At 36.3% G+C, this 72,089-nt stretch overlaps 3 protein-coding genes across 3 annotated transcripts in view; 2 read left to right on the forward strand and 1 right to left on the reverse strand.

The window, feature by feature from the left end:
• The first annotated feature begins 1,214 nt into the window (after positions 1–1,214).
• Positions 1,215–30,810, forward strand: LOC126973175 (GTP-binding protein 2-like). The gene is made up of 17 exons (XM_050820391.1): positions 1,215–1,320; positions 4,230–4,376; positions 6,963–7,097; positions 9,362–9,590; positions 10,475–10,607; positions 12,551–12,763; positions 15,491–15,581; positions 16,951–17,066; positions 18,387–18,551; positions 19,644–19,811; positions 20,655–20,761; positions 22,407–22,539; positions 23,403–23,586; positions 25,870–26,014; positions 26,775–26,823; positions 29,214–29,309; positions 30,667–30,810. Exons 1-17 carry the CDS (start codon positions 1,215–1,217, stop codon positions 30,808–30,810), a joined length of 2,361 nt encoding a protein of 786 aa, XP_050676348.1.
• Positions 30,811–35,509: 4,699 nt separating this feature from the next.
• Positions 35,510–44,876, reverse strand: LOC126975300 (uncharacterized). Its single transcript, XM_050823120.1, has one exon. It carries the CDS (start codon positions 44,804–44,806, stop codon positions 40,067–40,069), a length of 4,740 nt encoding a protein of 1,579 aa, XP_050679077.1. The 5' UTR covers positions 44,807–44,876; the 3' UTR covers positions 35,510–40,066.
• A 25,256-nt stretch (positions 44,877–70,132) lies between these two features.
• Positions 70,133–72,089, forward strand: part of LOC126973182 (uncharacterized) — a 3,490-nt gene continuing 1,533 nt past the window's right edge. Inside the window, exons 1-2 of the mRNA XM_050820399.1 lie at positions 70,133–70,161; positions 71,434–71,630. Coding sequence (XP_050676356.1) covers positions 70,133–70,161; positions 71,434–71,630 — 226 coding nt within the window. The remainder of the gene's footprint in view (positions 70,162–71,433; positions 71,631–72,089) is intronic.

The following is a 72,089-nucleotide window of genomic DNA, read 5'->3' on the forward strand; positions in this document are numbered from 1 at the left end:
TATAAAAGCTGAAAGTTTTATTGCGCATGTCCCCTATACTGATAAGAACGACCAGCGTCTATAGAGTTTGGTTTGAGGCTACTTGGGTAGGCAACAGGTAGTATAGGTGTATAATATAATATACTAGCAGACCTACTACAATAATTATTATTGGATGCCATGAAAAATAGATGTTGGCGGATTCTCAGACCTACCTCAGATACGCACACAAAATTTCATACGTTTCGGAGGAGTTTCATAACAAACATAAAATTTTACATATTGGATAAAAATATGTTTTTACTAGAGGTAACATAAATGACTTTCGTAATGACATCACAGATTGGAAATGGAGCGACCGCTGTCAGTGTGTATCGAAATTTTATTAATAAAAGCCCTTTCTTGTGCTCTACTCACGTCTGAGGCAACTATTTCCGAATGGGTGGTAGTTATTGACCTTCAATGAGTGATGTCACATCCTATTTTGAATTAAAATATTTGAATTTGAAAGTGTTCATCCAGTATCCTGATGTTTGTTCCCAGTTAGATCCCAGAAAATGTTTAAAACAAAAGTATTACGCTATTCAAAAGAATTGTTAAAAAACGTTTGTGTGGTAAAGGTTACTATAACATAAATGACTTTCTTAATGATACCACAGATTGGGAATGGAGCGACCGCCCTCAGGCTATTAAATAATAAGGTTAATTGTACAATGTTACTTTGTGAATGTTACTTTAATTGTAAAACATATTTTTAGGCCTAAAGGCCTGAGGCGTTCATTTTGGAATGGGTGGTAGTTTTTTGACTTTCAATAAGTGATTTCACATCCTATTTTGAATAAAAATATTTGAATTTGAGTAAACTCTTAAACCGATTAACGGATTTTAATGGGGATTACTTCATGGAATGCAGTTTAGTCCAACTTGAGAGATAGGATGGTTTTTATGAAACAATTTCATTATAACAACAGGAAGCATATTTTACGATTAATTCTTTATGTTATGAAATATTATTGACAAATTAGTTTATTAATTATTTTATTTATTAAGTATGTACAGAACCACGTCTGTCGGTTCCGGTAGTATTGCTATAACTGTACATTCAAATGTGTTCGAAGATTTTATTAATCTGATAATATAATTAATTCTATTCCTAGCCAACAGATATGTTTGAAGCGTTTAAGCAAAAAGCAATCATATATCGTGAACTATAATGTCAATATTTCTGTTTTAGAATGGATTCGTTCTTCAGCCTGTTCGACCCGTCTGATGGTCAACCCAAACCCGCTCAGAAGAGACAAAAAAACGAACCGGACAGAAACAATCAAGATTCACCTAAAGGTGGGTCTAAAGGTCACACAGGTAAAATTTTTATAATTATAATATATATCCCTACTAATATTATAAATGAAGATATACTGGGTGGCCGAGAAGTTGACGTCCAAAGCTAAAATTTGAATTTGGCTCATTTTAATGCCCAATGTTCTGGGAAGTTTTAAAAAATAGAAGCCATAGGCTCCCATTTTTTTTTGATACCTTGAATATTTTCATGAATTTACCTGCAGCAATTATCTTGAACTTACGACTTAATTCTAAACTAGTTTCGCATTGTCTAAATAGTTTGTTATGTGGTTATTGCAACTGTAGTTAATAATTATCAACAGTAAAATTAGCTAAAAGTGTTCAAAAAAATTAGAAAAAAGTCCTAAACCACAATTAGGTGATAAAAAAGGAAAAAATTATTATATCCTAAACTACGCAAAATCGTAGAACATACATAGGGGTGTTTCGGATACTCATCACCATGAGGCTTCCAAATATCCTTCTTCTTCTCGGCCACCCTGTATAGATGAAGAAGAAGGTTTTTAACCAGTGTGTGCAGCCAGTGATGACTTACGGTACGCAGACGTGGTCGCTAACTATGGGCCTTATGAGGAAGCTCATGGTCGCTCAGAGGGTAATGAAGAGGGCTATGCTCAGAGTTTCCCTGCCAGATCAAATCAGAAATGAGAAGATCCGTAGGAGAACCAAAGTTATTGGAGTTTACTCCTTAAGAATCAAGTTTCATATAAGGCGCCCGGTATGAGAAAAATATGAAGAGTAAAACCTACTCATCAAATGGAATAGTAACGTTTTTCTCATATAAATAAAAACCGACTTTGTCTGCTTACAAATAAGGCAACAATTAGCATTGTATTTTGCCTGTCGGCCACCTAGCGTAACTTTTAAAAATTATTTTATTTTGCAATAAGAAGTGTTGTGGCTAATGTACGTTAGTTTCCTAAACTTTATTAGATGGCGTTGATCCACAAACACCCCATCTAAGTTCAAATTAAAAACAAATAATACTAGATAAAACGTCATCTAGTGTCAATATCATAAACTATTTCGTATTTCAAAATCTATCGGCACTGATCACAGATTTTAATAATTAGGTACATGACCATAAGAAAAATACCTATTAACTATGAAATTATTTTATTTTTTTAATATCTATATATTTTTTTTAATTAATACGCTTTTATTAGCTTGTGTTATATGTCTGTTTGTAACCGACTCCATTGGATTTGATTTTGTTTAGTACCTGTTCAAAGACAATCGTTCTTGAAGAGTAAACTACAGTCGTGCGTCGTAACTGACACATACTTTTTTATTTTATTATGATTCAACATTGATCAATACATACAAATTTCGGCTTTCTACGATGTACAACTATTTTTGTATCGCGATTTTTATATTATTCTGTTCCATTCGCAAAACCACTATATAGTTGCAAGATGGCAATCAAATGCAATTATGCAAATGTAGTAGGATATATTTGGTAGGTCTGACAATCGGTCGTCATCTATTTTATAAACCCCAAAAATTTTGATTATTGATTTTATTTTTATTTTTAAACTTGCTTATAAACTTGATTATAAACTTGCTTAAGTAACCTTATCTAAATTTCTTTAGTGTATCGATCTGATTTATATTATAACGATGGGCAATGAGTTATAACGTTTGTAGAAACTGTCATAACCATAATGTTAACACCAGGAACAGACATAAACTTTTAATGCCTACTACTCGGTTAAGTCGTGTTAGTAAGTCTTTTGTGGGGCGATGTATATGCTTTTACAACAAGATCCCAGAAAATGTTCAAAACAAAAGTATTACGATATTCAAAAGAATTGTTAAAAAACGTTTGTGCGGTAAAGGTTACTATAACATAAATGACTTTCTTAATGATATCACAGATTGGGAATGGAGCGACTGCCATAAGGCATATTTTTTCGATGAAAAAAAAGCCCGCTGAGTTTGTTGCGCCCATTCTTCTCAGGTCTGAGGCATTCTTTTTGGAATGGGTGTTAATACCAAGTTTTCGGAACGACTGGCACCTTATATTTATATAATTTTATGCATAAACATGTTGGTATATAAGACTTAAGTACAAAAAATATGAAAATAAAATTCAGTAAATACCTAGATTACGAAAAAACTGAAAATATTTTGATCTTATTTTGTCCCACCTACATGTGTTACAAACAAACACACACGCACACATTTTGTTACTTTTTTTTTACTTTCTTTTAAATTCAGTACATATTGATAAATTTGTAGTTATTTAATTAAATTGTTATTTTACACTACACAGTATACAGTATCTTCAAAATTTGATATAGTAATGCCAATGATGACTACCAAGATAATGGTTTACTGTTAATCATATCTTTATTTGATCCCACGATACAGTCTCCGACTAGTGTGGTGATTCAATGACAATCACAGTGTAGTCATATTATATAAATGGACTAGAAAAAAAATAAGGATTCCGTGTCACCTTACATAAGAGTGTAACACCAAAACAAGCCGATTAACGTGTAAAAACATAGCCCCACGCACACACATACACTACTACAGATCGATAGGCGGCCATTATGAGAATTGACATCGTCTGTGACAGATCAGTTTGCGTCTCAATAAAATATTTTAAAAATGCCGTCGTGTGTTGTGATATGTGTGAAAATGATACCATATAAGTATTTGAGAAAAAATTGTGTAACTAGTATCTCCCGTAACTAACGGTACTAGTATAACGGTGCTTCACTTGCTAATATCACGGCGCGGAGTCCTTCTTTTTTTACTCGTCCGTGATTATATATAAGCTTGTGAAATATTTAAACTTAATGTAATTTAATGACAATGCATTTGTAAAAAGATTGTTTTAAATAAATTATTATTATTCTTATTGTAATCACGACCTGCAGGTAGGAGACGTGGGCGCAAGTGTCAAGTAAAGCATGAGGCGGTGCCCGAAGAGTCCTCCTTCCTCTGCGAGCCTGACCTCAGCTCGGAGATCCTAGTGAAAGACTGCAGCTACATTGAAAACTATATAGAGGTTAACAAAAATGAAGGTATGTTTAAAAAAGTATATCTAATTTTGTAAAAATTGAGAGGTAACAAAACTTTTACAAATATGTGGGTAGGTGCGAAATTTTGTCGAATTTTACAAAAGTAAAGGAAATCTATGATAGAGGACACTTAGTATAGTAATACCAACTTATCTGTGAAGTGGCAAAAATAGGAACTGCGGTCGCCATGTTGAAATGTCATTCCACTCTCAGTGTCTACTACATTCGAGTGTTCCGTGTGTTTTATTACGATACCCGACTTTTGTGGACATAGGAATTAATTAACAACACTGAAACGACGATGTCGACACCGATCAGTTCACAGATAAGTTGGTGACACTTTACAGTACTATCGACATACTTTTAATTAAATTTACATATGTGGTATGTGTAAAAAAAGTAGCCATAGTTTAAAAGGTATTTATTTCCTCAAAATTGATTCCTTTAGAATTCTTTTTGATGTAATTTCTAAAATACAAGATACTACTACCGCTTTGCAAACAAATGGCGCTTGAGAGAGACGATGCGGCGCAATAAACTCTCCCAGCATACTTTTTTTGTGCTCTTTTTAATGAAAAAATATTGTACTGTCATTGCTATTGCCGTAAAATAATCTTAATCTAGTTCCAGGCTGTCGGATCACTTAGATATTCAGCTGTGGAGAAGTAAGATTTTCGACAGAGCCATGTTTTAATAAAACTTTTATATCTATTTAGAGATTATGCCTGAACAGTGACTGGGACTTTATTATAAAAGTGTATTAATTTACTCTCAAAGCTATTATGTATCTTATGAAATGTACTAGAATTAGTTATAAGCAATCCCTTATTTCTAGTGTTATAATAATGAAAATCACTATTAAGAGCAAAAAAGTGGCGATTTTTGTGAACGTATATAAAATTTTCATAAATGTACTGAAACTGATTTTTTTTTTTAATTTTTCTTGAGAGACTATTTGTAACCAAGCTTATATATAGCACGAACAGCTCTCTTTTGTAAAGCAAACACTATATCAATGTCAGCAGCATGACCCCATAGTAAAATACCGTACGTCATGATGCTGTGAAAATAACTGAAGTACACTAATCTAGCGGACGCAACATTCGTGTACTCTCTTATTTTTCTAACGGTGTTTTACTTTCAATCATGTGAATCATTTGCCCGTTTGCGATCTCTAATTAAAAGAAGAACAACCAAGTTAACTTAAAAGTTATGATTGAGCAGTAAAGGACAGTGATAGGCTTCTTGTCTGTTTTGAAGTTCACGGTATAGTACAGTAAAGGTACATCCCTAGATTGTTTTTTAATTTTAGTGAAGGCCAATACAATGGGTTGAACAGGTTATTAACTGTAAAGTAGATTCTGTAGATAAAGCCACAACCTGAGAGTTTATCAGTTGGAATGAGAGCTCGCACAGAATGCGAGTAGTCGCGGGTTCCAGTCCCGTATCGTTCATATAATTTTGTTTTCAGTTTCGTGTAATTAATCCCAGAAGTGAGGATTAACACTTTAAAAACATAACAAATTGTTTAGATATACAAGAGCGATATCTCAAATAAATTTCCTAATTTGCAAATATTGGGGTTGAGCACGTTATCAACTGTAAAGTAGATTCTGTAGATGAAGCCACAACCTGACAGTTGAACAAAGCATACAAGGTTTTACATAAAGAATACGTCACTCAAACGGTTGGCTCAGTTGGAATGAGTTAGCTCAAATTTGGGCGAAAATTGCTAGCGCGAAAATTTTGTTTTCAGTTTTATTTGTGCAATACCTATGTCTTTTTACCTGTATACATAGCGAAAGAAAAAATATTTAAATGACAAAATAATGTAAATTGATTAAATGTATTACAGCAATGGCGTACTATTGTAGTTTTTATAACGTTTCTCGTTAGATTAAATTAATTATCACGGTATCTATTGCTAAATTACATGCGAAAATTAGAGTAATAGTTCATTATGAGGATGATAAAAGAACTAAACATATTATTTGTTGTTTCGCAATATATTCTTTAAAATGTAATTTACATGCATATTGTTATGAGCGAATTTTCTAGAAATCGTGATTATCATAATGTTAGTACCAGTAACAAATATAAACTTGTTATACCTACTACTCGGCTGAGTCGGGTTACTAAGTAGATGCTTGCATTACAGGTTATCAGAAATTTTACGTTTTTTTAATGACGTTCAGCTGATGGTATTCGATACGCACTGTCCATTACAATGCAGTGCCGCTTAGGATTCTTGAAAAACCCAACAATTATAAGCGGCACTACAATTGCGCTCGTTACCTTGAAAAATAAGATGTTATGTCTCATTTGCCCATAAATTTCACTCGCCAGGCGCCCTACAGACCGAAACACAATAATCACACATTACTGCTTCACGGCAGTAAAAGGCGCCGTTGTGGTACCCATAATCTAGCCGGCATCCTGTGCAAAGGAGCCTCGCACTGGTAATAAACTGAATTAATTTTGTAAAACTAATTTACTTTTATGACTATGTGTAAATGTATGAATATAGGTAATATTGTGCAAGAGGTATAACTATTTTGTTTTCGTATTTATACAGTCTATGTATTTCAGATAGGCAAGAATCAGAGAATAAACAAAGAAGACGCAACTCTGGCCGGAAGATTCGCCGGAAAAAGAATAAGATATCGCCCGCCAAGGACATGACATCGTCTGCCGCTTGGTCGCTAGATGGCGCTATTTGTAAAAGTAAGTTACGTCAGTGTTTAACTCGATCCATAAATTAATTCAGATTTTATGACATTGAGAATCAATCTTCAGATGTCAATCTTAATTTTCATATCTAAAAAGAATACTATATTTGAATGTTTTTTGAAAAGTTAATGTTAAATCAAATGCTTGCTCATTTTTGCAATAATAATTTATTACACTCCAAACAGTTTGGTCCAGGTTCGTTCAACTAGCGATGCTGGTGTTGACTTGATACATAACATATTTAAGCCTGAGAAGAGTCGCGTGATGCGCTTACCCTCCTTTGGGATTTACCCAAGGCTTTCGATTGTGTGGAACTCGAAACATTAGTCAGAAAACTTTACCATTTCGACTGTAGACTAAAAAAGGTGGACGTCAATGGAAAGCGGTCCTCTGAATCAATAGGAAAAATGGGGGTTCCACAGGGCTCGATTTTAGCACCTTTTCTATTCCTTCTTTATTTTAATAATCTCCCTTATATCGCTAAGGATAAATATCGAATTGTGTTGTTTGGTGATTATACATCATTTATGTTTAAAGTATACCATTCTTTACAAAATTTTGATGATGTTAACAAAGCTTTAACAACAGTTGTACATTGCTTTTATGCTATTCACTTATGTTAATAGTAAAAAAAAGAAGTTCATTAAATTCACTTTACTTAATGTTAAACAAGGGTCAAAGCTTAAAAACGAGAAATTAGATATAGTTGATATCACAGAACAGTTTAAAGAGATTAGTATGGCCTAGTGGGCGGGGCAGGAGGGCCCCGTATATGATCCAAGGATCTAATTCAACGAAATTAGCTTCATCGGCTGACAGTCGTGCTCTTATTGTGGTATCGTATGAAACTCCGCGAAAATGATGAATTTTGCCGTCTTGCACTATAATAACGTGTCGAAATAGATAGCTGGTGTGTAGTGTAGCCTGAGAAGGAAGATTTTTTTCATCGGTAAGTCCAAAAACCTACAAATACAAGAGATATTTGTAGTAACTAAATATGACAAAGTTTAAATCCATGCCTATAGATAGATAGGGTTGTACCTCTTTCTAAACAATGTCGATATTAAGTATAGTTACCCTTTGTAAATGGTTTTATACGTACATGGAATAGGCAAAAGGCTCGAAATACGTAACTGCCGCGCCGTCACTATGATTAAATAATCATACTTAAACCGTCTCATACGGTCACCGCTTGTAGCTTTTTTACTGCTTGTGGTTCATGATTAGAGTGCGTCAGGAACGTTGGTATGATGAATAATATTATAATGCCGTGTTGTGCTATTATTACTTGTCAGATAAAAATACATACTTCGAGAATCGATCGAGGAGGTATATCCTTTCATCAGGAAGTCCAAAATAACAATATCTCTTTAGTTTCTAAAGTATAGCAATGACTACAAAAATTTAAATTACTTTCCAATTTTTAAAACGCTAGATAAATCTTTCATAGACTGATAGACACCTAACGAAGAACTGGATTTATTGGTTTTAAAGTGCCGTAGGTGTTGAACATTTCTGTAAAACATTAATACTTTCTGAGGTTCTTATATATATGCCATTTTACAAAGTAAATTAAAACAGATGGCTTCGAATAGACGAGAATGTGATGAAATTTATGCTGGTATAGAGTAGAACATTTATATCTGTTATATATAAATATATATCGTTGTAAAAATATGCATCACTTTGTAGGAACTGAAATATTTAAAGATTTAATTAGTCATCGAATTGGACAGTAACATACGGCAAACCATGTGACATACGAAAACAATTATTGAAAAGTATCTTTACGTAATTTTGCACGTAAATTAATAGTAAAAAGTTCTATAATAATAATATATATTTTGTCAATAAAGAACCCATGCGTAAAAATAATTACGTGATATTTATATTTTCGATTTAAATGTCAAAACTGATTTTTGAAAGTCCTTTTATTTTCGGGAGTAGGACCTATCAAGATGGGTCAAAAAGGCATAACTGCCCTGGAAAAGCTTACCTTGGCTTAAATAAAAATATTGAAGTAGGCGTTACCTTGCGGAAATCCATAATTATACAAATGATTTGAGTTTCCTTTAGTGTTAATTCCGCCAATATTTGTCTTTAAACAATTCGACACGTGTTTTGCCCTTACACGAGGCATCCTCAGGACGTGTTGTCTCGCCAAAATCTGGCACGAGACTAATTTAGTCTTGTTAATATAATTTTTTGCAATACTGTTAATTTTAGAAAACTTGTTAAGGGATTTATGTTTTTGACAGTGACCAACGAGGAGACACTCAACAACACGTACGTCAAACCAAAGAGAAACGACGGCTCGGTCGGTAAGAACGTCAACAATCTGTCAACGCGCGACACAGAGTACGATCGCGTGTACAACGTGATTGACAAGTTGGAGCGAGTTGTCATCAGGGGTGACAGATATCTGTCGGGAGACTTTGAGGACATGGAGGCGGATATGTATTCGGAAGAGGGCTTTATATATGACAGGTAGGTTATTTTAATGATTTCTCATAAACTAACAGACGCCTATCCTATCATGCATTGTTCTGTAAAACTACTGGCACTGGTAATTTGAAACAAACCCCGGCCCCCAGTCACCGGCGGCCCCGCTCGTGATGGCCACGGTAGCAGCCACATAAGCGGCGGGGCAGGAGGTACTAAGAATCCCTGTGTGCGGCAACTCTACCACAAGCGAAGACCATTGGTCTTGGCAATATACATTCTCTAAACACTGCTGTCCGACGAGAAGTTGGAGGAACTGTAGGAAGCTGTGAGCAGATTACGCTGGGATGTCGTGGAGTTACCTGAGGTCCGAAGACAGGGTGAGGACACGATAATCCTAAATTCCGGACACATGCTCTACTTCCGGAAGGGCGACCAACTATTCCAGGGTGGTATCAGGTTCCTCGTTCACAAGTCTCTAGTCAACAACGTAACTGAGGTGGGGAGCGTGTCGACTTCTGAACGGTATTCGTTTAAGGTCATACAGGTTTACGCTCCGACTTCGACACACTCAGACGACGAGGTGGAGGCCATGTATGAGGACATCTCAACAGCCATTCAAACTCCGAAGACCCATTTCAACGTTGTCATGGGAGACTTTAACGCAAACTGGGCAAAAGTAGCGGCGTTGAGTTGAGAGTGATGCAATTTGGTTATGGAAATCGGAACGCCCGAGGCCATTGCCATTGTAAAATACTCTATTTAATTGAAAATAGTGGCCGTTGAGTTTCTATTATGTTCTTCTAACGAGCTCATCTTTTTCCGAACATAATATGGTAGATTCAGTAATTTAAAACAATTATTTGGAGTGACGAATCAAAAGTGCTTAGTTTAAGCCTAATTGTATAAAGTTTATTTGACTTTGTTAGCACTTCGGAGGGCGAGGACTCTGGTGAGGAGTGCTACGGGTCTCTGCCCCCGGAGCCCCGGTTCGGCAACGTGGAGTACAAGCTGCAGCTCGTGGCTCCTTGCGAGAGAAGGTTCCAGCACCTCGTCACTCAGGTATTAACATGCATTTACAACATGGAGGGAAGAGCTAATGAGCACTATATCACATGGGGGAACAGTCTTTCCTTCCTTCCTCAAAGTCCGGCAACGCTCCTGTGATTTCTCTGGTGACCGCTTAACACCAGGTTTTTTTTATGTAAATAAGGGACAAGACGAGTAGGATGTTCAACTGATGGTAATTGATACGCCCTGCCCATTACAATGCAATGCCGCTCAGGATTCTTGAAAACCCCCAAAAATTCAGAGCGGCAACAGAATTGCGCGCGCTATTTTTATCTCAAGTAAGAGATAGACTGAATATTGGGAACGGCCGTAAGTTGCTAGGATAAAGGTGTAAGGGGTTTAAAAAAAGCTTGTGTGTTACTTGGACTACTGCCGCTTCCATATAGGTGAAAGTAATTAAAAATCATCTTATAAAAAAATCTTCTGTCTCTAATATCGATCACACAGTTTGAAATAAATTAGGGAATACTTGTATTAACAATTTCATGTAAGCTAGCAATAATCCGTTTATTTTTTGTTTGTCCTCTTTTGTACAGTATGCAAGTATGAGTTCGAAGGTTCTTTTTCGAAAACTGAAAGGGTTCGTCGGGTATTTAGTGTATAGTTTTAGTATAAGTAAATAGTAGGAATGTAGTCCGCTAAATGTAATTTAGAAAGCATTTAAAAGATGTGCAGATGCGTTCAGTTACTTATTTTTTTACGATGTGTCCAAAGTATGGCCATTTTAGTAGTTTAAGTAATATATAGCTTCCTTTACAAAGAATAGAGTTGTGGCCGATTATAGTGGCCTATCCTTTTCATCTTTTTTGACTGCTCAATAATGTGTATACCACACATTCTTCACTCCACATTGTGAGGTAGTAGTAGTAGTGTGGAAACTTTATTAGTGTGTGTTTGTACAATCTTTTATGTATTTTTTTTGAAATGTTTTATATACTGTTTGTTTCCCAAAAAAATATAATCTCCTAGGCGAGTGAAACAACTAATCTTTACTATATAGCACTACACCCAGACACGTCCGCACGCAACCAATAGCCGATTTGAACTGCCCTTGCACTGAACTGCATTCGTTGTATAGCACTCAACGTCACACGGTTAATGTCACTGTCGATGTCGTGACAGTGACAATGATAGTTAACACATACCCTGTTAAGACTAGATGTCAGTACACTACACATACTATTACAAGAATGAAGTTGTAGTTATGTAGTTGAAGAGTGCATTAATTCGTCATTTCCGGCTCAAGAACAGTAAAACCAGTCACTAACAGTGATAGTGCTAGTAATAACTACTGTGTTACCTAGTATAGTATTACTACACTGTATAATTATCCCAAAACATGAAGTATTGTTAGTTGTTAATGCTTTATAAATACAAATGAACCTAGCCAAAATACTGAAACTTTAAAAAAAAATTTTAAAAAAATTCAAAAAATTTATTACATTTACAGTGTGTTAGTTTACGGTCTTTTGCTTTCGGACACGATTTCTTCGAATTATCTCCCTTGCTGCTTTGACCACCATTTTCGTACTCACTACTAAAACACTACGTGGACGGCCAGATCTTTTTCTGCCATAAACAGAGAGGTCTCATTGTACCTATTAATAGCCTGGTACATAAACATTTTAAACCAAGCGTATGGAGAGTTTTAAAAATTGAATTTGTCTCCATAGTCCATACCTACTTTATGTAATGCAATCACAGCGATTCGGTTTACTATAGCATCTCACTCCATTTTAATATCGTAGAACAGTCACATAAAAATGACAGATTCCAAATTCAAATGTAATATTTTGTTTATTTTTAATTGTAACAGTATTTATGACCAGAGTAAGTGTAAATGTGACTTAAGTGTTGACCAGCGCCATCTATTGACGTAGTGCGAAAACATTAGTAATCGAACAAACAGTTAATCGAGTGTGTAACCCGTATAGTTAAAATGGCGGCTGCGGTCGGGCGGCGGCACAGCCGTGTACGTGGTGGGCGTGCGTGACTGCGGGTCGCTGAGGGGGCTGCGGGCGCGGGGGCTGCGAGCGTCGCTCCGCTCGCTGCGGCGCATGGCGGCCGCGCTCGGGGCCCGCGTGGCCGCCGTGCGAGCGAGGAGGGTGGCCGCCGACCGCGCCGTCGCCGAGGTCTACATCCGGAAGGTAACAAGAGGATGTTGTGACAGTAAATGCTGAAATGGTATGTACACGTGGAGCGAATGAGTAAAGAAAGAATGACTTATCGAATATATAAGGCAACTATGTGTGGGCAAGTCGGACGCGGGAGACCTCGTAGAAAATTCATTCAATATTACGTTATCCAAAAGAATTGTCAAAAAACGTTTGTGTGGTAAAGGTTACTATAACATAAATGACATTTTAATGATACCACAGATTGGAAATGGAGCGACCGCCCTCAGGCTATTAAATTATAAGTTTAACTGTACAATATTACTTTGATGAAAAAATATCCTGCTGATTTTGTTACGCTCTTCTTCTTTTTTTCTTCTTCTCAGTTTTGAGCCTTCGATTTGGAATGTGTGGTAGTTTGACTTTCAATAAGTGATGTCACATCCTATTTTATTTAAATAAAAATATTTCAATTTGAATTTGAATTTGTCGACCAAATTGGGGACGTTTGAGGAAAGGAAAGGTCCGGAGCACCCGAAACCGGCGAGCATATATGAAAAAAATAATGAATATAGAGGAAGCGCGTGAATTTTGTAAGGATAGAAAAAAGTGGCATTCTATTGTCTTTGCCTACCCCGACGGGAACAAGGCGTAAGTGTATATACGTATGTATGTAAGTAAAGTTCCTCCACTTCGCGTCGTCTAGGAAGACGGGGGAGTCGCGACCCTTAGTAATGAGGACATTACTAAGGGTCGTGACTCCCCCGCTGCATGAATTTCTGCCGTACGATTTCCCTCCATCTCCTGCGATCCTTAGCTTAGGAAGGGCATTGTGGAAGTTGATGTTCAGAGAAGATCGTATTTGGTCCGACGATCAAATCAAATCGAAATCACTTTATTCATGTAAGTCACGGAAATGACACTTATGAATTTCAAAAAATATTTTTATTCTTAGAGAACCTACCGCTACTTCGTAATGGGTTGAGCTAATGAGAAGAAGTAGCAAGAAACTCATTGCCACTCTTTTAAATCAAGATTTACATTTTCTCCGTTTTATAAATTTAAAGAAAAATATTTTTTTCCACCTTAAACCCATGTTCATACCCCAACAGCATGGATTTCTACCTGGTAGATCAACTACATCGCATCTTGTGGATTTTGTTACTGACATTACTCAAGCTTTCACAGATGGCCACGAATTACATGCTATTTACACTGATTTATCAAAGGCCTTCGATGTGGTTTACCACGAACTGCTCACGCAGGAATATGTGGCTGTCTACTGCGGTGGTGCGAATCCTATTTGCAGAAACGTTCCCAGATTGTAAAGATCCGTGGCTTTAAGTCATTTACAAGAACCGTGCCATTAGGGGTTCCACAGGGCTCCCATTTAGGACCCCTTTTTTTCTTGGTCTATGTGAACGATCTAGCCACTAAATTAAAATCCAAATTTCAAATGTTTTGATTTTCAAATTCGATGTACAGAAGATACGATCATATTCCAAGTGATCTTGATTCGATCTGCGATTGGTGTGTTAGAAATAGGATGGTCTTAAATTCCTCAAAATGTATTTACTTAAACTTTTCTCAAAAACGAATTTCTTCACTACTTACTCCATAAATGCGTGTCCACTAACAGAAGTTTGTACAACGCGAGATTAAGGCATCATGGTTGACACAAAATTAGGTTTAAGAAATGAACATTGACTACATTTCCAAAAAAGCATCTCGTATTTCAGGTTTTATGATAAGACAAACTAAATTTTTCAACGGCCCTGATGTGTCAAAGATACTTTTTATCAGCTACGTGCGTAGTCTTTAAGAGTATGAAAGTCCGGTGTGGAACCCTTCTTACAAAGTTCATATTAAGAGGTTAGAACAGGTACAGTCCAAATTTTTATATCATCTCTCATATTCAAGTAATCTGTGTCGTCAGTTGGACTGCTACGAATCTAGACTTATGCATTTTGATATGACGCGTCTTGTACAGCGTAGGAAAGTTTCAGACCTTGTCTTTTTACACTAACTAATTCATGGCCACATACATTCCTCTATTATTAACCCTGGATCCTTACACTGTTTTTACCAGACTGATTTTGCTGCATGGGGTGCTAGAGAACCGCAAAGTTTAATGTGGTTTAATTTTTGGAACTGAGATGGCAAATCAACCTTAAAATATAGCTATTCTAATTAAGATGATCTGCCAAAACAGCTTATATGATGAAACCAATTATTTATGTGGGCCAAACATCTCCATCCCCAAATGTATCGATACCCGAGTACTACGTTACCGAACTCGCAACATCAATATATGGAACTCGCTGCAATATTATCATGGACAATTGGTTCACCAGCGTCCCATTACCCAAAAAATTACTTTCAAAAGATTTGACATGGTCCGAACCACACGAAAGAATAAGGGCGAAATACCGGAGCTATTTTTGGAACTGCGTGATCGAGATAAAAACTCTGCTGCTGGGCTATGAGCTCATCTATTACTATATTCGATCCGCCAGTCCCTAGGTTCGGAAGACTTCTGCTAGAAAAAGCGGATTATTGGCTTGGGGACTGTTGATTTAAAGGAGTGGCAATGAGTTTCTTACTACTTCTAATCATTAAAGCTCAGTCCCATCCGATGTGGTGCTAAAAACTTTTGACATAAGTGTCATTTCCTTGATCTACACGAATAAAGTGATTTTGATTTGATTTCACAGTATACTGTTCGTACGACTCGCATCTGTCATGTTGTCTTGTTGCCAGTTGGCGTTGAACCAGAGCGTAGAACTTCGTGTGGCTGTGATGGGCGCCAATGAAGCTGGCAAGTCCACCCTTATCGGAGTACTGACTCAAGGTGAGACATCATATTTATTTATTTATTCTTAATGATACATCAACAGATTATAGATGTGAATACCAATAACAGATGTACACAACATTCATAGTTGCTGCTGTGACAATTAACTACTTATTATTACTAACTATTAACTAATAACATAATATATAAACTAAGATAAAATAACAATTTAAAGTTTATTATGAACTTTTAGTTATATAAAACTATAATTATTAGTTAAAAAAAGGAATAAAAGATAAAAGTAAATTTATAACTTTTCTTATTGTTTTTTATATATTTATGTCTATATATACGATAATCCAAATAAAACTAATAATAATTAAGTTTAGTTAGGTACATAGTTCATAAGATTAAAATTTTATATTAAATTAGAAAACTTGAATATTTTATTTTATTACAATTACGCCGAGGATATTTGGACAGCCCTAGTACAGTCTTCGGTATAATTGGGCTGCCAGTTGCAATTACCAGCCTTAAGTTTTACTCTAATGCTTTGGTCCATAAATTATGGTGTAAATGGTGTTCACTTTTTTAAGTCTCTAAATAAAATAATAAAAAATGCCTGTTGGTTTTAAATTAATTGGTTTATATTCAATTATAAAAATAACTCAATATTAGGAACCAATACATGGATCTACATACTTAGTATTGAGAATCGATGTGATGGCATGTTGCACCATCATACGGTAAGACACTACCATACGACCGACATATTGATAGTACAAGTAAAGAAAATCATCCAAAAATTAATTATTATAGTTAAAAGAAAGCACACAGTGGTCCGGGGGGAAATAAAAAATTTTGGCAATAATTTTTCTCCACATTTTGAAAGAAAAGAAAAGAAAGAGCAGCTCGAATTGTCGGGGACCCAGTGGTCTGTGAACGGCTGGATCACTTGGCGTTGCGTAGAGTTGTCGCTTCATTGTGTGTATCACGGGGAGTGTTCCGAAGAGCTGTTTCACCAGATTCCTGCCGCCGAATTCCACCTTCGCACGACACGCCTTCAAGTTAGGATATCATCCCCACCATCTGGATTTGTTGGCGGTCCTCCACAGTGCGGTTTTCAAGGAGCTTTCATCCACGTACTACAAAGCTGTGGAATGAGCTTCCTTGTGCGGTGTTTCCGGGACGATACGACATGGGTACCTTCAAAAAAAGCGCGTACACCTTCCTTAAAGGCTGGCAACGCTCCTGTGATTCTTCTGGTGTTGCAAGAAATTGTGGGTGGCGGTGATCACTTACCACCAGGTGACGTACGCTCGTAAGTCCTCCTTTTCCATAAGAAAAAGAAAATTATTTTTAGTTTATTTATTAATATGGCTAGTAGGATTTACGTTAATATTATTTTTAATTAATTTTGCCGTAGGTGAATTGGATAACGGCCGAGGTAGCGCTCGTCTGAACATGTTCCGTCATCTCCATGAGGTGAAGAGTGGCAGGACGTCCTCGCTGAGCCACGAGATCCTTGGCTTTGATGCTCAGGTATGGAAGTAGTGAAGGAGAGGTTGAAGGAGGAAAAGAGTAGAATAGACAGGCCAAAAGTTGCCGTTGATGTATGTTCTTCTCACGAGCTCTACTTTTTCCGAATATATGGTAGATTCCGTAATTTAAGAGAAATATTTATAGGGAAGATTTTAAAGCGATAAGTTAAGGGCTATTTGAATTCAGTTTATTTGAATGCATCATAAGGACGATTCACTTGGGGCTAGGCCTGTTGAGGAGTTGAAATGAAACTTCTTTATTGTGTCGAGTACAGTATACATTATAGATCCTAAATTTATTGTAGTGGCTTCTATTCGGCAAATTGAAAATTAGCATGCAAGAAGTTTACATAAAATTTAAAAAAATCCTGAATATTAAGATTTTTGTCGATTAACCATTTAAACAGGAGTCCAGATAATCATTTCTGTGGTAAGTTTTTTTATTTCTACAGGTAGATGATTTAATAATTTTATACATATTGCGTAGCTACTATATAGGCTATTTAGGTATAATATTGTTCTGTGACAGTGGCCATAAACCAGTCTATCCAGTAATTGGTTGGAACGAGGATTCAATTCAATGCCCCTTTTAAATTAGTGACTATTTAGTTTTACAAAGCGATTCACTCGATTGTATGAAACGTACAGTCATTGACAGATGACGGCTACACTCTTATAAAAAAAAGGAGATAGCCGAAATCGTTTTAAGCAACTGTTTGCTTTCAAACTTAGCTGGATAATACATCGTGCCAATTCGTGATACTGTAATTACTACTATTTCAAACTTATGTCAAATCATTGCACGTTTCATACTAAACTAAATACCATTTTTATTTAGGCAGTCCCGCCTAGTACTAGTCCCGCGTAGTATTTACAACCACTTTTTTATAAAAATAAGGGACGAGACGAGCAGAAAGTTCAGTTGATGGTAATTGATACACTCTACAAAAAATGAAGTGTCCCTCAGGATTCTTGAATAACCCAAAAATTCTAAGCGGCACTACGATTGCGCTCGTCACCTTGAGACATAACATGTTAAATCTCATTTGCCCAGTAATTTCACTAGCTACTACGCCCTTCAGACCGAAACACAGTAATGTTTACACATGACTGCTTCACGGCAGAAATAGGCGTCCATAATCTAGCCGGCTTCCTGTTCAAAGGAGCTGGTGACATGACACTCTTTGCTTACATGCTACAAATATGTACATATTAGGCAATGTCAAAATATTTAACTTTTGTAGTAAGTCTATACATTCGTTATTACTTTGAAGGCGATATCTTGGAGGATTCATAATTCTAAACTAAAAAAAATTGTCAGGGTCACGTGATAAATTACGGATGTTCGGAGCTGATGACGGCGGAGAGGATCGGGGAGCGGAGTGCCAAGCTGGTGTCGTTCCTGGACCTAGCCGGCCACAGCAAGTATCAGCGGACGACGCGCCACGGGCTGACAGGCTACTCGCCACACTACGCCATGCTTGTGGTAGCTATTGTTTACATTAGTATTTCCCGAGTGGGGGGGGGCTCCTTTCTGATTGTGACCCATCACTTTTAACTAATCCCCGCGTGATAAGACGGGGCAGGCCACTATCTGAGTGTGTCCCCATCATTTTCAACTAATCCCCGCGTGTTAATACGGAGACAGGCTACTATCTGAGTGTGACCCATCACTTTTAACTAATCCCCGCGTGATAAGACGGGGCAGGCCACTATCTGAGTGTGTCCCCATCATTTTCAACTAATCCCCGCGTGTTAATACGGAGACAGGCTACTATCTGAGTGTGACCCATCACTTTTAACTAATCCCCGCGTGATAAGACGGGGCAGGCCACTATCTGAGTGTGTCCCCATGATTTTCAACTAATCCCCGCGTGTTAATACGGAGACAGGCTACTATCTGAGTGTGACCCATCACTTTTAACTAATCCCCGCGTGATAAGACGGGGCAGGCGCTATCTGAGTGTGTCCCCATCACTTTCAACTAATCCCCGCGTGTTAATACGGAGACAGGCTACTATCTGAGTGTGACCCATCACTTTTAACTAATCTCCGCGTGATAAGACGGGGCAGGCCACTATCTGAGTGTGACCCATCACTTTTAACTAATCCCCGCGTGATAAGACGGGGCAGGCCACTATCTGAGTGTGTCCCCATCACTTTCAACTAATCCCCGCGTGTTAATACGGAGACAGGCTACTATCTGAGTGTGACCCATCACTTTTAACTTATCCCCGCGTGAGAAGACGGGGCAGGCCACTATCTGAGTGTGACCCATCACTTTTAACTAATCCCCGCGTGATAAGACGGGGCAGGCCACTATCTGAGTGTTTCCCCATCACTTTTATCTAATCCCCGCGCTACACGACGGGGACAGGCAGTGTAATACTAAATCACTATTTACGTACTGTTGGTCTTTAATCGTCTGTGATGCGAAAAGTTTATTGCTCTGACACATAAAGTACCTTCTTTTTTAGATTCCTATGGCTGTACAATATGTTATAAGTGTTGCTTGTGATTAACCACCATTGGTTCCAATTACACAATTAAAAATACTAATACTAATAAATGTCTGCAGATATCAGCGACGGCCGGTATAACTGGCATCACGGAGGAACACCTGGGGCTCCTGGTGGCTCTCGATATGCCGCTGTTTGTGGTGGTGAACAAGTGCGAGCTGGTCACCGCGGCCGCGATGCAGCATCTGATGAAGAACCTTGCCGATCTGTTAGCTGTTCACCGAAAGGTAAAGTATAACCTTCGGGTTTAGAGCATACTCTCACGTTAAAAACTCTGGTATTGCAGATATAGACAGTTGCCACACAGCCGTTCCAAGTGAAAACTTAGAACTTTTAGTATTATAATTTGAAATTTCAGTATGTTTAAAAACAATTAATTTCAAAAAATGAGACTTAACATCTTCTGTCTCAGGGTGACGAGCGCAGTTGTAGTGCCGCTTAAAATTTTTGGGTATTTCAATAATCTTGAGCGGCACTGCATTGTAATGGACAGGGCGTATCAATTACCATCAGCTGAAGGTCCTGCTCATCTCGTTCCTTATTCCATCAAAACTCTCAGGTTGTGGCTCCATCAACAGGATTTACTTTACAGTTGATAACCTGCTCAACCACAATAATTGCATATTACGAAGTTAAGTTGAGATATCTCTCTTTCAGATCTAAAATTTTTACTATAAATGTCGGCCTTTCAAATATAAACAATACTCGTTCATTAATTTTGGTTACAAATTTAATTTGTGAAATCTATTACTTTTAAGAATTTCGCGTACCCTCCATTACTTACAGGATATCAAAATCGAAATTGTGAGCAGCCATTGCTAACAAGGCATTTTATTAGACATTTTTGTTCAACAAAATTTAATAAAATCAATTTAAACCTGTGCAAGTTGAACATTTACACACATGCCAAGTAAACTGTATACTTACTTAAGTTCTTGTAACTCCTAGCGGGGACAGAGGGCAAATCTGAGACAATCATCTCTCTTTGTTTTCACTCCAGGTCTGTCGTTTCTAATGTCATTCGCTTGACACACAAACTTTAATGCAAAAGTGTTATTTATTAATTTCAGACACCGCTCCTGATAACGGACGAGAATTTGGCACGAAACTGTGTCGTCGCCACACAGAGTATATTGGACACCATAGACAAAGACACGGCTGACCATAAACGAGAGAAGTATGTACCTATAGCAATATTATCACTAACAATTATTGATTCCTTTACCGTGATTTAAAAAAAGTTAACTAGAGCGAAATCTCATTAAAACGACGCGTGGCGGATCTAAGGAAGGTACAAAGCCCTCTATCTTATAGGTCTGCTAGAAGATTTAACAATATGATCGTAAACAATTATTACAGACAGTGTTAACAAGTTGATTTGAGCAAAAATCCAATAATAGGCAAACCCAACATGCAGAAAGTGAGTAAAATACTCACTTTCAAACAATTAAATAATACTCACTTTATTGAATAAAATATGTTATACATCAGATTTTGAAATTTTGTCCTGTGCCTCCCTGGAGCATAAATAGAATAGGTAAGTGGGACTTCATAAGGCCCAAGGGTGTTGTAAAAGAGGACTAAGGGCGGAAGGGCATGCGATTCCGATGTAGTTCAGTTTAGGTACCTAAACTCAATCGCTAAAATACGTACCAAGTGCCTTTTACTGAATGGCGATTGGATCGCATATCAATAATGAATGAATTAAATTTGTCTGTGGTCCGCGGTGTGAGAAAGAGATGACGCTCTGCAGTTGTTGCATAAGATTGTCTCACTTACTCGAACCTAAAATGATATCACTAAAAATACATTTTTAAATTGCGCTTTATACATTCAAATTATAAACCATATTTTTGTACTTATTAAAATATATATTAACTTTTCATATATATGTTAAGTAATATAAATATATATAGTTATTTGCATTACAAATTAAATGTTTGCTTAGGTGTTTTCGTAAAAATAACGAGTTATGAACGCACCTCCATTGATGTTTGATTTGACAGGAGCACAGAGAACATTTTTTTAAATTCGTTCTTGCGAACAGGCTATAGTCCGGGCCCTTACTGCCTCGTCTTTGGTATTTTCATTTACGGTATTTATTTTTAGTATTTTGTTTTACGAAAAAATCCAATAAAGTATTCTAATCTCATCTTTCATCAATAAAATTTTCCTTTTCTGTATGTTTTCACTTTTTTTTTAAAAGTTATTAACAACGCGATTCACTTTCCTCTTAGGAAGAAGAAACCTTTTTGGAATCGCTCACTTTGACAAATAAGCTATCCAGTTTAGGTTGAAATATTAGTTCATGGTATGAATGAACGAACTAAAACAGTTTGCGATTCACTTTCCGACTTGATTTGACTTCTACCTAAAATGGATATCTCTAATGACGTCGTGGTACGAAATAGCAAAGCATTTTAGGTTGTCAATTGAATAGCAATAAGAGTTCGCAGTATCCAGTGGGAGGCTCCTTCGCACAGGAAGCCGGCTAGATGGTTACCACAACGTCGCCTATTTCTGCCGTGAAGCAGTACGTGTAAATATTACAGTGTTTCGGTCTGAAGGGCGCGGTATCCAGTGAAATTACTGGGCAAAAGAGACTTAACATCTTATGTCTCAAGGTCACCAGCGCACTTGTAGTGCCACTCAGAATTTTTGGGTTATTTTAGAATCCTATGCGGCACTGCATTGTTATGGGTAGGGCGTATCAATTAACATGTGAGCTGAACATCCTGCTCGTCTCGTCCCATAATTACATTAAAAAAAAAGTTCGTAGTAGGCCCGCAGGTGTTTGAATGTTCAAGCCGCGTATATTTCAGCGAGCACGTGTCCGTGTTCCCTGTGAGCTGCGTGCGCGGCGCGGGACTGAGTGCGCTGCACGCCTTCCTTCTCGCTCTCACGCCGGCGCACTTGGCCGCGGACTCAGACGCGCGGGGTGACGCGCACAGTGACGTGAGTCAAGATTTGTATTCGCTTAAGGCTGTTATCCTGAAAAAATCGCCAAAATAGCGCATAGTTAAAAGGCATTTATTTTCTCAAAATTGATTCCTTTAGGAATCTTTTTGATGTCATTTCTAATATACTAGACACTACTACCGCTACGGGAACAAATTGCGCTCTGAGAGAGAAGACGCGGCGCAAGAAACTATCCCAGCATTTTTTTGCGCTCTGTTTTGTATTTACTTGCTATTGCTATAAAATAATATAATCTAGTCGAACTTACAAGTGTACGTCCTAATTTTGATGGTACCCTATGTCGTATTGCCTGTGGGAGGGAAGGCTCCTTAGCACAGGATGCCGGATAGATTATTTCTAAAGCAACTGCGCCTATTTTTGCCGTGAAGCGGTAATGTGTAGGCATTATTGTGTTTCGGTCTGAAGGGCGCCGTAGCTAGTGTATTACTGGGCAAATAAGACTTAACATCTTATGTTTCAAGGTGACGAGCGCAATTGTAGTGCCGCTCAGGGTTCTTGACTGAGCGGCACTACCATTGCTATATCATTGCATTGTTATTGGCATGGCGTATCAATTAAGATCACCTGAACGTCCTGCTCGTCTCGTCCCTTTTTTTCATAAAAAGTCGCACAAGAGAGCTCTTTCAGTTTAATCTTGTATAGTTTGATGGAGACACGCCATACATCCAAGCAACCTGCATTTCACGATTAAATAAAAGTCTTTAAAACGTTCGATTAGTGAGTATTTTGAACATGGGGACTCAACGTTGGCCCAAAATATAATCGCGGATACAGTCCATGCAATAGAAAATACCAGTGGTAGTGCCACACAGCTGTCCGCAATATTGACTCAATAGTAGAAAACAGTTGCATGCAAATATGTCATCTATAACAGCGAACCAATAAGTCGTCTATGTAAATATTTACAGGAGGCTTGCGAGTTCCAAATAGACGAAATTTTCCACGTGGGCGACAGTGGAGGGCCCGTAGTGGGAGGGCTGCTAGCTCGGGGACAGATCTGTGAAGGAGACAACTTGATAATTGGTTAGTTATTATATTAATTAACGGCCGCTTTCGATATGCGATCTATAAACTAATATTAGTTGAAATTCGGATTGCATGTCATCTAGCAAGTTATCTAAATCTCTATTTCAGAAAAACGATCTTCACTTACAAAACACTTATCTGTCACATTCACATAACTATTAAGCTTAAAATTTTAATACATTACCACATAGATGGATTGAGAAACTACTTTCAGTAGTTCGCCAACTGAGATGCCAAATGGAATAAATGGATCCAAATGCCCAGCTCAGTTTAATAATATGGGATTGCAACTGAAAATAGAATTTGGTCTCAATTTAGTGAGAATATAAAAAAAGTTCATTTTTTTTTAAGTTTATGAATTCTTTTTTTATGGAATAGGAGGACAAACGAGCGTGGAGGTCACCTCGTGTTAAGTGATCACCACCGCCCACAATCTCTTGCAACACCAGAGGAATCACAGGGGCGTTGCTGGCCCTAACGGAAGGTGTACGCGCTTTTTTTGAAGGTACCCATGTCGTATCATCTCGGAAACACCGCACAAGAAAGCTCATTCCACAGCTTTGTAGTACGTGGAAGAAAGCTCCTGTAAAACCGCTCAGTGGAGTACTGCCACAGATCCAGATGGGCTGCAGGAATCAGGTTAAACAGCTCTTCGGAACACTCCCCATGATAAATGCGGTAGAAAACACACAATGAAGCGACATCGGCTGGATCATTTGGCGTTGCGTAGAGCAACGCCAAATGATGCAGCCGTTCACAGAGCACTGGGTCCCCGACAATTCGAGCTACTCTACGTTGCAGCGGTCAAATGGATCGATCTGATACTGGGGTGCGCCAGACCAGAGATGACAACAATACTCCATGTGTGGCCGGACCGGCGCTTTGTAGAGCGCTAGAATGTGGACCGGCTTGAAGTATTGCCGTGCTCTATTAATGACGCCCAGCTTCTTCGAAGCCAATTTAGCTTTGCTCTCTAGATGACCACCGAATCGTCAATCGCTTGAGATTTCGAGACCCAGTATTCCCCATACTAGGCGAGGCTAAGGGAAGTGTTGTCGAAGAGCGGTGAAACGACAAATGGGGTTTTTTTTAGTGGTAAACGCGCAAACTTGAGTCTTCTGGGGGTTAAATTGGACAATATTCAATTTACTCCATTCCGCGATCTTTTCAAGAGAGGACCTGATAGAAGACACAAGTTTCTCTCGGCACTGGTCGACGATTTCCCGAGAGAGACCTGCATGGCCCGTGTATATGGCATCACCAGTGCTGTCGTCTGCATAGCAATGCATGTTGGCGGTGTCCAACATATCATTGATATGCAGAAGAAACAGCGTGGGAGATAGCACAGCCTTGGGGCACTCCAGCGTTCACGGTTTTCGGGTTCGAGCAATATCCGTCGACAACGACCTGTATGCTGCGCCCAGTGAGGAAGCTGGAGTTCCACTTGCATAAGCACTCGGGAAGTACAAATGATGGAAGTTTTGAGAGGAGCGCCTTGTGCCATACACGATCAAAGGCCTTCGCTATATCCAGGCCAACTGCCAGGCCTTCCCCCTTGCTTTCAATAGCCGCCGCCCATGTATCTATTATAGTACGATATATATGGTAGGTCTGAGAATCGGTTGCATCTATTTTTTGTACGTTACTTTTACCAATTCGTTACTTTACATGGCAATACAACGTTTGCTGGGTCAGCTAGTAACCTTGTAAAGTAACAATTGGTTTGAGTGAGAGAGGAGGAGCCTGCCTACCGCTGTCGTGTGCGTGAACGAAGCGGTTATCAGAATAATAGCATAAGAAGTTATCACTTCAAAAATATTAATACTATATTTTTGGATAGTTTGAGATTCTTAAATTAACAAGTCGACCGCCTGATCCTACAGCGTTCATGACGATTCCTATAGCCCAGTGGTCTGTGACCCTGGCTTCTGAGCTAGAGGTCCCGGGTTTGAATCCCGGTAGGTGCAAACATTTATATGATCAGTATGAATGTTTGTTTCCGAGTCATGGATGCTTATATGTATTTATGTATGTTTAAGTAAGTATATTTTATTAAATATATCGGTGTCTACCAGGCATAGCCTGTACTATGGGTTGTACCCATAGTACAGGCTATGCCTAGTTTGGGGCAAGATAATTTGTGTAAGAGTGTGTAAATATTGTTATTGTCTGTTCATCTGCCGGATGCGATGATTATTTTATATTTATCTTTTTTTAAATTAGTAGGAATTGTAAGTTTATATTTGTTTCTGGTATAAAAGTAATATTATTATTTTCTAGGTCCTTTGGATAACGGCGAATTCGTCAAAATATTAGTAAAGTCGATATACAGAAACCGTGTTCCGTGCGGGGTCGTTCGTGCGGGGCATTCTGCGTCGCTAGGGCTGTCACACTGGCCCGCAGGGCTGCGCCCGGGGATGGTGATGTTGACACCCCCGACGGGGTACGGGAGCGGAGAGCGACCGGCGTGGGGCTGCTCACACAGATGTACAGGACACCAGGTATGATTGTTAAGATATTTAAGTTGTTTATAGCAGTACGAGCAGCACTGAATTGTAATGGGCAATGCATATCAATGACCATCGTCCTAGTCTCGTCCCTTATTGTCATAAAAAAAATATATAACATATTTTGCTGTTTATTCAGAGCAGTACCACACTGATTTCTGCTGCTAAACATAGCTGCACTTGTTTTAGCCTAAGTTATGGGTGCAGTTGGATTTTTTTATGGGACAGGAGGACAAACGAGCGTACGGGTCACCTGGAATTAAATGATCACCGCCGCCCACATTGTCGTGCAACGACAAAGGAATCACAGTAGCGTTGCCGGCCTTAGCGGTATTGTTTGCGGTACACTACGCCTTAAATCGTTTTTATCAGATAATTTTTTTTCACTGTTGTGATAATGCTATATTACACATAAAAAAATTTCTCAATTAAACATTTTTATCTGTAGATATCGCAATTGTCACCACACCCGGAAAACCGCAAAAATGTCCGGCGGAAAAACAAGAACGTGCTCCAAGATATTGCGACGGCGAAGAACATCCTCACAAAGAGCATCAACGTTGACAGCGTGAACAGAAAAGACGCAAACCCCGCCACCGACAGTGACAGATCTGACAGCGCTGTCACTGAAGACGTCGAAGTGACAGCTGTTAGTGTGACGGAGCCGTGTGTGGACAGGGTTTGGCTCGAGGATCCGAATGATCCCAGGGGATGTATATATTTTCAGGTACGCATTTAAAAAAGTTCGGTTGATTTTCGCCGCGCTTAAGGCCTAAAGTAGTCATTTATTTTCTCAACATTGATTCCTTTAGAATTCTGTTTGATGTCATTTCTAATATTCTAGACACTACTACCGCTTCGAAAACAAATGGCGCTCTGAGAGAGAAGAAACGGCGCAAGAAACTCTCCCAGTCTTCTTATTTTGCGCTCTTTTCAAAGGAATATACAATATTGCATCGACATTGTTATTGCTATAAAATAATCATAATGTAGTCCCAGGCTATCCGATCACTTAGATATTTAGCTGTGGAGTTTTAGGATTTACGACAGAGCCATTTTTTAATAAAACATTTAAATTTATTTATAGATAATACCTGATCAGTGGCTGGGGCTTTTTTATAAAAGTGTATACATTTACCTTTAAAGCTATTATGTATCTTATGAAGCCTTCTTGAATTAGTTACAAGCAATCCCTTATTTCTAGTGTTATAAGAATGAAAATCACTATTGAGAGTAAAAAGGTGACTTTTTTTGTGAACGTATGTAAAATTTTCATAAATGTACTGACAATGAACAGTCATAATATTTATTTCTCGTGCTTTTTTGTTTGCATTTAACATATCACATGTTCTTTGGGGGTTTAACGAGAGAAATATTAATATTTTCTTACTGCAAGTGTGACATGGTTTGTTTTATTTAACAGATTTTCTGTTCTAATATGTTCAATCAAAAAAGTGCAAATATTTTGTTTTGATTTTTCTTGTACGGAATAAGCCGAACTTAGGCCGAATGACGAAGTTCTGTTCAAGCCATCGAAGTTCGGATTTACCGAATGCAAAACGAAGTTCGTCCCATCACTAGTAGAAAGTTTATTTTATTCCATTTTTTTATATTATTACCCACGTGAGTTGTCTGGTAGGGATACATGGTTGATAAAGCTCTTCTAAGTCTCTGGTATCTCTAGTCTTCATCTGAAAATGATCCTTGCGTAATGTATTTCTGGAAAGATCCAACAGATGTTGTTTTATTCATAATAAGTAAAAGTGCATGCGTAACATATCAGAAGTGAAATATGCATTCTGCATCTAAACTGAATTGAAGTCCTGGTACATGTTGCTAGGATGACACATGATTTCAATTTCGCTATGAAAGACATTATTATCACCGCCACCATATTCTATATTAAAATTTCCCTACGAATACTTTCAATCAAGCACTACCACTGCTTTGGAAACAAACGGCGCAATAATCTCTCTTACTTTGGCTTTTCAAGTATAAGTTGTAAACTACTGTGACATTATATACTTTTATTATAACATAATTGAATCCCTAGCTCACTAGCTAGGTCTAGGAAGAACACTGTTCTTCCACAGAGCGGTTTTCACGGAACTTTCTTCCACGTACTACAAAGCTGTGGAATGAGCTTCCTTGTGTGGTGTTCCCGGGACGATACGACATGGGTACCCTCAAAAAAAGCGGGTTTACCTTTCTGCCAACAACGCTCCTGTGAGACCTCTGCAGAACAATGTGCGGTGGTGACACTAACAGTATACTCTTCCATAAAAAAATAGTTATATACAATTTCTTTTTTCTATTGGGGCTAGCGTATTAACAAACATAACGTGCAAGAGAAAAATTTGTAAATGTATGATTGTAACAATCGAAATCACTATTAACAGCAAAAAGGTGACGAATTATGATAACGTATATTTAATTTACGGGAATACACTGAGAAGGATCATACATAATTTTTATTTATTAAAATTTTTGTCTGAGAGACTATGACAAAGCTGATATAATACAGCACATGTATTTAATTGTTATTTATGCAACTGTTGTGTAATAAGGAGTATTAACACATTAATGTGGATAATAGTATCACATGAGTGTTTTAATACCTAATTATCAACAGTTGCATACAAGAAAAACCTCTATTAAAGCTTCTTAAATAGTTAGCTTAGTGCCAACATTAAAACACCCAATGTCCTAATAACCATTACATCATCCAGACGAGTGTTGTAATTAAATTCAGTACAACATTACAACACTCGTTTGGATGATGTAATGGTTATTAGGACTGACCTTTTTAATGTTAACAGTAAGCTTACTGTTAAATATTATGGGTGTAGATAAAGATTATATCAGCTTTAAATTTAAATTTGACGCATAGTTCTGGTAATAGAGTCATCCTGCCACCACAAGTTGCGCCCGTTCTCGAGCATGACGCATGAGCCAGCCATCGCGCCCCTCGACTAATATTTTAGGGAAGGAAACGATCTGACCCTCGAACTAGAACTCGACCAAGTAACAAAAAATAATGTTTATCCTACATATTATGCAATACTCACCGAATACCTCTTTCATATTTCATATTTATATACTGTGTATCACTTTCAGGCACGTGTGGAAGTAATACGTCACTCCACGGCTATTTATCCTGGATTCCAATGTTCCGTACACGTGGGCAGTGTCAGACAGACTGCCATCATTGAGGTAAGTACTTGAATGCATGAATAAGATCTAAAATTGACAGCGCTGTCACCTTGGAACAAGACGTCAAAGTGACAGGTCTCGTTGGGTAGGCTGTCCCTTCCCTAAGGTATGGGATGATATTTTTTTTTGTATATTCGTCCACTAGAATTTAATCTCTGTAAATATTTAGGAATAGTTTAAAGATGTCAATATGCAGTCTGTCTTTTTGTACAATAAATAGAATTTTTCAAAAATCCTGCCTAAAGTTAGAGATAATGTATGCCACAATAGCATAAAACTACTACATTATGAAGTGTATCAATGTTGGAATCCTACGCCATGAGGTCATGTTTATTAATTTATTAATAATATTGTGAATTGTACATGTTTGATCTCACTTCTGACACCATGTTTTATGAATTTTTTTTTGTAATTTACTTGGTCGGAGATCTTAATAATGAAACTCGTTCGTACGAACAGCGTGAACTTTCATTAATCTATATCCCAGTGTTATCTTAGATTACTACATATATCCATAGACAAATACAATAATAGTCTAAAATTTGTTAATGATTTGCTTATTTTCAAAAAATAAAATTTATAATTTTTGAATTTCTTTATTTTACTATATGTATTCAGTAAAAGTAATTTGTACTACTGTTTTCATATTCTCTTTGAGGTTATAAGTATTTTACTTAAGGAAGACGCATGTCTGATTGCCTGTGTCGATGTCATTAGTGTTCGAACATGTATTTATTACAAATTAAACTTGTAACCAAAAATTATCAACGATGCGGGACTCGAACCCGCACCTCTCAGAATCCGTCCAAGCGCTTTTACCTACTGAGCCAACTTATCGAGTGACACATCGTTCGTAAATCTTGTATGTCTTGTTTCAACTCTCTGGTTGTGGCTTCATCTACAGGATCCACTTTACAGTTGTTAACCTGCTCAACCCCAATATCTGCATATTAGGAAATTTACTCGATATGTCGCTCTACAAATTTAAACAATTTGATTATTTTAAAGTAATATTACTCAACCTCACTCCTGGGTTAGAATATTTTGGTTAGATAATGGGTACCACAACGGCGCCTATTTCTGCCGTGAAGCAGTAATGTGTAGTTCTTGTAGCTAGTGAAATTACTGGGCAAATGAGACTAAACATCTTATATCTCAAGGTGACGAGCGCAATTATGGTAGTGCCGCTCAGAATTTTTGGGTTGTTCATGAATCCTGAGTGACACTGCATTGTAATGGGCAGGGTGTATCAATTACCATCAGATGAACGTCCTACTCGTCCCTTATTTTCAATTAAAAAAAGTATAACAGGTTGTATTTATTGTTCCCAAGCAGTAATAATGATCCGTTGTCGCAGGGTATCCTGTCTCCTCAGAGCGTCCTCCGAGCTGGCGAGAGCGCGTCCGTCGTGTTTAGGTTCGTGCGATGTCCAGAGTACCTGGTCTCCGGCAGACGGCTGCTGTTCACTGCTGGACTGGGCACCAGGTATATTTATTTGTAAGATAATAATGGACGATTACATTGATACCTTAAAATTGTTTACACCCATTTTTACATGTTTTCTGGCAAAATAAAGGATGTATTTATTTATTTATTGCGTTATGGTTCAAATCATATGTCGGTATTATTTGCAGATCATAACACATTGACTATGGAGTCTACTCTTTACGTCACTACTAATCACTACATAATATTAAACTCAAAAACTACTGCACTGATTTTCATGCTGTTTTCACTAATCCTTTAAATAAATAGATTATAATCCTTATCATTTTATTACTACATTTTATAAAATCATCCAGAAATACGTTTTGAAGTGAAACTTCTAATGCGACTTCCAAAATGGAGGGGGCTATGAAAGAACTGTTGCGTTAAACGTTCAACGCTCTTGGGTAGTGGTTTTGCTGTTTTTTTTTGATGCAGCTTGTGCAAGAAATATTGAAAACGTACCGTATCTTACTGTAGTTATCATAATCCCATTGTAAATGTTTATAGATTTGGATATTTCTCCACTTGAAAATGATACTTAAAAGATGCGATCAATTGTGAATCATAAGAAATGTTACTAAAGTTTGTCTTAAAGAAACAATATGATTTCACTGAAAATTTATATCTACCCTTTCCTATTTTCATTTCCAAATTACGAAGTTTCATTTCCAAATTACGAAGTTTCATTTCTTCCGCGCGGAGGGACTCCACGCATTTTTTTCTTTGTTTCATCTTTGACTAATTAAATATTTTCTAATTATTAAATATTGACTAATTAAAGATTACACATATCCGATGGCTTTAGACTACATTACTCCCGAATACTTACATCATTTTTTTCTATTGACAGAACAGCGTCTGTCGGGTGAGCCTGAAAACTAATAAAAAATAATGAATCGGTAACTTAATATGTTTTTCTTTTTGTTTCAGGGGTATTGGAAGAATTACGCAGACGTTTCCCTTCATACCTTGAAGTTTGAATAACACGATTTGATAAAATGGCTTCAATGTCTACTGTGCGCTGGTAGCGATGCACAAAAAATTTAAAGTCAACGACCCGACTTTTCGGAATTCGCCACCTTGTAAATTATTATTAGTTGGTTTTTAGATAACTAATTGACTAATAAATGTTTAAGTAGTTTTTTTATTAACATTACTGTTGTAATGCAGCAATGACAATTTCATTTTGTTTTCTTTGTGGGCAATACTCTATTCATAATACGAAGTTTATTATGACATAATTTAACAAAGATTTTCCAAAAATAAATGGCTGATTACGTTAGTAACTCTTTATCTAAACAAAAATTTAACTTTTTAATGAATGGTTTATTAGTATTTATGTTGTGAGAACTTTTATCTGTTAAATTGTTGCTTCGTATTTTGATCCTGTAATTTCTGTAGGATAATGAGCTAAGGTATCGTTGCCGAACATCAAAAATGGAAATGTGTGAGTTAATAATTATTTATGCAACTGTTGCGTAATAAGGGATATTAAAACATGAATGTGATAATAGTATCACATGATTGTTGTAGTACCCAATTATCAACAGCTGTTGCATACAAGACTTTATCTACACCCATAATATGAATCCTCTATAAAAGATTCTGAAACAGTTAGCTTACTGCTAACATTAAAAAAGCCAGTCCTAAAACCATTACATCATCCAAACGAGTGTTGTAATGTTGTACTGAATTTAATTACAACACTCGTTTGGATGATGTAATGGTTATTAGGACATTTGGTAATAACACATAAAGCATGGGTGTAGATAAAAAATTTAACAGCACCTTATTTAAGTACTTATAACTAATTAGTTATTTGTAAAGTGAAATCACTCACTTCTGGGATTAATTGTACATATTAATTTATAAAAAAGCAATTCAAAATAGCGGCGTTTAATACTTAGACACGCTCTTTAGAAAAGAAAGAGCGCTGCCATTAGTTTCTCGTAATTTAGTCATTTTAAATTTTCTCTTTATCCAAGTATACATTCTAATTTTCAGCAATAACACGGCAATTTGTTATAAAAAATACTATAGTTATATTTATTATTTTTCGTGATATTATGTGTAATAAAATTTTCATTTATGTATTAGCTTAACCGATAATATATCCGGACAGATTTATAATCATACTTAAATTAATATTTATCCACAATTCATTAATATTAATACTAATAAACACAAATATTTAAGTAAATTTTACAGAATTTATAATAGGTGTAATTTAATTGATAGTACGCCATTTATTTCAAAATGGCGGCGACATTTTTGCTCAAAAAAGTCCCGTTAGTCAAGTTTTACTTTCTAAGTGGCATAGAAATTAGAATAAAATATTTTGCCTAATATATGATAAAAGGGCGATAAAACTAAAAAATATGTTCAATTTGTTACTATTAATTACTAAACGTAATTTTTTTTTGTTTGCTTTTAATTCATAAAAAGAACTAGGTATAATGTAGGTACTTACTCATAAAATTCTTTGCTATCTGTTTTTTTTTGTTTCATAGATTTAGATATTATGGGCTTTCTGTGAAGTTTCAAATAAAAACCAGTTGTCAATTCTCAGTGAACATGCAACTACAGCTGTTAAATACAGTGATTTAATATAATTACTTTTATTTAATTATAAGTAATACTGATTAAAAACTGACAGAATTAGTAATTTTTAAGTAAATCATACTTTAAGTGTATTTTATTTTTATTTTTTCTTTAAGAAATGTACATAGATGTAATATTTTGATGTAGCTGTTTAAAAATAATATAAAATATTATTGGTTCTCATAAGAAACCCGCATTAAATGAGTACAACTCGGTAATATATACGCATGTTTGTAGGGGCTATAAACACTATTGAATTTGTATTGTAGGGCATGCAAGTATTTAAAATGTGAGATATATAATAATCACGCAAATCAAATCAAATATCTTTTCAATTTATCGCGCACAGACATATTGCAACCTTGCAAAATGTTGACTATAGGTACCCCCCGACAACACTGTCGATGCAGTGATGATTCTTTGGCCTATGGATTTGCATCCAGTGCCACTGAATAAAAAAATTATAATTCTGAAGTTTTCCTAATGTCAAGCAGCCTTGCAAACGCGGGAAACGCCACGCCCGAATAAACAAATCGCATATGTCCATTTGTAAACATTTTGCATATTCATGGTTTTTATATATGGGTATAACTTTATGCCAAGTTTGTTTGTAAGGCCGGTAAGGTTTTTTTCTTTGAAAAATATCAAAGATTAGAGTAGAAAGTAGGTGTTCAGTAGTATTTGTATATTTCTTTATGTTGTAAACATAAATAATCAAATATGTGTGTTTTATCTAATGAATCTCTTGTAGATTGGATCGAGTAGCGGTTAGTCCATTTATAATTATTAATTGCAACATTGACTGCACTGCTTCGTAGTGTTTTAAAATATTATATTATATATATATATTATAGTGTAGAAATGTTTACGGTGATTAGAGCGACACAAATGACGATAACTGTGTTAAACTATTTAAAATTATCTTACTTCAACCATTTTTTATGACAGTGAGGGACAAGACAAGCAGGACGTTCAGCTGATGGTAATTGATACGCCCTGCCCATTACAATGCAGTGCCGCTCAGGATTGTTGAAAAAATCAAAAGTTCTAGGCGGCACTACAATTGCGCTCGTCACCGTCTTATGTGTCAAACATAGGATGTTAAGTCTCATTTGCCCAGTAATTTTACTTACTAGCTACGGCGCTCTTCAGACTAAAATACAGTTATGCTTACAAAACACTGCTTCAGAAAAAGGCGCTGTTGTGGTACCCATAATCTAGCCGGCATTCTGTGCAAACGAGCCTCCGTTTGAGAAGTAGCTGTAAATGTTGATTTAAGAGAGGCAACGAGTTTCGTGCCACTTCTTCTTTTTAAGCCAACCTTGTCCATAGTGGTGGTGAATATAAAATGAAATCTTTTTTCATTCATAAGTGTAATTTCCCTGACCTTCACGAGTAATGTGATTTTGATTTGAAAATATAAGATTACGCAGAAGCGCCCACCACTAATATAAGCCTAATACTTTTTTTTAATGATATATCCCATATATTTCAGGCGGCATATGTATGATAATGAGATGACAAATTATAAAGATTCAAAGATATCAGAATGCTTTATTTATTCTACCTACGTCATTATTATAAAACAATATTTTTGCACACGCCCACAACTCGGCCATACTATAATCTGATTATAAAAAAATTATGGATGAAATAGAGACACCGAAAATAGGTTTTTTCATAATATATTTCAAAATAATCGACAATTTTTTTAATTATTACACTATTCTTTGTAAAAGTTATTATTCAGGAGTTTCACATTACTTTTTACAGAATAAATATTTGTATGTCGGTCTTTTTACCTAGTCTATGGTTCTCAGCACTGTTTTAAATAAATAAATAATTTGATTGTCATTTTGGTTTTCATTTCTTTCATTACAGGATTGGCTACAGATATAGAATTTGGTACATCTGGTGGTTATATTATATTTATGTATATTTCTGTAAAGATATAAATTGTTTTGTGTGAATTTTGTTTTCCCAAAATCCACATTCTTGTGAGGAAAGTTCTTTTTTAAAATGTGAATGAATTGTGATATGTAGAAATATGTAAACTATTGCCTACGGGCAACAAATAAGTATTAACCAAGCGAAATAAATAAATACAACAGTAAATTAAAATTATTTATTATTACAAAAATACATTTTAAAAAAAGCTTTAAAATGCAAAATTATTACTTATATCAAAACTTACATCTACTGTCATCGATAAAATCAATCATTGTAAATCAGGTAATTACAATGCCTAAAAACAAAAAAGATGACCTATATTATTTGAGAACTTTCTTAGGAGGCGTTAATTTTTTTTATGTACCAGGGGCAAACAGGCGAGAGGCAAACGGGCTAGAGGCTAACGTGACGTATGTAGTGATGCAAATATTTTTTCAAAGCAACGCAAAGCAAATCATATCTCGGCATAACTGATATAGAGCAATTAAAATTTAACTATGACACAATCATATTCGTTCCATTTAAAACATGAAAATTGTATAAACAAGATCATTGTACCAGTGGACATAAATTATAAATGCATTCGCCCTTATTTTAGTAGCCCTAATTACACCGGGACACCATGGTGGCGTTACCAGTCGCCGCTACCATATAAACACATACAACTCTATACGGACATAATCACCTGGTGTCAGTTTGGTGGCGCGACCAGCTAGGACGCGTCATGACTATGGTGTCTAAGTTTGGTAGCTTACGGACACCATGGTGACGCAACCAGTCCCGTTGAATTAATGCCCTGAAGGCAACTCCATTCTATTTATTCATCTCTTTATATTACCGAAAATTCACCACATTTTTTTAAATTGATAACCCTCACTTCTAGGATTAATACACAAATAAAATTTGATACACAAAATTTTATGAACGATGCGGGACTCGAACCCACGACCTCCGGCGTTCCATGCCGGTGCTCTAACCAACTCAGCTAACCGTTCGAGTCCCGCATCGTTCATAAAATTTTGTTTTTCAGATTTTATTTGTGTCTTATAACAATTTTATTTTTTACTTCTGAAACAAATACGAATTATTACGGGTTAGTGGCGCATTGATATCTTGTTTTGACGTTTGCTTTCAATCGTCATGAAATCTATTCGCCCATTTCATAGAATGCAGTGAAGTGCTTGGAGCCTTGATTGCATGCGTGTGAGTATCAGACTTCAGACGAATTAACCATTGGATACGAGACCAAAGAGGAATGAAATAAACTAATTTTCGCGGGATGGCGTAAAATTACAATCGGCTAACATGGCAATAGCGCATGAAATCTATAATTTTCTTATCCTTAGATATTCATACGGCTAAATAGATTCTTGTTATTAGGCAACGCATGACAGGCCAGGTTTATTACTTAAGTGAGCTTGTGAAGCTACGTCTTACACTCGCGACATGTGTGTCACTTTGTGTTAGTGTTTGTGCGTTGATGAAAATAGAGGTCAACTGTTCGGCGCTACTTTTTTCGACGTGTTCACAGCTGATCCTGAAAAACGTTCGAAGCCACAAACATCACGTTTTAAGGAATTGCTGTTTAAATTTTAATAAATATTAGTGTATTCCATACATGTGGGTTGAGCTACTAAGTCATGATATCATTTAAAGTGTCAGTAGGGCTGCCATTGTTTGTCAGTCCGTTAATATGAATCATGTGACCAGTTTTGTGTTCATAACTCAATTTCGACATGATTGTGGTTTGGAACGTTTTTCTGGAATTACGTCCAAATAATCTTCGAATGAATGAATGTTTAGGTTATTTGAGTGTTTAATATTATACTAACAAAGCAGCACATTTGCACATACTTGTGACAACCTTCCACTTCGATAGCATGTGTTTTACTGCCAACGCCATTTTGGTTACTGAAGCTATTAAGCTAAGTAGCCAGTGGGGTAACAGGTGCACTGATCTCGACTGGACCACTGGACTGGCGGCTGTCAAAGTGCATTTGTGCCTGTTTGATATTCGCCATTTTGGCTCTGTTGGCCATGTAGCGAGAGTCTGCGTTACTAAAACTAGTGATGACAACCTCAGCAAACATCGATAGATGGTGGGAAACTATTTACAAAAAAAAATTGTGTACTTTATTTACACGGGAAATTAACGCAATTAATTCAAAATGCATAAAATACTTCAGAGTATTGTACGTTCCTTCGCAACCATTTGTATTATACGTCAAAATTAGTTCTCTGGACGCTCGCGAGTGGCGCTTCAAATAGACACAAAAAATTGTAGTCAAACATATGGCACAGCCTGTCCTGTGGTATTTATACAGTTCAGTGAACAGGAACAGTGGTTAATTCGTCCATGTGTCCAAATATATAAATAAAGAATAAACGCACGAATGGCGAATGAGTTGACATTGAAAAGGCGACGCGTCGGCAAACTGTAGTGGCGAAATGTACTTATTCCAGCCCTACAAATTGGTGACTTATTTACAGCATAGTAAACAGCTGAATGGCGCAAACAGAATTCACTACATCAAAACCCGACACGCTTTTTTTATATTTTCTACGCAATGGTACCTACCACACGCATGCGCACGATTTTAATTTGGATAAGAAAAGATTGTAGTTTCACTGGTATGCCCGTTGTTTTAATCTTAAATGTTATCTTTTTTTTTGGAATATAACTATCTACACCATTGTTAGTGTTCCATTCGCAGGCTGATATCTAAAGAGGATACCTTTCCGTTCCGGGAAAGATTATTATACGTGCACCAATAGATTGCTTATAATTAGGATGATTTGAGTGATTTTTCTGAAAGCCATACAAGCTATAAGATCATGCAAAATAAACCATCTTATAAACGAAATAAGGGTCAGAGCTTGGTGAGGGAATAATGTGCAGTATGGCACTTTCTGTTTTTGTGTATCGGAAAAATTCTAGTTCCCTGGGGCACTGCCGATTTCGGAGGGTTAAACTTTGCGCAGACTTTTCTGACGTAAAACTTAGCTGAGTATAATCTTAGCATTATCTTTAATTTCGTTTTTATAATTGTTTGACAGCTGAAATTATACTGAGCTTAAGTTAAGACCGGCCAATAGAAAAGTCAAGTTCGCGTTCTATCACACTCAGCTAAGTTTTACTTGAGTAAAGTCTTAGAAAAGTCTAAGTATATATATATATATGTCTATGTTATAATCATTGTATACTCTTTTTTCTGCGACGATCTAAAAACACCCTGCGTACGAGCCTGAGAGAGAAGCCTAATAATAGACCAAACTACAAAGAGAAAATTTAAATGAAAGTTGGAATTGAAACATGGAATCCTCGGAAATACTACCCCTGAGAGGTAAAATAAGGGATGGACTGTAATGTAAGGAAGTCAGCCCGGTTCAAACATGTTTGACATTTTAAATGCGGGCTCCTGGTTCGAACTACTAGTCCTCCTAGGAAATTTCCTCCTCTTTCAGAATCTTTTTCTGAAATTTCTTAAATATTAATAGTTTATGAAATATTGGCATAAAACAAAATGCCATTGTTTTTTCATCTTTAATTGTTTATAACTTTTGCAATTTTTTGTATGCTAATACACGCTTTTGGCACTTTTTTCTAGGCGTCACTCCGGATCCAACGAGCTATCGCACATAATTTCAAGAGCAATATCTCTATTTTGTACCATTTTCAACTTGTCGACTAGACTATACAGAGAATATAGAATAAAGAGTTTCGGAGGACAAATTTAGGGCTTAGGGAATTAGGGGTTGAAAGTACGCCTACGCCTTTACATGGGCTTTTCGTCAATTTTCAAGCAAAAAGACAAAGCGCAACGCAAAAAACTTTTTTATTCACTGGACTATATTATATGGGAGTATTCAGCACATCCGACTTCTAATTTCTCTAAATAATTCTGTGGTTGTGGTGTCACAGTGTATCAAACCACTGACACTTAGGATATAAAATCTTAACTGATATACAAAACATAAATATACATATTACCAATATTCTGCGAAATTAAAATAAACGAATCTTAAAAATAGTTACATTAGTTCCGGGGCTTAGCCCGAGCAAAAACTCACAAAATCAGTAATCGTGACGTCATTTGAGGTTATATTTTTACAATTCGCGACAATTGCCTTAATAATCTATTTAAATCTATTATGCATTGAAGTTAATTCCACATAACTTGAATTTTATTCATATTATTATTAAAACATATACGTAATGACATAAATCAGCAATCCACATTCGTGTTACATCTACAAACTAGACACTAGACACAATCAAAAAATAATAGTATTTAACAAAAAGTAACTTCCACATTATGCATTCATTTTAAGAGGGTACCTCTAAAATTTTTATAAAATCAACTAGAAAAACGTGAGTAAGTTAACAAGTTCAGAGTAAAATACATAGACCAATATTGATCTAATACAAATTGTGTTATAGTAAAACAAGAGTATTCGAAAAATCATTAAAATAATTCATCATCAAATGAAAAGGGTTTCAAAAATTTGAGGAAATTTTATCCAGCTGTAATTCTGTCACAGATTAAAGATGTACTTTTAATCTATTATTCATCTGAAGTAATTCGTTAACAATAAACATTACCTTGAATTTATCGAGAAGTTATAGTCACATGCAAGTTTCAAGGTATCTTCATTGATTTAAGTAGACAATATGTTTACAACTAAGCTTCTGTTAAACTTAAACTAAACTTACAGTTTTAATACTTTTCGTCGCTACCAAAATCAGTTGTGGTAGTAATTAGTTTTGATTTAAGTCTTTCCGCAGCAAGATAAGTATCTGAGGTCGGAGCACCGTTCGCAGCCGGCCGATATTCGGTCACCACTAGCTCGTCAATATTAAAACTATTCTCTCTGTGAGTTCGCATATGCACGCCGAGGCTCTCGCAGAGTATTTGCAAATCACATATTTTGCACGCAATATATTCGGTCGGATCTAAAGGCGTATGCGCACGAACATGATCGAAGCACATTTCAGCTACGACGAAATAAACATCACATTCTGCGCATTTGAATAGATTAGAGTTCGCTGGATTCAATTTAGACCTTTTGTCATCATAAGATTTTCTAGTTCTATCAGGATCTGTTTTCAGGGTAGTTCCAAGAGTTTCAACTCCCATTTGCGCTGTGTCATCTCGATGCGCTGCATCATTTGGATGAATGACTTTGATTGTGTAATCATCTCTTGTAAATGAGAAGTCAATGTGATGTTTTACTTTGTGCTTCTCAATTACTTCTTCAGTGAAATATAGCTGACATTCACTACACAAGACTTTGCTTGTGTTATGGTCGCCAATTTTTAAATGCGTCCTTGCCGTAGCCGAATACATGAAATGCAAATCGCATACACCACATTTAAAAAGACATCTCGCAAAACTTAGTGGAATGATAGATCTGATCGGGACGACTTCGGACGACAATTTGACGACGAAGTTAGTATTGGGTTCGTCATTCTTGTGATGCTTGATGCGGTGTTTGGGTATGATATTTTTAGTAAAAAATAGGTTGCATAACGTGCATTTAGCTCGGGAAATCTTTTTATGATTACCGTTGTTCATGTGGTACGTAATACCTGAAGCACTCATGTAATGCACGCCACACACAACGCATTTGTACAAAACATCATCCGCTTCAGCGTCAGCTACCATGTGATTATTTTGTATATCAATTATTTTGTTATCGTCATTTACTTCGGTGTCGCTCTCATCGACATTCTCTTCTTCCACACTGACCTTTTCAACTTCATCACCCCCCAAATCGTTCGTAGTATCGGCATCGTCTATAATAGTTATATCATCGCCGTCTGAATTAATATCAAGTTCAGCTTCCTCGTACGAGACTTCCATTTGGCACAAATTTTGCACAGACAGTTTCACAAACGTATCAATATTTAAATCTTTTACGGTGTAGTTGTTTTTTGTGTGGTGCCAAAGTACATGGTGCTGGTAACTGAGACTGGAAAATTTTATATCACAGGGAGAACAGTCTCTAAAGCGTTTAATCAAATGATTGTTATCAAAATGGCCAACGATTCCCCTCTCTGATGAGTAGTACACGCCACATTCCTTACATAATTTTAGCCATTTATTTTCATCATCTGTATCCGAACAACCTACCTCAACGGTGGATACACAATAAAACTTGGATTCGCTACACTTCTGTCGTAATCTATGCTCTTCTATAGATGATCTATGAAATATCAGGTGACAGACGTCGCATCTTATTCCAAGTCTATCTTTGGAGCAATTAGGAATATGTACCAACAGACTACTCCGTCTGATAAATAACAGATTGCAGTCACATTTATACATTACTGACTTGATACAACGGAAGCGATTTTTATCGGATATTTTGTTTAAATCGCCCTGAAATCGTGTCCTGGTACCTTTACCTGACATGTAATCAATCAACCGACGCGTCGGTTGAGCCAACCTCTTTTTCGGTACTATTTCTGGTGTTTCTGATGTTTCACTTTTATCCGAGTTGAATGGTATAATATTTAAATCCTTTACTTTCAAATCTGGATACTTCGCATGGACAGTCTTATGGTACTTGTGTCCACGAAATTTCAAATTGCATATTTGACAAGTTCGTGAGCGGTCTTGGCAGCTGTGCAAATACAACTGCTTTTTTTGATGAACACACGTGCCGCAATTGGTACACTGGTATGCACTAAAACTTGACTTTGTGTGTTTCTCCGGTATTACACGTCCGTCCTTAAATTTAATAAACTTCACGGTGCTCCTGCTCAATTTCGGTTTAGTTAAATGTACTTGCTGGTGACTCTTCGCGAAATTTTTTAGATATTTCACGCCGCAGATGTTGCAGCAGATATACTGCTCTGAGTTCCTACATGAATGTTGGTTTATATTATGCAAGTGCAATACACAACCTTGGCAACGCACGCATTGGTAGAACACATAGCTCGCGTTACTAATTTTTCCCTTTTTAGGTATTTTATATGAAGGTTTCATTTTGGCACTGTTGTGTTTCAACAAGTGCTTTTTGTAATCGATCTTCTTAACCAGCAAACCACATTGCTGGCACCAGATAAATTTCAAACTATCTTTCGCTGGTACCTTGCTCAGTGCAAAGTTGATATCATAATCGTTTTTGGAGTTAAATCTTACTATCCGAAGCGAGGAGAAATCGTCCACACTGTGGTAGAACTCGTGTGCTAATTTCGCACTTTTGTTGAAAAACGGAATTTTGCATATGGAGCACTGGTGGATTTGCGTCGTTTCTGCGCACGCGTCGCGATTATGAGCGTGTTCTAGTACAGTACTCGGATCAACGAATAATTCGCAAGTGCTGCATTTATATAACGTTGGATTAGATGGCCCGTCCTGTATCAAAGTCAGTCTTACTCCTCTTTCGATGTCGTAGATGCTTTTCGCAAGTATATGCCGCCTTTGCTCCATAGACAACTCTGAGAACATATCAAGCCAATCATCTGTTAGTAGCTTGTTATAGTCAAAATTCAAAATCATTAGCGATGTCTTGCTTATATTACTTTCTTTGTGCAACGTTCTGTGTCTCTTGTACGATGGTTCGTCGAAGTTAAGGTCGCATTTCTCACAATGCATAATATTTACTCCATAGCTTTCCATATTGCAAAAATGGTTCTGACTATGCTCAACAACGGTATCGTATTTGTCTAAAATTATATCGCAAATAACGCAATGGTAGACTATATTCCACAATGATTGCATGGATATATATTTTTTCATGAGCTCGGGCATATCTTCTGATAAGTCATCCATGTTATAGTCATGAAAGGCTAGATGCAACTTGTATGCCAAATCGCTAAATTCTTCATTGCATTTTTTACATCGTTTGAATTTCTCTTCAAAACACGTGTGACCCCTGAGCCCCGGTCGACCGAAGAACTTTACGTGGCACTGTTGACATTTCAAATATTTCGGCATCGGCGGTTTTATTGCTTCGGATGTATTCAGGTCTAGAAATCGGAAATCTTTGAGGCTGAGCCCGTTCATCTTTTGGTGATCCTTCAAGTGAGTCATCATACCTTTGATACTAAATGTCAGTCCACATATTTTACAGAACCGCTTTTGCATACTAAAGCAACGTCCCTTCACATGGACTTCTTTCCTGACACGGAAGTATGTGTCACACTTCGTGCAGCAGTACAATGATATTTTAAATTTTTCTCTCTTAACCTCTGTTTGAGGGCTCTGCACAATTTTAGGTTTAGGCGTGGCTTTTGGTTTTGCAATTTCATTATTTACTAAACGTGCTTGTTTTACATTTACTTCCGCTGTTATGTAGTCAACCATAAAAATACTCAAATTTTTCGCATGAAGACATAGGTGTTTAGCTACTGATGATTCATGTATTTTTAAATTACATGTTGGACATGGCACTGTATGGCCTTGGCCGCAACCAACCGCGTGATACTTCGCGAAGTTTCTTTCATCATAACACACGCCACAATTAAGGCACCGACACACTACCCTACGAGGAAGGTCTTTGCTGTACGGGACCACAGAGAAACTTTCCGACACCTCGTGCTGTTTTCTGTGCATATTTTGGTCCACTTTTCGGAAGAATCGATCACATTGCGGACATTTCCACTCACCAGGGGATTGGACGCAGTGAACTGAATGGAAAAACGCAACTAAACCCGTCGTGAAATGAAGCGAACACTTATCACATTTGAACAAAACTCCTATTGGAACGGGGACATCTATGTTATTTGGCATTACTTTTGGAGATTTAAGTTGTGGTTCATTATTTAGTTTTATTATTTTATGCTTCCTTTCCGAACTAACTTGCAGTTTACGCTTTGGGCTATTGCTATGGACTTGCACACATTTCTCTGGGTGTTGATTCTTCATGTGAATATTATAGCTATTGAAGTTGTACAATCGGGATTTGCAAAAACGACATTGCGGGTCGTAGGGTCCAACTAACGGTTTCAACTTCGTCGTTTGGTGATTTCTCTGCGCGTGAATTGTGAAGTTCCTGCTGTTTATATACACACAGGAACATATCGGACATGTAAATATTTCCGCTGGTATCGATGTATCAGATTCATCATTTTCGCTCATTTCTATTCTTGTGTTAGGTTTTTCGTGCTTCAAATTCTGTTTGCAAGTACTTTTTACTGCTTTATAGAGCCTAATAGTGTCGAATCGCGCTGTGCTCTTGACCGCTTTGTTAGAATGGGGCAGTTTCGTTGTACTCTTGCGAGCAGTATTGCCAGGCATCATGACCAAAAGCGAATGCACGGACATCTTGTGTGCATCAATTGTGTTTTGAGTGGGGAAAAGGATGTCACACTGCTGGCAATAACAAGAGTTATTGTACAAAATGTACTCCCAGTTTGTCAAGAGTACTTTCGGACTGCATTTTAACTTTGGATCACTGAAAATCGTTGCTTTCGGTTTAGAGCCGAGTATTATTTTGTTTTGTGTCATGTGGTTGTATTCTGTGTCTTGGAAAACCGGTTCGATTTTGATTGGCAAAAACGCATTGGCATATTGTGTATAATCTGAAACAAAATAGAATTACATACAATAAAATAAAAATCTTTTATATTTTTTTATATAATCATCGTATTATACATTTATTTATTTACAGTGTGTACAGATTGATGCATATTCGGCACTCAATAACTCGTGCGTTTTCTATTATTATTTTTATTGTTTTTAACTAACACGTGTAAGTCATTGAGTAGCAGACGTTTCAAAATTTTGTTGCAGTTCACATATATTGTAATTGAAATCTATATATATAAAAATGAATTGCTGTTCGTTAGTCTCGCTAAAACTCGAGAACGGCTGGATCGATTTGGCTTATTTTGGTGTTGAATTATTTGTGGAAGTCCAGGGAAGGTTTAAAAGGTGAATATATATGAAAATTCTCGGACAAAAATTAATATAACCAAAACTTTTGTTTTCCTATTTTGTCCCCCGTCGTTCAGAAATAAAATTGAAAGAATAATTTAAAATAAATAACTAATTAGATTTTATATATCTTTTTTTCTAAATGATACTAAGCACTTCTTGGCCAACATTCAGAAATATAACAGCTGTTTCCCGATGACATCCATTTTGCAAACCCGTAAATGATTAGCCTAGATAATTATAAAATAACTGTATAACCTGAATATTATATAGTCTGAGAATCGGTCGTCATCTATTTTTTATACCCCAAAAATTTTAATAATTAATTTTCTTATTACTTTATATGGCAATACAACGTTTGCTGGGTCAACTAGTAATTTATAAAATCTCGCAGTTGCAGGATATCCACTTGACTAGAAAACTATATAACAACATACACTATTACAAGTTTTTAGTCAATAAAATTATTTGCCTTCGATTAAATATAAACGTACAACCAGTTTTCTTTCAGTTTAGTTCAGCTTTACATATGAACACAAGCCTAACGAAACTCTGTAAGAAAAAAGCGATTCGCTCGATTGTATGAAACGTGCAGTCATTGACAGGTGACGGCTATAATCTTGTAAAACACGGAGACTTGTAAAGCAGTAGCGAACAGTAGTTCGCTTTCAAACTTAGCCGGATTATACTTCGTCGCCAATCGAAATACTTTAATTACTACTATTTCAAACTTATGTCAAATGTCTGCACGTTTCATACTAAACTAAATTTCAATTTTTACTTATGCAGTCCCGCCTCTACGTAGTATTTACATACTCTTTGATGATCGTAGCAAAGATGGTTTAAATTAGCATTGCTTTTACATCATCAAGTAAGATTTACAAAGAAATACAGAAATATCGCAACGCCATAAATGTGAAACTTAATTATTTGTCTGTCAAGTGGAAACATGGCCATCGGACATTCTCGACTATTGTCATTCTTGCTTTAGAATCCTAGATCAAAACTATTTTCAAATACCTTCAATATCAGCATTTTCTGTGTCATTCTGTTTTGCTTTTCTGATATTTTTGTAAGTGCTAGAGTACTTGAAAATGTGCTTAAAACGGCTTAATAAAACAGAGACCTAGTACATACACATCCGACAATAACAAATTAGGATATCATCCCTACCATCTGGATGTGTGGCGGTCCTCCACAGTGCGGTTTTCAAGGAACTTTCTTCCACCTACTACAAAACTGTGGAATGAGCTTCCTTGTGCGGTATTTCCGGGACGATACGACATGGGTTCCTTTAAAAAAATGCGCGTACACCTTCCCTAAAGGCCGGCAATCCTCCTGTGATTCCTCTGGTGCTCCAAAGGAATGTGGGCGGCGGTGATCATTTTACATCAGGTTAGCCGTTTGTCCTCCTTAATTCATAAAAAAACATGCGAAACAATCAAGACAGTCCGGACACAGAATATTTCCTTCACATTCGTTTCCAAAATTTCGTTATAATTGGAATTTCGTAAATATTTGAGGAGGAATTGCCGGAAAAGTAAACGAAATTTCCCAAGTTTACACCTGCGATTTTGAGCCGGATCTTCAGGTGTTTTTATCGCACTAATAAATATCTCGCTCGCGTTAGCGCGACGGTGTGTTATTTTAGAATTCGTAAATCTTAAAAAAAATGCCTTGATCTGCAGTGTTTCCTCTTAAGGGTACACCAATCGCGGCTAGAACTCGTTGTTGGGCTAAAACGCATGTATCTCATCCAACATCCAACAAAGTGATAGACGCTGTAAAAATAATGATAGATAAAAAAACGGGTGCGTAAATTTTTATAAACAGGCCATTGTGCATATCCAACAATCCGCTAGAACACCTGAGGTTCTTCGGCAGTCCAGCGCTGATCATATCACCTGTGGGTATGATCAGTATTATACTGAGGTGAACTCCAATTCTGCATGTTGATGTAAATTAATAAATAAGTCTACTTGTATACTAGGTTTAAGTTGCAGAATAAATGATTTTTCTTTCTTTCTTTCTTCTTCTTTCATATGGATAGTTTGTAAATACTATTGACTGTACCTGTTTAAGTTAACAGTGGCTATCCCAAAAGACCGCATTGGCGCAGTGAAACAGGGCTGCTTTGAACTGTACTGAAGCAGCTTTACAAATCGTAACCTTAACACAATCATGATATTGGTTGAGACACTCTCCCACTAAGTCTAGCCGGAAGACGTCCACTACTGGACAAAGGCCTCCCCCATAGATCTCCACGATGATCGGTCTTGCGCTGTCCTCATCCAATGTATTCCGGGGATCTTGACCAGGTAAGTGGTCACCATTCGAGGACTTTACTGCCCCAAAAACCATCTGAGCGCATGAAATTTCAAATTTTAATACTAAAACTTCAAATTTTCCACCATACGGCATTCTATATCTGCAATTATTAACATAAGAGTATATTCATCTTTACCTTTCGGTGAGCTGCTAACAGATGGGCAAGGTTCTTCATCAGATGCTGCATCGCGGTCGCGGTGACCAGCTCGCACTTGTTCACCACCACAAACAGCGGCATGTCCAGAGCCACCAGGAGCCCCAGGTGTTCCTCCGTGATGCCAGTTATACCGGCCGTCGCTGATATCTGCAGACATTTATTACTCTTAGTATTTTTAATTGTGTAATTGGAACCAATGGTGGTTAATCACAAGCAACACTTATTACACATCGTACAGTCATAGGAATATAAATCACCGTCATCATAATCAGCCGCAAGACGTCAATTGCTGGACAAAAGCCTCCCCCAAAAATCACCACGATGATCGGTCCTGCGCTATTCTCCTCCGGCGATCTTGACCAGGTACGTGGTCACCATTCGAGGCCTTTACTGCCCCAACAGCCACCTGTGCGAATTATGTGCCCTGCCCACTGCCACCTCAGTTTCGCAATCATTTGTGCTATCTCGGTGACTTTGGTTCTCCTACGGATTTCACAGGGACTCTGATGAAATTGTCAGGAAAAGGATACCTTCCATGTCGTCGTCAGACTCCACTTCAGTCTTGATCACTTGGACTTCATGGAACTGAACTGTGTCCAGGGCACCTGTGATGCCCTGGTATATCCGTTTCATCGAAGGGTGGTCCAAAACATCGTGTTCTTCGATGTCAATGTCTGACGACATCCTGGCGGCTGAAATAGACAATTTACAATTATATAAATTAAATTGGTTATGATGCGAAACTCGAACCCACGACCAATCGAGCTCCGTCCGAGCGCTATTTCCAACTGAGTCAATCGTTCGTACTGCATGGCCCATGGGTCGTAAATTCTGGTATGTCTTGTTCAACTCTCAAGTTGTGGCTCCATCTACAGGATCTACTTTACAGTTGAGAACCTGCTCAACCCCAATATTTGCATATTTGGAAATTAACTTGATCCACAACCTGAGGGTTGGGTTGAGGGAACGGTAAACATTGTTTTGCCATATAAATTATTTTTAGAGTTTGACCGATTCCTGGCCATTGCAACATTACTTTAGTTTTCTAAAATAAACGTATCCTAAGTTACTAGTTACTCCTTATAACATCAGATTAGCCGGAACAAACAGACAGACAAAAATTTTAGAAAATGTTATTTGGTGTATGTACCGTATATATATTATATATACATGTAGTAAAAAACGGTTATTTCAATATTACAAACACACACTCCAATATTATTTATATGTATAGATTTGGGTTAAACAAAATGCTTCTTACAAAACATAGGTACATACGATCGCAATATCTTTCAATTTCGTTCAAAGGTCATCCCAACTTCAATCTTTATTTTGTTTTAGTTTATATCTTCTCTAATATATAAAATTCTCGTGTCATGGTGTTAAACTTTGAACTCCTCCGAAACGGCTTGACCGATTCTCATGAAATTTTGAGTGCATATTGGGTAGGTCTGAGAATCGGACAACATCTATTTTTCATCCCCCTAAATGTTAAGGGTGGTCCACACGAATTTTTATTTTTTTGACTTTTTTTTTTAAATTTATTATGAGTCAGCATAAAAAAATACATACAACTTCAAATTTTCACCCATCTACGATCAACAGTTACTTTTGTATCGCGATTTTAATATCGGCAATACAACGTTTGCTGGGTCAGCTAGTTAATTATAAGTTTTTAACATCATAGAAAGTTGTTTTTTTCTTTTGTCGATTATTATTATATAGCATGTTTTTTTAACTGAGCATCACTATGTGAACGTTATTATTGATGTATTATGTTTATTTTTTTATTAATGTAAATAAGGGACGAGACAAGCAGGACGTTCATCTGAAGGTAATTGACATGCCCTGCCCATTACAATGCAGTGCCGCTCAGGATTCTTAAAAACCCCAAAAATTCTGAGTAGCACTACAACTGCGCTCGTCACCTTGAGACAAGATGTTAATTAAGTCAGATTTGCCCAGTAATTTCACTAGCTACGGCGCCCTTCAGACCGAAACACAGTAATGCCTGCACATTACTGCTTCACGGTAGAAATAGGCGCCGTTGTGGTACCCATAATCTAGCCGGCATCCTGTGCAAAGCAGCCACCCACTGGTTATATGTTAAGTTAATATTTCACTTGTTCGTTCTCTTCCACCCTAGCGAAACTCTCTAAGAAAAAAGCGATTCACTCGATTGTATGAAACGTGCAGTCATTGATAGATTGACAGATGACGGCTATAATCTTATAAAACGCGGAGATAGCCGTTATTCACTACGTTTTACGGCCGTTGTCAATAACCTATCTATCCATTGCTTTACTAGAGGTAGATAAATCTATCCTTTTACGCTTACTTACATTTAAATAACCTATCGACATAAAGCATTGGAGTGTAACTATATTGGACATAACTATGGATAGATAAGATCTTGTTATTAAACGATGACAGCAATGTATCCGTAACTAGAGAGACGTTATGGAACACGGCCGTTAAGCAACTGTCTTCAAACTTAGCCGGATTACACTTCCTCGTAACTGTTCGCTTTCAAACTTAGTCGGATTATACTTCGTCGACAATCGCCGTACTGTAATTACTACTATTTCAAAATTATGTCAAATAACTGCACGTTTCATACTAAAATAAATTTGAATTAATACTTAAGCAGACCATAATAGTATTTACATCCTCTTTGGTCCTCCTCATCTATAAAAAAAGAAAAATAAAGTGTACCACAAATTTTTAAATAAAAATCTCCCGATTGTTAGCCGGATACTCATTAATTATCTGGTATCCGGATATTACATTTACGCTAGATAGGCGGGATACCGGATATCCGTTCAATCGTACTTTTCATTGATTAAATAGATTAGTGATAGCTGCATTCTATCCCAGTCCGCTACTACATACATGAAAACAGTGCATTTGTAAGCCCGGGTGCGTAAAACGATGTAGGAAAATCGAATCCGGAAACGTATGTACGCAGCCGACCCCAATTAAATATTAATTTATGCTTTATGTAAACGAGTGTCTACATTTTATTATGTCAAATGCATAATGCAAATTTTTCTGTTTGATGACATTATCGCCAAGTCCGCAGACGAAAACAGATACGTTCTTATTCATAAGATAGCAATAAAACTGTCTGGTGAGATTAATCGTCTATACGCGCTGCCACAATCACATAAATACAAAAACTATTAAGGGCCTGTCGTTTCACGCTACGAATACAGACCCGGTACTGTCGATAATAGCTTTAAAGTACATATTTAATTTGTGTAATTTTGCGTGTAGTAAATAAAGGTTAGTTATATTTTTATTAGTTAACTTTTAAATGTATACATAACTCTTAAGTATAATATAATTTTGTTTGTTATAAATAAAGGTTAAAGAGCGGTGACTCCCAACACAGGCGATAAGCTTAACGGGAGACACCTGTCCCTAGTTTTTAAGCACTTTTTGTAAAAGAAATAAACAAATTTATTAATATTATTATTGTTAATTATTATGGCGCTAACTATCGTTAGGTACGGTTTCCACCAAAGCGGAGAGGAAAGGACATGTGTTTTGATAACTAATCAGATTTACTTATTTCCACACCTCCTCTCCACTCAGCTTCGGTGAAAATGGATCAAGCAGAAAGGAGAGATGTCTCTTTTTCCTTTGATTTAGTGCCGCGAGCGAGTCAGCGCAGCAGGGCGGAGATGTGAGATGTTTGTAGCCGGGACGCACGTCGCCCCTTTTCCCACACCTTCTCCCCGCATCTCGCACACTTGGTTCTATCCGTATTTTTAACCGGCTTACGGCCGTTCCCAATATACTATCTAAAGATAGAGATAAATAACTACCTTCTACTATCAGTAATTAGCTGTCGATAATCAGAAGCTGTCCCAATATACCCGATAAGTCATTCTTATCGCCTTATATTGCCAATTCACGCAACTGCAATTTCCATACAAACTTCTATCGCTGGTAAGCTATACGTCGTCCTATTGACAGACAGCGTGTACGGATAAGGTGAGTTACCGTCGATAAGTTTATTGGGACAGAATAGTCAACGATAGTTACGATTTTTATCTCAAGTAAGAGATAGACTGAATATTGGGAACGGCCGTAAGTAGTTTAGCCAAGTATTAACTCAAAAAAATGAGGAGGCTCCAAAAATATTCTTATAGAATTACATTAACATAATATATTCGGTAATAAAATGTTTGTTGTTGTTGATGTCCAGATATTTTAAGTTTTCTTTAGTGTTCATTCCGCCAATATTTGTCTTTAAACAATTCGACACGTGTTTCGCCTCTACACGAGGCATCCTCAGGACATGTTGACTCGCCAAACTCTGGCACGAGACGTACCAGACGTTACGTTTAGACAGTACGTTGTAACGACATGACGACTTCCTTTCGTAGATATCAAGTTGACTGATTTCAAGCTCTCATAGCTCACATCTCTACGCTTTGGTGGAAATAACCTGACCGCTTCGCGGCTAATCTCCTCTCCTCTCAGCTTTGGTGGAAAACGGCCTTTATACCATAAAATGCGTTGTTGGTCAAACTATTAGCTTTGACGTACGTAAAATAATAACGATTACTGTGTGTAACCGATGCCTACACAAGCGGTTAACGTCACTTTCTTTTTTACATGCTATAATTCTATATATTATATACTAGCTGACTCGACAGACGTTGTTCTGTAGATAGTAAAAAAAAATACTGTTTTATAGGAATTTGCCAATAATATTTCAAAACATAAAAAAATATTTCGTAAAAAATGCTCCCTGTTGTTATAATGAAATTGTTTCACAGCAGAACTGTCAAACTGTGCGTCACTCAATTCTCTCATAGAAAATACATATGTACATACAAAACAAATATTGAAAATAAAAATAACTATGGGTTCTAAATCGAAATAAAACTATCCTTTCTCTCAAGCTGGACCAAACTGCACTCCATGAAGTAATCCCCATCAAAATCCGTTCATTAGTTTAGGAGTCCATCGCGAACAAACAACGTGTCACGTAATTTATATATACGAGGGCTGCACTAAAAGTATCGGGAATGGAATATTTACACTGTTCATTAAAATCTTTTTAATTGAAAACTCCTTGGTTTTAAAAATCGAATACCATTTATTTATTTAAAAAAACATTCTCGGTCTTGTCACAAGGTCTTTTCAAACTTGTTTAGTCGTTGAAAAATGGAATTGACTCGAGAAAATTCTAGAGCGATGATTTATTGTGACTTTCGAAGTGTTTTAACAAAAAACAGTGTTGACCGGATGATTTCTGCATTTGGTGATGAAGCCCCATCCAACACAATTTATCGCTGGTTTTCTGAATTTCAACGTGGACGTGTCAAGCTCAGTGATGATCCCCGTCAATGACGTCCAAAAACTGCAGTCACCAAAGAAACCGTTGATGCTGTGCGTAAGCTGATTGAGAAAGATCAACATGTGACATAACGCGAAATTCAGGCAACCTTAGACATTGGCATGAGTCCAATACAAATAATCTTGCATGAACAATTAGGTGTAAAAAAGTTGTTTTCCCGATGGATACTGCATTTGCTCTGTGAAGAGCAAAAAGCGGCTCGCGTTACTTAGTGCGTCAGAACTCTCGAAAGATTCCACGCAAGATCCTCCACGGAATATTCCTTTCGCTGAGTAGATGTCTGCTAAGAACGGATTTTACGAAATTCCACTCGCAAGAGTTTTTTTTATTATGAACAGAACAACGTCTGTCGGGTCAGCTAGTAGATTATATTATTGCAGATTATTTAACATTTTTAACTGAATGTTTCAAATACTTTGCAGTAGGCATGTGTGATCTTGATTGATAGATAAATATTCATTTTTAAGTACTTACTTATATTAGTTTACTTCACGCAATAAATACTTAAAAATATAATAATATTGTTTATTTTTAATAACTGATTTGATTATTTATGTATTTCTGTTTTTTATTTAAATAAAAAACACCCTTGTATTTTTCTATAAGGTTCTGAAAACTAATTTTCTCGTCGCTTGTAAAGTTAACAGCTCGTTCTATGTAAATAAATACCTCGTGAAATGAACTAGTGCTTCATTAGCAAAACGGAGAATACTTTTACAAAGAATATAATATCATTAGGTACGTACATACGTATTTTTGAGTAAAGGTATCCATTTTAACATAACAAAAACATAAAAACACTTCCTTCAAAACGAACAGTAAATTCAATAACAATTTAAAAAAAACTGGTACTTTCATTGCACGCAGTAGGTATACAGGTACGCTTAATAAAAGGAATGTCAATTATTATCAAAAATAGACAAGTTGATGCTTGTATACTCGTTTTAAACACTACTGGTTTTTACTGGCGCCCGAATAACATTAACAATCACGTTTGTATACAATGAAACAACGCTTCATATTTAACGATCGTTAAATATCTTTCGTAATTATAAATATTTGACGAACGTATGTGACGTTAACCAACTGTCTTAAACAACCGGCCCTATGCATTCAATATAGGCTAACGGCCGTTCAAAATATTTTGTCTACTTGAGATAAAAATCGTAACTATCGTTGACTTTTCTGTCCCAATAAACTTATCGACGGTAACTCACCTTATCCGTACACGCTGTCTGTCAATGGGACGACGTATAGCTTACCAGCGATGGAAGTTTGTATGGAAATTGCAATTCACGCGTCCCAATATAAGACGATAAGAATGACTTATCAGGTATATTGGCACAGCTTCGGATTATTGACAGCTAATTTCTGACAGTAGAAGGTAGTTATTTATCTCTATCTTTAGATAGTAATTGGCCGGAATGGAGAAACAGCAAAGGTTGCAGGCAAACAAAGAATGCGGTTCTAATGAGACTACACAGGGACAATATACATACAATTGTAGGTGTTGTCACCGGTCACTGTCCCTTGAATAAGCATCTATCTATAATAGGTGTAACAGACAGCCCTTTGTGCAGCGAATGCATGGAGGCAGAGGAAACGCCAGAACACGTGCTTATGGGGTGCACCAATGTGGCCGAACAACGGGGACAAATACTCCAATCACCAGCATCGCTTCCGGATGCCTGCAGAAACTTAAAAAGACTGCTAGACTTCTGGAATGATCTGGGCTGGTTGTAATAAGGAGACAAATATCATAGGCATATAAGTGAATTTGCTAGAAACTGTCCTAACCGTAATGTTAACACCAGGAACAGACATAAGCTTATAATGCCTACTACTCGGCTAAGTCGAAATATATACTTTTACAACAAGATCCCAGAAAATGATCAAAACAAAAGTATTACGTTATTCAAAAGAATTGTTAAAAAACATTGTTGGTAAAGGTTACTATAACATAAATGACTTTCTTAATGATACCACAGATTGGGAATAGAGCGACCGCTCTCAGGCAATAAAATAATAAGTTTAATTGTACAATATTACTTTGTAAACATATTTTTTCATGAAAAAAAACCCGCTGAGTTTGTGGCGCCTATTCTTTCACAGGCCTGAGGCATTCATTTTGGAATGAGTGGTAGTTTTTTTGACTTTCAAGTGATGTCACATACTATTTTGAATAAAAATATTTGAATTTGAAATATAAAAACGCTCAATGGCCCAATCAAGAGGCTAAGTGTGTAAACAGTCCTGCTAAACTAAGACCCTAAGTGCCGATTATAACACAGTTTAAGTTATACCAGGCTTGTCATTACCACTGGTGCACCCTACGCCCTCCGCCCTGTCAAGCCACGCACTGCGAGCGTAAATACGCAGTATGAGACGAGACGTTACTGCGACCTCACGAATGATTCGAATCTAGTCGGCACTAACACCGATAAACCGTAAGTAAAACCGATGATAATAAATAAAGTTAATTTCTCACGATTTTTTTTTAAATTATAATATACTAGTTGATACCCCGCCACGTCGTTCGCGTACGAATTTTTAAACCTTGGGTTACATTACTGGACTTTTATCAGGGATCCCTAATTTTTTGAAAATGTAATATAGCGTATAACACTCGGGGATAATTTAGCTTTCCAACAGTGAAAGAATTATTCAAATCGGTTCAGTAGTTACGGAGCCTATTCTTCTCCTTAAATCTTACCTCTTTATAATATTAGTATATATATATGCAATTTTGAAATTTTCAAACAAACTTATTATATGTTTTGAAAAACAAACCACGTGGGTTCAATGTTCGCTTTACAGGAAAATGTATGTGATGATGTTCTCTGCAGCCAACGAACCCGCTAAGCATCAATTAAAGTCATTGATAGGTGCGTGGTATTAACGAATAGGCACTTACATACTTACAGTACAACACGAATATTAACTACAGCAGCGCAGTTTTCAGTCATACGCAATGACGTTCTATACATAAACGGCCGTTTTCAATAACCTATTGACAGATAGCATTGGACTATAACTATATTGGATATAACTATGGATAGATAAGATCTTGTCATTAAACGGTGACAGCAATGTATCCGTAAGTTAAACTAAGGATAGATAGGTTATTGATAACGGCGGATAGACAATTCACGTCATACAAAAACAAAGCCGAAATATGGCACATGCCACAAATGACTTCATAATAAGCTTCGACTGCCATATCCATACTGCGTTTACTCCATTTGTTTAAAATATTATTTGTGAATAGGCAGCAATGTACAATGTACATTTTCTTTCAGAATAAGCTGCGTATTTTGAATTTAGAACCCGATTTGGACAGTGACATCAGTGGAGTAGCAACAGGGTCGCTATAAGTTTTATGTTTGTCAATCTGACACTATATTCAGATCATGATCTGTTCTGTCAAAGGATTTTTATATTTATTTATTAGTTTGTGTGTATATTTGTTACGACCGATTCTCAGACCTACTAAATATATCATATATTAAATTTATCATACTACAATTATTATATTCGATGATGATATATAGATCGATGCCATCTTGCAACCCTATTGCAGATCTGGTGACGGAACAGGATAATATAAAATCGTGATACACAAAAGGTAGAGGTGCAAATTTGAAGTTGTATGTCTTTTTAATGCTGAATCATAATAAAAAAAATATTTGGAGGTGGGTCACTTCATATATTAGATATGCAAACTAAACTTAAACCATAAAGTAAACTAAAAAGTAATAAAAAGAGACCAAGTGAAATTGGAAAAAAAGAACAATATGATTGAGGAGCAGTCCAATCACTTTAATATTGCCAATTGGAGCACCGGGTATATAATTACAGGTATATAATGAGAAAATAAAACTATCTTCAGTCTTAGCACTGATCATTGCCATTTAAATTATAAAATATATATCAAAGCATAGTATTAGTTGTCTACTTTGTTTATATTGTGGTGTTTGTGAAATGAAATGAAGCATAATGAAGGAAGAATAGAATACCATACTGTCAAGTATTTGTAAAATATTTTATTTTACACAACCAAAATTTAGGGACTCAAATCCGCGACAAAGCATCTCCTTCTACTGAGCGAAATCTTGCAACTCAGCTAACCGTTTGAGTGATGTATCGTCACAAAATCTTGTATGTATGTATGCTTAATCAACTCTCAGGTTTATTTTTTGTTGTTTATTAGTACAAATTGCTATTAAAATTATTAGTAAGTCATTATTTTTCATATTGTATATCAAATAGTATGTAGTGTTGATAATTTTTGCAGAATGTATTATGTACTTATCAAGTGCAATCATGTACATATTGTAGATGCATAAGCCAGCTTAGCAATACACATTTAGATTAAAGATAACACATTTATGGTTCTGCTCAGGCTCGTTATAATAAATAGGCTAAGTTGTTATATGATTTTAAAGATAGGCTGAGAGTTTCTTATCAGTTCTTATCTCCATGTCAAAGACCCTTTACAAACTGACATGTAGCTTCATATGAAACTGCGACCAAGTGTTATTGCTATGTTATTGTAACTTCCCATGGTAAATAAATACATTTCTATGAATTTCAAAAGATTTTTTATTTTTACCAGTTATCACCCTGTTGGGAAAGGTATAGCATTAATGGGAAGACTTTCTTTAATCAACATTTATAGCTCCATCATTTTACTAATTATTTTTTATTACAAAACAGTAAAAACCGCTTAAAACAATTTCACAGGGACCCAACCAACATCAATTCTTAACCGAGAAAGTGTATTATGCGAGATAGAGAAATAAAATGTTCTAATATTGTATGTAGTAATTAAATTATACATTTAATAAATTAAATTAAACACATAGTGAAATTTTAATTAAATTATTTAAAGTAATCACTTATTTTGGTTTGACAGAAAGATTAATGCATTCGCAATCACAAGATTTTCAACATAATTTAACTTTTGCAGTGCATCTTTGCTTTGATTTAAAAAAGCTGCAAGGCGTCTTAAATCACTAAAATCTGATAATGAGTGGACAATTGACATAATCAGAGTTGACTCCTCTTACTCTTTATCTTGTTAAGTGTTAACAAATGTATAAAAACATGTTCTTAAGTTGCAGGGACTGATGTAAATCGTATTAAGCAGGTACTACCATATAACATTAAAGTGATGCAACAAAAATAATGCTTTAAAAAAATAAATGTATAGTAAAAACAAGACTTATTAAGAACAGCACATACATATACCAATACACACTGTAAATAAATAAAGCTAAAACCATTTTATTACTCATAATTATATTATTCATATTATATATATATAGATATTCATATTTCAAAATGTCATTCACACTCTCCACCTCTCTCTGTCTTCTTCTATTGATCTAAGTCAGAATGAGAAAAAACACTCCTTAGCGGCTGTTTTAAGTTAGTGGACCATTATGAATAAGGGGGTATATCTTTATATATATAATTCTTCTTTATGTGTGTTGACAGTGAACTCCCCCTACAGGGCTGGACCAATTGGAATGAATTTTTTTGTGTGTGTTTAAGTGCATTCTAGGATGGTTTAGTTTTACAATTGAACTCCCTCCTAAATGGCTGGACCGATTTCGATGATTTTTTGTGTGTTCCAGTGAATTTGAGAATGGTTTAGATTCTCAATTCATATATAATACTCTTGCCCATGTTAGTGAACTCCTCAGAAGGGCTGGACTGATTTATCAAACTTAAGACATGTTTACAGGATAATGTCTGTCAGGTTCAATAGTATATATATATATAGTCCCGACGCGTCATTCGAGAAACCTCGGCCTTGCTGTACAGATGTGATTCTATGAGTTGATGTACAGCATTATGAAATGGTTCTTATCAGAGCTAATATTACGTTATATAAAATAAAATGTTCTTTTCTGAACGAATCTTTCGGCATACGCTTATTACAGTACAGTACGCGTACATATATATATATATATATATATATGTATATATGTGTATATATATATACATATATATATATATATATATATATGTATATATGTGTATATATATATATGTATGTATGTATAAGAGATTTCTACCTATATATTGAATACGGCATATATTAATCATCATATCTCTGGAACCATAAGTCGTAGAAACTTGAAATTTGGTAGGAATATTCCTCTCGACTGGTAGAGATCAGATAAGAAAAAAAAGATTTTACAAAATTCCACCTGCAAGATTTTTTTTATGAACGGAACAACATCTGTCAGGTCAGCTATTATACATATATTATGTTAAAAGTTTGCACCCATTCCAGTATCATATATAGAACAGGTACAGATTTATTAAATTTGGCGAAAAAATAACACTTACAAAGATATACATTTTACCATTTACCACCACCTGGGAAAAGGTTATGCTTTATTGAGAAGTGGCATGAAACTTGGCAATGAGTTTCATGTCAGATGACAGAAAATATCATTAAAATAAATTTTCAGGGTACCTACAAATTAAAATAGTGAATTTTTAAGTGATTTAAATCAAAAAATTACTTTTCATGCAATCTGAAAATTCCAAGAATAAAAACTTCATTTTTCACTAGGCTGTTATCTTTACAAAAAAATGTTTTATGTTCATTTACTAATAGGCATGGTAAAATTAATAGAAGAAATATACAGCAATAGAGGACTGTATATACAAATTCTCTGGAAACTAGTGGATTAGAACGTAAAATGTATATTTTTTGTTTCAAAAATTAACTAATGAGAATGTTCTGTGAAACTGCTTTATATAATCTAATGTAAATAGTAGATAGTAGAGGTCTAGAAATGTAATGCAATCATACCTGCAGGTTTTACAGCGGTCAAAAATAGGTTACGCTGTCTTACGAATCTATAAATATTATGAAATTCACTGGACCATCAAATTAATGGCAATTTAATCCATGTCGTTTTACGAATAGGCTCAAGTTCCATCCGCAGTTATTTAGTCTAAATGAGTATCCATCTTAAACTCAATATCAATAACATTACGAATTTACATCACTCATGATTCAATTTCAAAGTAAAAAATGCCTGTTGTTAAAATTATAAAGTGACACTTTTGACAATTAGGTACGCAGCACGCTCATTATTAGAGCTTAGACGCTCATTAGGTTCTATTCTATTTTTAATATTGTTTGTGGAAAGGTCACCACATTTTAGCCAATGTCAGTTTGAGGGAGTCTACAAGTAATAAGTATGGTACGGTGTTGAAGAGCATTCCAGTAAAACGAATAAATGTTATATAAAGTAAAAATACTTCAATTTTCAATACATTACATCAAATGAAGTATCGAATCGAATCGGTAGTGTAGGAGTGTGAGGAAGTCACTAATTTCTAACTTTCTTAACATGTCAAAGAAAAAAACGAATGAACAGAGTTTAGTTCTGGTAACAACATCCGTCGGATGAAAACCATGCCTGAATGAATTTTTAGAGACTGAGCGTTTGGCGATTAAATAAAACAACTGCTTGACTGTCAGGAATATGTGGAAGATTTGATTTATTTGAAAGTTACAAGTTATATATACAAAATCCTTAAAACTTGTTACCCAATTACAATTGTTACTTAAAAAATATTTACAAGTTCAGAAAATACACACCAATACTAAAGCTTACATTTTAACCAATAGTAAAACGTTTCATTCAATAAGAATTGAGAATAATATTATGTGTTCTATCTCGCTCTAAAACTAATGCTATCGCAGTTTGTGTAAACTCGCGTCGAACCTCGATCATACGATGTCAACGAGCTACGCTGTCGCTCATTGATTAAAATTGCATGAATAGCGATCGACCCCCGAGTCCCGACGCGTCATTCGAGGAAGCTCGGCCTTGCTGTGCGGTTGTGTAACGCGGAGCATATGATTGATCACGTGAGTATATCTGCGGTCGTCGAGAGAACGTGACAATGCTCGTACATCCATGAGATGACATTAGACAGCATTATGAAATGGTTCTTATCAGAGCTAATATTACGTTATATAAAATAAAATGTTCTTTTCAGAACGAATCTTTCGGCATACGCTTATTACAGTTATTATGCACGATTACTATTTCTACGATCTATAATGCTACGTTACAAGTTAGATATTAGACATTTGTATTAATTGATATTATTGGTTGTAGGTACAGCTACAAATTGAATCAGGCGGTGTGCTCATATACAACAGTTTTGGTGTTTCATTTTAAATTCTGAAACAAATTTGCATGCTGTTAATAACATTGGAAAAAGACTTAAAATAAATTCACACAAATCTATACTTTAATATTAAGAAGAGCACTTTCCTTGGGATGGGTATATAATGTTAAAATCGCGTTAGGACACGCGGCCTGATCGATAATTAGTAAGGAAGTCGTTTAAATTATGGATGGAAAGATTTATACTTATAACTACTTATAGTTCGGCTATTTTAACGTAATTAATGTTGAATCATTGTGATTGCGACGCCGAAACAACAACGACGTGAAATATTTTTACAGTTGGATGAAAGAATAAGAGTAATAATATTAATGTACGTAAAGCTTTTCGAGCCGTTACTGCCAAACTATCATAAGAGATTTCTCTCAAAAATAAATTTTATTGCAACTAGTATTTTAAGCCGTAATAAACCCCTCCTTGTTGACACTAAAAAAAATTATAGTTAGCAAGTGCTAAAATTATCATTGGTACATATAATTTTAAAACCCTAACGTAAGTGATAAGAAGCATTTGTATTTTTGTAGCGCAAGCAACCACACTTGCTATCGCAACCAAAATTAGTGCTAGATCTTGAGGCTTTTACTATGAACAAACCAGCCGTTGTATGTTTATTCCCGAGAAGGGTAAAGTCCAAGAAAATTGGACAAGGTTCATTTTACTCCATTCCGTGACCTTCTCAACAACAGATGACTCGATAGAAGATACAATGTTTCTTCTGGCATCACCAGTACTGTCGTCTCCATAGCAATGCACGATGGAGGCATCCACCATATCATTGATATGCAGAAGAAACAGTGTAAGGGATAGCACAGCCTTGGGAAACTCCAGCCTTCACGGGATTCATGTTTGAGCAATAAGCGTCGACAACGTCCTGTATGCTGCGCAGAGTGAGGTAGCTGGTAGCCTATTTGTATAAACTCAAAGGTAAGCCCATAGGATGGAAGTTTTGAGAGAAGCGCCTTATGCAATACACGATCAAAGGCCTTCGCTGTATCAAGGCTAACTATCAGGCCTTCTCTGTTGGTTTCGATAGCCAGCACCCATCTATGTGTTAGGTATACTTCCGACCGACCATGGCGAAAGCCACACTGTCGGTTGTTGATCAACTGGTGACTCTCTAAGTATGCCAAGAGCTGGAAGCAAATTATGCTCTCCATGATTTTGGAAAGCAGGGAGGTAATAGCCATAGCCTGGAGTTTTCCAGATCCAAACTGCCACCTTTTTTTGGATCGGATAGACTGGAATAAACGTTTAGAAACTGAGCGTTTGGAGGTTGTATAAAACAACTTCTTGAGTAGTATGAGGAATATATAATTTAATTCAGGAACACGATATATATACAAAATCCTTAATACTAGTTAACCAATTACAATTGTAATTAAAAAAATATTTACAACTTTAGAAATATCACACCAATACCGAAGCTTACATTTTTGACCAATAGTTTAACTCGCTCTAAAACTATTTTGGCCGTAAGTAAGCCGGCCAGCGAACGTTTTTGTGTTAGCTCGCGTCGATGCTCGATCGACGGGTCTCAATGATCACTCACTGGCGTGCCTCATTGATTAAAGTTGAATGAATAAAAACTACGCACTTTTAGATCCGTACGCGCGGCATTGCTGTGAGGTTATGTAACGCGGAGCATATGACTGGTAATGTGAGTATATCTACGGTCTTCGAGAGAACGTGCTGATGTTTGTACTTCGATGAGGTGACTTAATTTATAATGATGACTTCGCTGCGAGGCTCTGCGTTTGCCTTTCCCATAAACGGGAAGCAATAAAAAATATAACTATAATCTTTTCTTTAAATTGATTGACAATAGAGTATAGACAGTTCTCATTTGTTGGTTGGCTAGTAGTAGCCACAACGTAGTGTTTAAATTCTGTTTTCTAGCCTCGTTAGAGTAAAAGTGTTCTGTGGCTAGTAGTGGTTTCAGGAGCTTGAAGTTTGGAGATGGCTTGAATATAGTGAGTGTATTATTTATGGTTTGAAACGTGAACATTGAATTCGAAGAAATGGCTGTATGGGCTTGAACCCTTTGCCTGTTCTAATATTGGACGAAAAAAACCGAAAAAAAAAAAATTGAACATTGAAGTTTTCCAGGATGAGGGAAAAAAGGGCGGGAAACTTAAGATCGGTCGCACGTAATTTTAAAAATTTTTCATTTTATTTTTAAATTTCATGTAAATATTTTGATCAGATAAGTTGTAATTTGTATATATTTTAGTAGTTAGTTTTTATTAAAGTGTTAATTTGTGTAAATTTCATCCTATTGGTAAGTCTTCTTCTTCTTCTTCACTTTTATATGATATGATGGACCCCCCGGATGATCCTGGGGGGACAGCCCCTGATATAGGTCATGTAGTGACAATATCTAATAATGACGAAGGTATCACGATGGATACAGATGGTTCTGTGTCTCAGACATCTTGTGGCCGTAAAAGAGTGTCAGCTCGACCCAGAATATGCAGACACTGTAATAAAAGACGACGAAAACACCGTGGTGATAAAAAGGATATTAAGGAAAGTGATTGCAAATGTGTAGACATTAGTGACAAACAAATTCTTTCCAAAGTCGATTCCTGCAATAATTCTTCTATAGTAGTAGAGACCATACAAAAAAATAACACAGACACTCCACAACAGCCACAGCCCCCTGTTGCAAGGCTGTTATATAACTCATTAGATGCTGCTCCTTTTGTTGTACACATTCAGAAACAGTATTCATCTCCCGATGATAATGTTACTTTACATCCAGTTACATTTGGTCGTTTTCTCAAAAGAAATTCTATTAAAAATATTGTGAATGGAAGTTTAAAAAGGATAGGCCGGAATAGGTTATCTATTTCTTTTTCTAAGTACCAAGATGCAAATGACTTTGTTGAAAACAAAAATTTAGAAAATGAAAAATATAAGGCTTTTATTCCATCATTTTCTGTGAGTAGAATAGGAATAGTCAGAGGAGTACCAGCTGAGTGGTCTGAAGAGGAAATAAAAGATAATGTTTCTGTTCCTATTGGCTGTGGTCCAATCATAAAAATTAGGAGAATAAAACGAAAGATGATGATTGATGGACAAAACCATCTTAAATGTACTGAGTCTGTGGTATTTACTTTCGATGGACAGTTTTTGCCTAAACGAGTATATATGTGCTACACTTCTCTGACTGTAGACTTGTATATATATCCTACTATTCAATGCTACAATTGTTGTCGGTTTGGTCATGTGAAATCTCAATGCAGATCTAAACCAAGATGTTTTAGATGTGGTCAAGGACATAGTGGTGATAACTGCTCTGTTCAAGATGATTTTATATCTTGTTGTTTATGTAAAGGTTCCCATATTGCAACTGATAAAAAATGTTGAGAATATGAAAGACAAAGAGCTATAAAGGAATCAATGGCTAAAAACTGTATTTCCTATTCAGAAGCTTCAAAGATACATCCATCTGTCTCTCGAATTTCATATGCAGATACATTACTCTCATAACCTAACATCACTCCTAATACTTTTCCAACCCAGCATCAACATTCAACACCTAAAACTATAAACAATACTTCATATAAAAAAACTGTTTTTGTTAAACCAAAGCCTCCACCTACACTTAGCAAAGGATATGACAAATCTGCTCACCAAGAAATTTTAAGGGATTTTAATATTCCCCAACCTTCTAATGGATGTGCATTAATTAACAAAGAAAATGAAAATCCTTTGGAATCCTCAGTAATTGATTTAATTATTTCTCTTATAAAATCTCTTAGTCAATCGAATGAATTTTCACCGTCCAACGCTGCCTTATTAGTTTCTGCAATTACTCAAATTTATAAACCAAATAATGGACAAAGTTCTTCAATGGAATTGTCAAAGCATCACTCCTAAAAAAAGTGATCTTATTTATTTATCAAATAAATATAAACCTTATATCTGTGCTCTTCAAGAGACATGGTTGAAACCAGGATCTTTATTTAAGATTCATGGTTATTCATGTCTCAGAGAAGATCGTGTGGATGGGCATGGCGGAGTAGCCATGCTTGTGAAACACCCTCTTTCCTTTTCTCTCTTCTCTATTCCTTCTCAAAGTAATGATTTTTCTATTATTGCTGCTTTAGTTGAAAATATCTGTTATGTATCTATTTATATACCTCATCCTTCTTCTGCAATCTTAAATGAAATTAAAGATATTATTTCCATTCTTCCGAAGCCTTTTATGATCCTTGGTGATTTTAACTGTCGCCATGAATCCTGGGGTTACTTATCTTCTAATAGTTATGGTAACACATTAATAGATATATTTGATTCAGTGAATTTGTGTATATTAAATGATGGTCGTCCTACACGACGTTCTCATCCTGACGAGGGCCCAAGTGCTCCAGATTTAACAGTCACTACACCTAATCTTGCTTCTTCTTTGTCCTGGGATCCATTACGATCTACTTTTGGTAGTGATCACTTCCCACTATTATTATCATTTCCAACCTGCAATAATAACAATAAAGTATTACATAAAACTTATTCTCCTCGTTTAAAATATAAGCTTAATGATGTTGATTGGGATTTATATAGAGATCTAATAAAAAACAAAATTGTTACACTTCCAAAAATTAATCCAGGTACAGAATCTCAGTGTGCAGATTCTTTAGCAAGAATCTTTATTGAGGTTGCCAATGAGATATTTCCAAGTAAAAATAGCTCTTTGGGTTTTATTCCTTCTCCTCCTTGGTGGGATAACGAATGTACTGTGGCAGTAAAGAGAAGAAAATATGCTGAAATTACATACTGTCAATGTTCCACTGATGAGAATTTTGAAATTCTTACAAAGAGTATGTCAGAAACTTCAAAATTTCTAAAGAAAAAGAAATTTGATGGCTGGAAAAATTTCTGCTATTCAATATCACCTGATGTCAAACCATCTCTTGTATGGCAAAATATAAGAAGGTTTAGATCTGCATACAAAGATTCATCCCCAAAATCAATCCCTTTTCATTTAGTTAATAGCTTTTTTGAAAAATTGGCTCCACCTTTCGTTCCTGAAGACTTAATAATTGGTTACCCTGTAATAAATATAAATAATGATAACTGTTTTGGTTTAAACAGTATATTTTCTCTCACTGAACTAAAAGGTGTATTGTCTCATGTTAAGGATTCTGCTCCTGGACTGGACGGTATTCCGTATTCCTTTATCTCTCATTTAGATGATGATGCTTTATTTTATTATTTATCTCTTATAAATTCCATAGTGACATCTGGTAACATCCCCTCCACGTGGAAACGTCAAGAAATAATTCCCGTACTGAAACCTAATAGGTGTTCTTCAGACCATTCTGCCTATCGCCCAATCGCACTTTCTTCTGTTTTGATGAAAATTACAGAACATCTTATAAAAAATCGTTTAGAATGGTTTGTTGAGCATAACAGTCTATTATGTGAATCCCAATTCGGTTTCAGACGTGGGAAAAGTACTATTGATAGCTTAAGTATATTCATTTCTGACATTCAATTATCATTTTCAAATAATAAATCAGTAATAGCTGCGTTCTTAGATATAAATTGTGCCTATGATAATGTCGTAATAAGTATTTTAAAGAGTAAGCTTTTACAACTTAATATACCTCTGCTATTAACAAATTTTATCATAAACATGCTTTCCGAAAGATACATAATCCTGAAACTAGATGACAGGAAGTCAATTACTCGACTTGTTTCAAAGGGCCTCCCCCAGGGATCAGTACTTAGCCCAATATTGTATAATATTTATACACACGATTTAAAATCATCACTTAATAGTGTAAATGTTCTTCAGTATGCTGATGATCTATTAATTTACTGTCGTGATACTTCTATTGAAAAAGCTAGTTCTTCTATAACACAACCGCTGATAAATTTAAAAACTTGGTTGGACTTAAATGGCCTTGATCTATCACCTGAAAAAAGTACAATAGTTTTATTCACGAGATCAAGAACTCCTCCTCCTATTTCTATATTTTATGAGGGTTATCAGATTCCAGTTAAAGATAATGTTAAGTTTTTGGGAATTGTCTTAGATTCGAAACTAACTGGTATCCCACATTGTGATTACCTAAATGCTAAATGTGAGCGTACAATTAATATTTTAAGATGTCTGTCAGGTGTTTGGTGGGGTGCGCACCCTTTTTGCATGAAATTGTTATATAATGCTCTTATAAGAAGTATATTAGATTATGGTACATTCTTGCTGGAGCCTGGTAGTGTTAAGGCATTTAAAAAACTAGATCTCATACAGTCCAAAGCTTTACGAGTAGTTTCTGGTGCTATGCGGTCAAGTCCTATCAATGCTCTTCAAGTAGAATGTGGTGATCCTCCACTACATCTACGTCGTCAATATTTAGCAGACAAATTTATGTTCCGATCTTTTCAGTTTCTTAACCACTCTCTTTATAACAAACTTCAGAAACTTTCTCATTATATAGATTCATCTGCATATTGGTCAAATAAAAAACCACCTTGTCTAATCAATAGTTTTAAGAAATTTATCAACATAAAAGCTCCTATTCATCGATCCATTAATTATCCTCTTTTCAGTACTAGCTTTGAAGCATTAATGGTGCTTCCAGAAATTAATTTTAACTCAGATTTAAATAAGCACGATATTAGTACAAATTTTTCGTTTAATCTTCTTAAAAATACTGTTTGGGTTGATTACCATCATATTTACACAGACGCGTCTAAACATTCCTCCTCGGATCCCGTTGGTGTAGGTGTCTATCACGCTCAATTTAAAATATCACAGAAAATTAAACTTCCTCCGGAAACATCGGTGTTTACTGGGGAATGTTATGGTATTTTTAAGGCTATTGAATATATTATTCTATTTAAACTTCCAAAAACAATAATTTTCTCTGATTCAAAAAGTGCCTTACAGTCTCTCAATAGGTTCCCATTTAAATCAAAAAACATTTCTTCTGTTGTCATAGAAATAAGAAATCTATTAAATAAATGCAATCACTTTTGTCTTTCTGTGTTGTTTGTATGGATCCCCAGCCATAGCGACATTCCTGGTAATATAAAGGCAGACCAACTAGCTAATGAAGCCGTGGTCGATGGCGACATTTTCCCTTATAAAGTTTTTTGCCAGGATCTAGGTGCTCTTCCTATAGTTCACCTTCAGGATTGTTGGAATAGACTTTGGACTGAAACTGGTCAATCAAAAGGCAGGAAATATTTTAACCTTCAGCCACTTATTTCATTTAAACCATGGTTTTTCCGTGCCAAATGCAATAAGTTAGTATGTTCTTCTATCATAAGAATGCGTTTGGGTCATGCTTGCACTCCTGTTCATCTTAATAGATTAGGCATTGTATCTACTGACATGTGTGAATGTGAATCCGATAAATGTGATCTAGATCACATTTTCTTTTCATGTTCTCTATACGACCGCTCCTCATTCCTGAATGATCTAATATCTCTTAATGTTCCTTTTCCTACCTGTATATCCTGTCTAATTATGTATCCATGTAAATTTTATAAAATATTGTCATCTTTCATTCTTCAGAATCATATCAAAGTTTAAATATTTGTAATGTTGTGTAAGTAGCAAGTATATATGTATATTTATGAAATTTTTAATATCCGTTTCAATCCTCTTTTACTTATCTGATCCTTTCCCGTGTTCCGTATCCTTTTTTAACTTAGTTTCCCAATCTTTTAATTTACGTTATTGGCAAAAAGTAAACGCTATTGCCAAAAGAAGGAAAAAAAAAAAAAAGTTTTCCAGTTTTGTTTGTTGCGTTTGGCAATTGGCGCCAAAATATTTGCAATTTGCACAAGTTAGTTTTGTTTTTTTCTTACTGTCTACTTTTATCTCAAGCATAATTTCAATATATAAATACAATTAAGTGGAAAATTGAAAACTCAAATCCCAATGTAATTGGATACGAACTACATTGTGAAAGGAGAAACATGGCTAGAACTAAGGGGTCTGTGGGTGCGAAAGGTGAGACAGTTTACTAATACTTTCATCAAATTACACTAAAAATACTAAACAATTTGTAAACTTTGACGAGGTCCTATCCAAATAACTAGATAAAATAAGAGTTGGGGCTTCTAAATTTCTAATAAAACACACACAAATTTAAATGTACCCATTTAATAAGATTCATCATTTATTGACCACCACGTTTGAACATTTTGTGCATGGAATAATCGTACTTTTACAATTTAAACATGTATTTAAATTTGGAAGTGTAATCAGGAGCTGGGCATAGCTTGTGCATATTTATTTATGTATATAATAATTATGCTTAACAAAATCAAACTGCACTTTCCAAAGTATGTTTTTGTAAAAACATTTTTTAGTAATTCTGTGACTATAATGTAATAAATATGTGAATTAATAAATATATATATAGTGTCTCTAATAAGAATAAAACTTACTCAAAAAAAAAATAACAGTGAGCTTAACATCCTGCTCGTCCCATCCCTTATTGTGATAAAAAAGTGACTGTAATCATTTGAGAATAGTGCATAATTTTGAAATCTTTAAAGAGACTGTTATTTCAGTGTCGATGGGCAAGAGTAGCAAGGCTAAATCCAGTGCACCTCCTGTGTCGTCTACCTCCGGCTCTGGAAGCTCAGGTATATTTTCTTTTATATTTTGACACTCTATTTAATATATTGTACTTTGCTTTAACATCATTCAGGCTTAGGTTATACAAAGGACATATCAGCTACTTAAAATTTCTTGGGAATTCCTGTGCATTGCGCATGGTGTTTCTCACATCCCAGTCAAATGAATGTTGGCTGTAATCAAATATATGTAGTAAATGGCATGATGAGGAAGCTCATGGTCAGAGCAATAGAGTGAGTTATGCTCGGAGTTTTCCTTTCATATAGGATCAGAAATTAGGTCATCATAATAGGTAGGGAGAAACTAAGTCATTGAAACTGACATGTGAAACTGAAGTGGCAGTGAGCAATGCACATAGCTCGATGGACAGGTGGCCGGTGGGGCAGTGAACTTCGAATGGCGACCATGTACTGGAAGATCTGGTCAAGACCGGACTAGGTTGGAAGAGGGCAGCTCGGGACATGGCGATCTTTGGGGAAAGCCTATGTCCAGTTGTGGATTATGGATGAGTAAATGGCATAGTCAAGATAGTCCTCCAAATACAATCGAAACTTCTAAAAAAAAATACCACTAATAGAAGTGAGTTCTCGATGACAGGATCAACTAGACATCCCAAGCAGCAAGCTCAACTACTCGCCACAAGCAATGACGTTCTTATTATATTAATTTTATTATAAATTCAAGTTCTTAAGGTTGATCCATCCAATTGATGATAATTTATATTTACAATTTTTTAATTTTTTTCTGTATTACTTTTAATTGTATATTTCATATTATTTAAACACAATTCATAATATATTGGATGCAGCACCTTACAAACTAATTTGTTTTGTATATTACAGCCATTGTAAAATACTGTGTTGATTGAAAAGAGTGACCGTTGAGCTTCTTGTGTGTTCTTCTTACGAGCTCTACTTTTCCGAACATTTGGTAGATTCAGTAATTTAAAAGTAATATTTACAGTGACGATTCAAAAGCGCTTAGCTTAAGCCTAATTGAACAAAGTTTAAGTAAAAGGGCAAAAGGCTCACGGGATGGGCAGTTGTGAGACAACCTCTCTACCAGTGGGAGGCTCCTATGCGCAGGATGGCGGCTAGACTATGGGTACCACAACGGCGCCTTTTTCTGCCGTAAAGCAGTAATATGTAGACATTACTGTGTTTGGGTCTGAAGGGCGCCGTAGCTAGTAAATTACTGGGCAAATGAGAATTAACATGTTATGTCTCAAGGTGACGAACGCAATTGTAGTGCCGCTCAGAATTTTTGGGTTTTTCAAGAATCTTGAGCGGCACTGCATTGTAATGGGCAGGGCGTATCATTTACTATCAGCTGAACGTCCTGCTCGTCTCGCCCTTTATTTTCATAAAGAAAAAGACATCCGCAACACCAGGGGTCAGAAGATGCGGTGCCGGCCTTTAAGGTGGGAGTATACTGTAAGTCGTATCGGTTCGCGAAAACTGCAGCCGGTAATTAATTCAAAAATTAAAGTGTCTGTGTGAGGCAAGATGTTCCTCGAACATTCTGAAGCCTGCCACGGGTATCAACACTATTGCCATAATTCCAGGTGGGGACAAGGCATCCAGAACTCACTCAGGAGGCAACCCTGTATGTCCTCGAGAGACGCCCAAATGGCAGAAACCAATCACTAATTTCTTTTTGGGCAATCAGACAAGCACTTCAAATGGCAGTGATGATGTCACAGGTAATTTGTGTGTACTTTAAGGAGCGTTGGCAGCCTTTAAGGAAGGTGTACACTTTTTTTTTCACCCATGTCGTCTCGTTCGGGAAACACCGCACAAGGAAGCTCATTCCACAGCTTTGTAGTATGTGAAAGAAAGTTCCTTGAAAATGTCACTGTGGAGGACCACCACACATACAGATGGTCGGGATAATATCTGAATTTGTGGCATGTCGTGCGATGGTGGAATGCGGCGACAGGAATCAGGTGAAACAGCTCTTCGGAACATTCCCCGTGATAAATGTGTGACACACATTAGAGAAGACACCTAGACACCACCAAGAAGACACCACTTACCCTGGTGAAGGACCTCCGAATGGTCTGAAAATAGTCTATATCCACAACGAAAAGCCGTGAGTAAAGCCGTATAAATAAATAGTGCTGGATATTTTAATCTTAGACAATGTAATTACTGGTTATATA

Source organism: Leptidea sinapis, chromosome 2 (assembly GCF_905404315.1).
Source record: "Leptidea sinapis chromosome 2, ilLepSina1.1, whole genome shotgun sequence".
Lineage (NCBI taxonomy): Eukaryota > Metazoa > Arthropoda > Insecta > Lepidoptera > Pieridae > Leptidea > Leptidea sinapis.

Excerpts from the sequence above, each read along its gene's own strand:
- LOC126973175 (XM_050820391.1), top strand. The coding sequence starts at position 1,215 with ATGGATTCGTTCTTCAGCCTGTTCGACCCGTCTGATGGTCAACCCAAA. Across the intron at positions 4,377-6,962 it reads AGAGGTTAACAAAAATGAAG|ATAGGCAAGAATCAGAGAAT; the intron begins GTATGTTTAAAA and ends TATGTATTTCAG. Across the intron at positions 20,762-22,406 it reads GCTGACCATAAACGAGAGAA|CGAGCACGTGTCCGTGTTCC; the intron begins GTATGTACCTAT and ends CGTATATTTCAG.
- LOC126975300 (XM_050823120.1), bottom strand. The coding sequence starts at position 44,806 with ATGACACAAAACAAAATAATACTCGGCTCTAAACCGAAAGCAACGATT.